At 40.9% G+C, this 66,640-nt stretch overlaps 4 protein-coding genes across 10 annotated transcripts in view; all 4 read left to right on the top strand.

Moving 5' to 3' along the window:
* LOC120551339 (protein FAM171A2) overlaps nt 1–1,865 on the top strand; it is a 13,959-nt gene extending 12,094 nt beyond the window's left edge. For both annotated transcript variants that reach the window (XM_039788686.1, XM_039788687.1), the window contains exon 8: nt 1–1,865. This exon is cut by the window's left edge and continues 62 nt beyond it. In XM_039788686.1, coding sequence (XP_039644620.1) covers nt 1–1,421 — 1,421 coding nt within the window. In that variant the 3' untranslated portion in view covers nt 1,422–1,865.
* Nucleotides 1,866–6,074: 4,209 nt separating this feature from the next.
* grnb (granulin b) lies at nt 6,075–29,846 on the top strand. 4 transcript variants are annotated; one of them, XM_039788503.1, is made up of 18 exons: nt 6,075–6,235; nt 6,487–6,567; nt 10,169–10,309; nt 12,014–12,160; nt 13,057–13,170; nt 13,344–13,485; nt 13,943–14,034; nt 14,782–14,911; nt 15,027–15,118; nt 16,492–16,642; nt 19,623–19,720; nt 20,965–21,198; nt 21,658–21,894; nt 23,971–24,234; nt 24,675–24,911; nt 26,014–26,271; nt 27,823–27,984; nt 28,078–29,846. In XM_039788503.1, the coding sequence occupies exons 2-17, from the start codon at nt 6,565–6,567 to the stop codon at nt 27,970–27,972; spliced, it is 2,490 nt and encodes an 829-aa protein (XP_039644437.1). In that variant the 5' UTR covers nt 6,075–6,235; nt 6,487–6,564; the 3' UTR covers nt 27,973–27,984; nt 28,078–29,846. The 4 variants fall into 4 exon arrangements, with proteins under 4 accessions (XP_039644437.1, XP_039644438.1, XP_039644436.1 ...); XM_039788504.1 differs by having other exon boundaries at nt 12,014–12,154; nt 27,823–29,846; XM_039788502.1 differs by having other exon boundaries at nt 27,823–29,846.
* Nucleotides 29,847–34,120: 4,274 nt separating this feature from the next.
* Nucleotides 34,121–57,937, top strand: LOC120550591. Of its 2 annotated transcripts, none has more exons than XM_039787187.1 (15): nt 34,121–34,347; nt 37,283–37,562; nt 39,811–39,886; nt 40,121–40,928; nt 44,546–44,680; nt 44,836–44,965; nt 46,018–46,146; nt 49,261–49,365; nt 50,466–50,629; nt 50,733–50,883; nt 51,745–52,311; nt 52,774–52,880; nt 53,643–53,763; nt 53,843–53,943; nt 57,680–57,937. In XM_039787187.1, the coding sequence occupies exons 2-15, from the start codon at nt 37,295–37,297 to the stop codon at nt 57,842–57,844; spliced, it is 3,027 nt and encodes a 1,008-aa protein (XP_039643121.1). In that variant the 5' UTR covers nt 34,121–34,347; nt 37,283–37,294; the 3' UTR covers nt 57,845–57,937. The 2 variants fall into 2 exon arrangements, with proteins under 2 accessions (XP_039643121.1, XP_039643123.1); XM_039787189.1 differs by lacking the exon at nt 34,121–34,347 and adding an exon at nt 35,303–35,409.
* Nucleotides 57,938–62,844: 4,907 nt separating this feature from the next.
* The window catches only part of arf2b (ADP-ribosylation factor 2b), an 11,514-nt gene continuing 7,718 nt past the window's right edge, over nt 62,845–66,640 (top strand). For both annotated transcript variants that reach the window (XR_005637835.1, XM_039788349.1), the window contains exons 1-2: nt 62,845–62,980; nt 66,350–66,507. Coding sequence is in view for 1 of the 2 variants with exons in the window: in XM_039788349.1 (XP_039644283.1) it covers nt 66,360–66,507 (148 nt within the window). In the remaining variant the exon portion in view is untranslated. The remainder of the gene's footprint in view (nt 62,981–66,349; nt 66,508–66,640) is intronic.

Raw genomic sequence — 66,640 nt, 5'->3', positions numbered from 1 at the left:
CAAAGAGAGACCAGGGCACATCCACTTCGCGCCTAAATCTGATCTGTGGCGGCCACGTTGAGTCTGGCCCTTCAATTGACAAATCTGAAATGTCCCCATCTCGAGACTACCAGAGTTCACGGGAGGACTTAACCAAGCATGTTCCAGCTCACATGCTGCGACACGCAAAGGGAAAAAATATTTCAGGTCCCCAAAGGGGTGAAAGCTTCCCCATGAAGGTTACACGTGCCACAGAGACCAACAACCTGGACAACCCTCTGCTGCATGAAGACTACAACCGGAGCTACAGCCCTATGGAGGGCAAAGAGTCTGAATATCACCGACACCAGCTCGCCAACGACAATCGAGGGTACTCCTCTGATCCCCCGTCCCCACCTCGCTTTCAAGGCTACGTGCCAAGCCAGTCTGACAAACCGCCCGAATATTCGGCAGCAGCTGCAGACAGCCTTGCCAGACCCACCTCCCTCAACACCCAGCCAGGTCAGATCATCTTCTGCAGCTCCATTGACCAGATGAAGGAGAACATGTACCGGAGCATGGTGCCGACCCTGGTCATCCCAGCACACTACATGCGCTTGCCTTCCGAGTATCCCAAAGATGGCAAGGACCAGAAGGACCAAGATAAAGATGGCGCGGGAGGAGGCCAGCAGCACCATCACCACCACTCCCAGAAACAAGGCCAACAGCAGCAGCAAGGTGGCTCCCAAGGCGACGACTCGGAGGATCCGAGCTGGGCATCTGACTCCTCTGGCGGCCCAGTGACCATCCCGGTGCTCTTCAACGACTCCACCATGGCTCAGATGAACGGCGAACTGCAGGCTCTGACTGAGAAGAAGCTACTGGAGCTGGGTGTTAAACAGCACCCACGGGCGTGGTTCATCTCCTTGGATGGACGTAACAACGCTCACGTGCGCCACTCCTACATAGATGCTGGGAATGACCTCAGTGGAGGAGGCGTTGGGGGATTCTTGGGGGGTCCCAGCAGCGCTGGACGAGACGTCAACCTCGAACCGCCTCTGGAGTCCCAAGAGCGCAAGTCGGCAATGAACAGGAAGGGTAAAGACGAGCGTTGGGGGACGGGAGGACGGAAGGGCCACGGCGTTAGCAGCAGTGGGGGGAAGTGTTACTCCAAGTTGGCGTACCCCGACCACAGCGAGCCCAGCAGCAGCGAGGGACGCCCGGTCTCACCGGAGGAGAACTCCCTCACCCCTCTTCTAGACGAAGGTCCGTCCTCCCGAGGATCCACCATCCCCAGGCGAGGACGCAGCCGCGTGAACAGCAGCCGCAGCAGCAACAGCGAGAACCGCCGCGACTCCTTGACCAGTCCTGAGGACGATCCCGACGACAAAGACGGGAACAAGAAGAGCCCCTGGCAGAAGATTGAAGACAGGCCTCTCATGGTCTTCCACCCCAGGAAGTGAGCTGTTTTTTGAACTTACCGAACGCTTCTTTTCAAAAGGGGGGAATCTTCCCACAACAATCATGGGAGAAGAGTGATGTTTTCACCGAGAGAGATCACGATAAGCACAACCATGCTTCACTGGTCCATTTTCAGGTTGTTGTTTGACCTTTGTGTTTCTTGTGAGGTGCTTTTGCACTTTCGGATTTCTCTCGTAGTCTCACTTCCAGTTAATCTCACTGGATCCCACTGAGATGATCTATCGTGTACTGAAACGTATCCAGTTTATTGTGAATTCTATCATCTATCACATCACTGAACCATCGTCTGAGCCGTTGCATAGACTGACTGTGGAAATAGCCATTTTATAGAGCAAAATATAAGAATAAAGCACTTACTAATGATTTGATAATTGATTGATTGTTACTTGCCAAGTATTTGGAAGTGGATGACATTTTTCCCACGGATTGATTTCCTTTACGTTACATTACTAACATTCTAACTAGAATAAGTTTTCTTTCAAAGGAAACCACTTCCCAAAGCTTGAATTTGAAGGGAACTTATCTTTTTTTTTTTTTTTTACCCCTGTGAATGGATAATGCAATTAGAGCTGCAAAGATTAATCGATTAGTTGTCAACTATTACATTAATCGCCAAGTATTTTGAGAATCAAGAAAAAAAGTAAAATTTCTCTGATTCCAGCTCGTTAATGTTCTAGTTTCTTCTCTCCTCTGTGACAGTAAACTGAATTTCTTTAAGTTGTGAACAAAACAAGACATTTGAGGACGTCGTCTTGGGCTTTGGAAACACTGATCGTCATTTTTCACAATTTTCTGACATTTTATAGACTAAACAACTAATCAATTAATTGAGAAAATAATCAACAGATTAATCGACTGAAAATAATCGTTCGTTGCAGCCCTAAATGCAATCTATAAAGTCCAACCTGCGACTTGCATTTTGCTCCTTCAGGGATCTACTTGATTTCCTCTTCCTGCTGTGCTGTGTTCATGTGTTCATATTACTTATTCAGATAGTATTGAGTTGAAATGTTCAGCATTATCATTCTGTCATCCTCTCTGTCAGTGATTTATTGCCAAAATTTGGACTTTCTGCCTTTCTCCTGTTGTTGTTTAGTCAACAGAGACGATTTCCTGTTGTGTAAATAGTTTCCCAGACATTTGAAAGACCATTTGGGTTTAGAAAGGTTGCATGCATATGAATGTATGAAGGCACCAAAAGCCCCCCACAGTTCTTTGGGCTGCTGTGTATAAGACAACCCCTAATTGCCAAGAAACGTGGGTAAGTCTAAACAGAAAAAGAACCACTTTACTTGAAGACTTAACCTGTTTAATATTCTACTGAGATCCACAGGGGTTGTTTTCAGACAGGGCCTGCACCACTTCTCTCCTGTAAGTGCCTTCTTTCACATAGGATCCAGTGATAGGCATGCAGGTCCCTTTTTTAAAATGCAGTTAGTCGTCACCAGGCACTAATAAGCACACTGCATTGTGGTAATAACAGCAACGCGTCACTCTGGGGAGCATCGCTGCCAAAAAACTGACAACTTTTCTTGTGGCTATTAAGTCCTTTAATATCTTAATTTCTTGTATCTATCCTCTTTTTCACCAAACTTGTAAATGGTATGACGAACTATATGAGATTTTATGTGTATACGACGTGCATGTAACATGTAGAATAGGGTGTTTTTTGATGAAACCTGCTTTTGAAAATTGATCCAGGATGTTTGGCACAAAAATGTGATGCTTTGAATCGTGTTGCCAAAATGAACTCGGTTATATGAAGATACACTGACTTTTTTTCCCTTAATCCAGTTCTAACGAAATTCACTTCCGGTCGTAAATGTTTACAACGACAACATACTGACCAACACGCTCCAGCTGAATCCTCCGCATCATCACTGCCTACGACGCATCAACAACTGTGAACTTAATTGTGTCATCGAGCAGATAAAAGCTCACCAGTTTAGAAAACTTGAAGATGTTTTTATGTTTTCTTGCAGAGTAACATGTTTGATTATGAAGTGAAGGCTTGTATAAAAGTCACGCTGACTTGTTGGTCCTTTTCACCATTTGCTCGCTGTTCATAAGCCCGTGTCAGTCGCCTACGCTACAAACTGAAAATGTGATGTAATTCAAAGTCTGAAGAAAAACCATGACGCCATGAAACGATTCCTACTGAACTGTTGTGTCCTCTGCTGTAAATGTACTTCTGTTTGGGACCATATATGGAATTTGTAATGATGAGTTGTGCAAATTGTGGCTTCCCTTGCTTGTTTTTTGTTTACCATGAGAAAATCAGTTTTCTCAGTAGAGAATGTGTCCCCGAGAAGACACACTGAACCTGTCGAACCACTTTGTTGGAGTTTTGAGGACAAATACTCATGAGGGTGGGGAGGACTGAACTGTAGGCCTTCATCCTGTCCAGTAAATCATTTGCTTCATAAATCTGGTCAGTTGTTTGTAAACTGTATATTGATTATTTCTGTACATGAGACGAAATAGAAATAAACTTGTTCCCACGGTCAGTCAGCGTGTGTGATTTTTATTATGATAGAAGTTACAGACGTACTTGTTAGTACCCCTCCTATGAAATAACTTGAAACTGACAAAGAAATTGGCATGCACCATCATTTATTCATATTATTTATTGTATAGCGCCAAATCTGTATGTATAATGGATAGCTTAATCGTTTAATCTCTTTTCAGAGTGACTTCATACCACCAGTCCAGGGACAGCGGATGTAAAATAGCCTCCAGGCTAATTCTAGCACATTTTACTTTTATGTATTATTAGTGTGCGTTGTCCCTGATAGGTGAACCTGAAATAAATAAGATTCAATATTTAATAGAATCAGGCTTTGCTTTTTTAACATATTTTTATAAAACAAATGAACATGGAATGGACAAAAATTATGGGAACCTTAACCTAATATTTGTTGCACAACCTTTAGAGGCAATCACTGCCATCAAATGTTTTTTGTCGCTCTCAATGAGACTTTATTCCTTTGTTTGGATCCCCATTAGCTGCTAACAATGTAGCAGCTACTCATTCTGGGGTCCACATAAAACAATCACAACACATACATAAAAATACCAAACATACATTTAAAACAAGACATATAGTGCAAGTAAAAGAATATCACTGTGTGTACATGTTTCGTAAATTAGGGTCAAATAGAATAACTTCACAATCCAACAATTATAGTCCATCCTAGTTAAATTACATAATGTTTAGTTATTGTTTAAGTTTTTTGTAAGTAGTCTTAAAGGTCCCATGACATGGTGCTCTTTGGATGCTTTTATATAGACCTTAGTGGTCCCCTAATACTGTATCTGAAGTCTCTTTTATATAGACCTTAGTGGTCCCCTAATACTGTATCTGAAGTCTCTTTTATATAGACCTTAGTGGTCCCCTAATACTGTATCTGAAGTCTCTTTTATATAGACCTTAGTGGTCCCCTAATACTGTATCTGAAGTCTCTTTTATATAGACCTTAGTGGTCCCCTAATACTGTATCTGAAGTCTCTTTTATATAGACCTTAGTGGTCCCCTAATACTGTGTCTGAAGTCTCGGTCCTGAAATTCAGCCTTGGTGCAGAATTACAGCCACTAGAGCCAGTCCCACAATGACCTTTCCTTAGGATGTGCCATTTCTGTGTCTGTAGCTATTGAGGAGGAGAGAGGGGGGGGCAAGGTGGAGGGTGAGGGGGGCTTGACCACCTGCCACTTTGCTCGTTTGAAAGCCATGATGTCTCTCTCTCATGGGTGGGCCAAATTCTCTGGGCGGGCAAAGCAGAGAAAGGGGAGGCAACCTTGCTCCTTATGACCTCATAAGGAGAAGATTCCAGATCGGCCCATCTGAGCTTTCATTTTCTCAAAGGCAGAGCAGGATACCCAGGGCTCGGTTTACACCTATCACCATTTCTAGCCACTGGGGGACCATAGGCAGGCTGGGGGAACACATATTAATGTTAAAAAAAAAACTCATAAAGTGAAATTTCCATGCCATGGGACCTTTAAAACTATCCTCCACGATGATAGTTGGCAAGCTATTCCACATTGCTCTAAACATTACAGACCTGCACACTGCATCAGTCGGGGTCTTCTGCACCTGTTAACAGGTTGATTGGCCCACTCTTCCTGAGCAAACCGTTCCAGCTGTCTCAGGTTTGATGGGTGCCTTCTCCACTCTTTAGTCTGGCTTTTTTCTTCTTCTTCTTCCATGGATCCCACTTTCCCTCAAAAAGCAACATAACCTGACCTACCTTGACCCTGGAGTTAACCTTGTATCTCTTTGGCAGCTTTCCTTGGTTCTTTTTCTACCATTCACACTGTCCTTCTGTTTCATCTTAGACTGGTGTTCGTGCTTGTGACAGTGTGAGATGGAAACATTAATTGAGTAGGCCTACTCCTCTGCTGAGCTGTAACTAGCTCATGTGACCTAACACATTTAAGTAAATGTACAACAACGTTGTTACTTTCCATACCTTTGCTGCTTTAGTCATGAATAAGTCATGTTAAAATGAATAAATTAAGGGTTTTAAGATGGAGTAAAGGTGCATATTCACTTCTATTTTAATATTCAGTCCCTGTGAGGATTTCCATTGTAATATCCCTTTAACGCTAAACTGCTGAGTCACGTGTATGACTGTGTCATGTGACGACTGAGTCAAAAACAGCTTCAAAACCTTCAGACTCTTTACATTCAGACAGTCATTCACTTCTTTGTTACTGTGAATGTTTGCGAAGCAGCGTGAACACACGACATAGCTATATGTTTACAAGTTGGACTCATTGGATAAATCCAACCAGGTAGGAAAAACACGCTATCCGCTAACAGTCATTCAAACCTGCAAGCTTTATTGTTAGCCAGCATGCTAAGCTAACTTGTTTTTTCTGTGGATTAGCTTGTTGGAAGAAAGCTACTCGTCTGATGTTAGCTCGCTCGTTCCAGTTCACGTTAGCTTAAAGTCAAGTCAAGTTATTATACGTCAAGTAATATATGCATTATAGTGTTTTATGACAGTACGATGGTGAATAATGGTGTTTTTGGTGTTCTTTAGGTTGTAGGAGGAGTATGCAGTACAGAGCTGTCTGTTAATAATTGAACTCATTCTGCCTGTCTCCGTCCTCTGCTCATAATGGTAAAGTACTCTCACTACAATATTACTAATAATACGATAGCCACAGTTGTAAAAAGTAACTAAGTGCATTTATTCAAGTAATGCACTTGGGTACAATTTTTTTGACAGTGGTGGAATGTAACAAAGTACATTTACTCAGTTATTGTACTTAAGTACAAAATTGAGGTACTTGTACTTTACTTGAGTCTTTTCTTTTCATGCCACTTTCTACTTCTACTCTGCTACATTTACAGAGAGAACTATTGTACTTTTTACTCAACTACATTCATCTGTTACAGCTTTAGAATCAGAATCAGGAAAGGTTTTATTACCACAATAAGTTACACTTATGTGGGAATTTGCCTTGGTGAAAGGTGCATAAACAAACACACATATTAAACATTAATATAAAATTAACAATAAATACAGAAAAAACAAATATACATACTAAGTAACTGTACTAGTTACTTTACAAGTTGAGATTTCTGCACACAAAACACATTTCTTTATAAAATCTAATGTTTTATTATAAATGAAACTAGTCAACAAAATAATTGTTACAAAATAACAAAAATAATAGCTGAAATGATTGGACCATTAAACGGAACGGTTTTGATAATTTCCAGTTTCTAAAATGGGAGGATTTTTTTGGCATTGAGTTCTTTTACTTTTAATACTTTTAAGTACATTTTCCTGATGATACTTACATACTTTTACTTAAGTTCTATGCAGGACATTTAAGGCTGATTTATGCTTCTGCGTCAAATTGAAGGCGTACCCCTGCAGACCCCTCTGCTTCGCCGCGACCCCCCCTCCGAGCCCTCCGCCGTAGCTCGACGTGCACCTCCAAAAATGTGTAACTTTGTGTCGAGGCGACGCAGACCGCAAGGACTGTGATTGGTCAACTCATCCTGTGTGTTAATAGTTGGTGTTTCAAGAAGCCTACTGTGGGGAGTAGCAGCACGCTAGTTCACTGACATAAGCTCTGCAAATAAACTCAGACATATTTTGGTTACAATGACGGGGTTATCCGTTCGTAAAGTGTCTATATGTCAGTAACGTTTTGAAATTAGCACTTCGCCAGCAAGCAGTACTTTGTGGGCAATTGTGTGACTTATTTTCTAGTCAACTAGGTCAATGGATTTTACTATTGTCTATTTGTCTATTTCTCGATATAAATAGGATTAAAGGTCCCATGACTTGGTGCTCTTTGGACGCTTTTATATAGACCTTACTGGTCCCCTAATACTGTATCTGAAGTCTCTTTTATATAGACCTTAGTGGTCCCCTAATACTGTATCTGAAGTCTCTTTTATATAGACCTTACTGGTCCCCTAATACTGTATCTGAAGTCTCTTTTATATAGGCCTTAGTGGTCCCCTAATATTGTATCTGAACTGCCACTTTGCTCGTTTGAAAGCCATGATGTCTCTCTCTCTCATGGGTGGGCCAAATTCTCTGGCCGGGCAAAGCAGAGAAAGGGGAGGTAACCTTGCTCCTTATGACCTCATAAGGAGAAGAGTCCAGATCGGTCCATCTGAGCTTTCATTTTCTCAAAGGCAGAGCAGGAGAGAGTTGACGCAGAAGCATAAAACAGCCTTTACTTGTAAGAGAGTATTTTTTCAAAAACAAGGGCAACAAAGCTGAACAAAAGCGAAAATGAGGGACATCCAGTGGGAATTTCCAGCGGATCTGGTATAGCTGCGGACCTACCAGTACAGGTTTACATGGTTTAATTTTCAAAAAACACCATATTTTTGTCATACTGCACATTGCCGCAGCTCTTCTTTTCACCCTGTGTGTTGAGCTCTCTGTTTTAGCTACAGAGTGAGACATCTCACTGCTGTAACATCTTCGTTGGGAGTCGCGCAGTAGCTAAGGACTACTAGCTAGAAGCTAGCGCTGTTAGCGGTTAGCCACCATAATCTACAAAATAAATTGTATAGAACTACTTCCATGTCCCTCGTCTGCAGGTATTCACGCAAAGTTGGAAGTGCGCCCTCGTTTAGAAGAAGTCTCCCGACTAATCCTGCCTTGTACTGACCGAAGTTGGAGAAACAGCTAGCTGATCTGGTATTAGCTGAAGTGGTTAGCACACACCAAATGTTTCGGCTAGTGACGTAGACGGCCCTGTCGATTTTGACCAGCTCACCAGGAGACTGAAGGCAGGACACATTCAGAAACCATATCTCACTCAAAACAGCATGGATGATTTTTATGGATGAAAATAACACCCCGAATCCCAGAAAAAGCGATTTTCTTTTTCATAATATGGGCACTTTAACCCTTGATATATTCTTGAGGTGATTGACTTTGTAATTGTCTTTTGAATGTAGGCATATCAAAATAAATAAAAGGCATTGTTAAGATTAAACTACCAAACAGTAGCCTGCATACCTAAATAAGATTATGCAAATCCAAATGAAATGTGTAAGAATGATGAGATGTGATTCTGCTCCCTCTCTTCAGAAAACACAAACTTTTGATTTATTTATGTGAACATATATCAGACCTGTGTGTTTATGTAGAAATATGAACACTTGACCCAAGACTTGGCCACAACTTTGCAACGTTTTGTCTTTGAAACAATCTATCGGCATCACACCAATGATCTACTTTTACATCATCATCATTTAAAAAAGAACACTTAGAAAAAGTCACTAATCAACGATGACTTTTAAGATTAAGATTAGTTGTTTTTTTTAAACAATGTGTAAATACAATAAACAATTCCCAAGTTTGTATGTATGTGGAAACACCAGAGACAGAAAATAACACCCTGAATCCCAGAAAAAGTGATATATATTTTTTTTTTTCTTTCTCATAATATGGTCACTTTAAACACTTAAGTTATGTACTACTAGAGCTGCAATGATTAGTCCATTATTTGAATAGCAGAACATTAACCACCAACTCTTTTGATAATTGATTGTTTCATTCATTTCTAAAGCAAAAATGCCAAAATATCCTTCCAGCTTTTGAAATGTTACGACTTGCAGTTTTTCTTTGTGATATATGACAGAAAATGTAGTATCTTTTAGGTTTTAGGACAAAGCAAACAAATTGAAGACATTACCGTGACATTTGGGTATATGTGAATGCCGTTTTCTTCACTAAACGATTAATCGATGATGAAAATAAACATTAGTTGCCGCTCTAAAAATTTACAAAACGAGTGCTGGAGGAACAAAATCCCTAACGGTATATTCATGAAATCTTCAACAGTGACTTTGGGCATTGTAAGCAGTTGTTAAGGGTTATGAAATGCCAAACATACCATGCTATACATGAGAAAAGGGACATGAACTTTACAGGAAGAATGTGTTTGGTTAGTGTTGAAATCATAGATATAAAACGTTTTTTTTTCTGTTTTTTTATATCTATGGTTGAAATCCAGTTTATCAGTAGGAATTCCTGCTAAGCTGCTGTACATACCTACCTTTTGTTATCCTTCTCCACAATGATTTAGCTTCTCACAACCAGAAAGAAACACCGAAACCGGGAAGATTAGATGGAATTTGTTAACAGTAGTTCAGGCTCTTTGTATGTGGTCAGACCACGTTGCATCCTGCTCCATTGCTGACGGCCCTCTCCTCTCGTCTCGGCTGCTGCTTGTGTTCAGACGCTGCAGATGGGGATCTTGTGTCTGGCTCTGTTGGGCCTGAGCTCAGCGCTGGTCTGTCCGGATGGAGGCATGTGTGAAGACAAAAACACCTGCTGCAAGAACACTTTGGGAGGATACGGATGCTGTCCACTACCTCACGTGAGTTACCATTAGGGCTGCACAATGTGTATATTTTTATTTTTTTATCTTCATCGCGATATAAACTGGCGCAAATAAACCTCGCGAAAGGCTGCGACATTTCACAAATGAGTTTTTTTTTGTTGTTAGTTGAAGACAAATATCAGCAGAAAACTGCACTTTAAAATGTAGCTGTCATTCTTAAGTGGTGCCTTTTACGTACAATTATTTGTTCAATCAAATATTTTCATTTGTCATTCAACAAGCAAGCAAAAGTTGCATTTTAGCAGAATACTGAAAGAAAGGCAGAACAACAGAGTACACTTTAATACATGTTTGTTTATTGCAAGTAATATTGTCATCGTGATATTCAATAATGTTATCGCTCCGTTAGGTGTCAAAGTAAACTTTATTATCCCGCAAGAGAAAATGAATGTGGTCTTACACGTCTCCTCAAAAGAAAAAAAAAAGAAAAAATAGTCTGAAGGAACAATATAAATACAACACATACATTAGACAATAGGAAGGTCTGACAGTAAAAGCAATCAACAGTCCTTAGTTTGAAGAAACCTACTATAAAATAGTATCCAAAGTGCAATATTGGCAGCAATAATAAAAGAAATTTAAGTGCCAGAGAGATGCATAATTGTGCAATGATGTTAAAATACCATTAAAATGCCAAATACAGTTTAACATTGTGCAGTCTACTTGCTGTAGGCAAAGATGATTTGCTGACTGGTAAAGTATTGGCGGTCTCCCAGTATTCGACACACACAAACACAGAGGGCGAGGAATTACATATTGAAGCTTTATGCCTGTTTTCTACTGTCCAAAATTGAACCAGATAAGCTTCATGTTTTAAGTTTTTGAAAAAGGTTCTCTCTTTGGCTGACGGCTCTAAGAAACAAGTCGGGCCCTATTTTAACGATCTAAGCGCACGGCGTGAAGCCCCTGGCGCAGGTGTGTTTTAGGGAGTGTACGAATCCACTTTTGCTAGTTTAATGGCTGAGAAAAGGGTCCGTGTGCCGGGCACATGGTTCAAAAGGGTTGTACTTAGTGTCTTGATTAATCATAGGTGTGTTTTGGGCGTAACCTGCAATAAACCAGTGTGTCATCTCCCATTCCCTTTAAAAGCCAGGTGTGTTTGTACCTTGGCGCATTGCTATTATGATGGCGGATTTGCTGAGCAGGAAGGAGAGATTTCCTGGAGAAGAAACCGATCTGCTTGTGCGTGAAGTGAAAGCGCACGAGCAGATCATATCGCGTGTGTGTGTCCGTGTGTCCAGCACGCCCATGGGCGCAGGTGCATTTGCTATTTAAACGACGTGGGCGCTGGACGGGAAATTCATCACTGCGGCGGCCTTTGCGCTGCGCCGGGTGCAAGATAGGGACCGTCAACTTGAACACATTTATTTAAGAGCGGATTGACTTCAGATGACAGCAATTTCTTTGCTCCTTTTTTCCTTCCGAATTTCATATTTGAGCAGATGAAATTTCAAACGATCACTTTTATAAATATGGTGGCCTGGATGACTGAGAATCCTCCCAGACTTGATGAAGGGTGTTTCAAGGAGTCTCGATCACATTATGGAGAGTCAAAGGTGTTTTCACAGTGAACTCTGCTGAGTTCGTCCTACACAACATTGTCTGCTGCTCTGTGTTCGTAATGTTTGAGTAAACCCTTTGTTGTCCCTCACCATCTCTTTGTTTTGAATCCACCTACAGGCTGAGTGTTGTTCAGACCATCTCCACTGCTGCTATGAGGGGACGGTTTGTGATCTCGTCCACGCCAAATGTGTTAATAAAACCGTGTCCCTACCCTGGATGAGACGCGTTCCCACCAAACAGGCTCTGCTCGGCCCTCAGGTAACGGTAAGGGCTTCATCAAGTCAAAGACATGTCGTAGTTGCTGTTGGGCAGAAACCTCACATCTCATTTTAATGTTCTTTTCATAAATCAATGGTATTGTTCACCCTTTACATTTGTCTGTGGATTTTTAGAAATATTTAAACAGTGACGATTTTAATCTGACTTTGTCAAAGGTAAATAGCTCAATATAATGTTCTTAATGAGCTTTTTTATTTCCTGAAAAGCAACGGTTTGAAAAGCATACAAGGTTTTTACCCGACAGCGATGTTATTCTTTTGTTGACTGTCTCTTCTGAGCTCACTAACTTTTAATTTGTAGGATGTTTGAGCGGTTTCTTGACCTTAACACTAGAATTTATGGGGCATAAAGTTCTGGCAGCCATTGATTGTTTTCTGGACTGCATCCTTTTAGACATGCAAATGTTATTATTTAAAGAATGTAGGTCAAACAACACCTTTAACACGGATACAGATGTATATGCTGCACTTTGTAAAGTCTTATCTCTCTTTACTGTTATCTAATACACAAAAAGCAAGCAGAATAAGCTCTTTTTTTATTGAAGTGTACTTTAACACCTAAAAGATTAGTACAAAGTGCAAATGAGAAATAAATGACACTTGGGTGTGTCAGTTAAAAACTTCAGAGTAAACTGAAACGGCATAAAGATGCCACAGATAACCAGAATCAAGAAAATCCAGTGCATGTTTGAATTTTGAAACTAAACACCTAAATAATGTCATGACTTGAATTTGTTTACAATAATTATATCAGTAGGAAAGAAAGCTAAAAATCTGTTTCCGCATGTAACTACATTTCCAGTCCTGCCATTGACATGTTGTTTTATGTTTCTGTCTTTTTGTTCATTGGTATGCGTGGGCTGTGTCGTGCGACGGCTTCAGCTCGGGGAGAGAGTGAAAGCAGTCATTTGTCCGGACAAGGAGTCTGAATGTCCGGATGACACCACTTGCTGCCAGCTTCTTGATGGTTCCTGGGGCTGCTGTCCATTACCTAAGGTGATATACGTGAGATCACCCTTGCATACTAAAACACAAGCCCTTCACTCCATGAAACATATTACATGGTCTACTAGTGAGTGTTTAATGCTGCCCACTTCTCTGGTGGAGAAGAAACTATTCATACTAAAAGTTACGGTACGATACGTACCTTAATTTAAACTCTTCTACAGGCGGTGTGTTGTGAGGATAAACTCCACTGTTGCCCCGGGGGAACAAAGTGTGATCTTGCTCACTCAAAGTGTGTGTCTGCCTCGATGGAGTCCTTCCCCATGCTGCAGAAACTGCCTGCCAGGAGGAGGGAGAATAATCCAGGTGGGGAATTCATCATGTAGATAGTAGAAGGTCTGCTTGAAAAATCCCATGTGATAAAGATATCTTTTCAAATACTTGCTCTAGGGGGGAAGGGGATAGGGGGGTTGTTGGGTCTCTGTAAATTATAGTGTTGTCTAGACCTACTCTATCTGTAAAGTGTCCTGAGATAACTTCTGTTATGATTTGACACTACAAATAAAATTTGAATTGAATTTAATGGCAAACACTTCCTAAAATCCATCTGTCACTCTACAGTTGTATGTTGATGATACTGTACTAATAACTAAAGACATTGTTCCTTTTTAAAGTTTTTAATGTTTCTGTTTATGCTGATGATACTGTACTAATGACTGTTTGTTTATTTATTCATGTTTCTGTGTATGCTGATGATGCTGTACTAATAATTAATTACCTTGTTTCTTTCTCCATGTTTCTGTATCCTCTACTGTCGGTTCAGTGACATGTCCTGGTGGGAAAAGCAGCTGCCCAGAGAGTTTTACATGTTGCCTGCTAACCAGTGGAGACTACGGCTGCTGCCCTTACACAGAGGTACATTTGACTCTGTTGCAAATATATTACACAATTTGTCAATCATTGATTTGTTGATCTACAGAAAATTAAGCACCAACAGTTTTAATTATCAGTTATTTGTTTAAGTCATGTACAATTGTTTTTTATTTGTATACATTTGCAGTTTATAATGGTCATATAATTGGCATTTTATTCTATTTTCTGACATTTTAGTGACTAAATAACAAGTCAATAAATTGAGAAAATTTGTTAGCTGCAGCAGTAAATACATTGTTGTGTGTGCTTTAGATGAGACAACTTTTTCTGTGTTTTTTTTTATTTTTTTATTATGCAAAACAAAGTTGTGTGAACTGTATCACACCAGAGAATACTGAAAAACTACATGTTGGGAGATACTGCGGAGGGGATTTTATTGTCAAAGTTGAGCACTGTTTTACCAGTTAGCTTTTGTATTCCATTTAATCAAATTTAAAATATTCACAGTGGATCATTGCACACAGTTGTTTTCATTTCACAGCTGCACAGTGATGCATCATGGTGTATTCCAACTTGGATATTCAGGATGCAGAAATAGAAACTTATATGTTGTTGTGGTTTGAGGGCTTGATTGGAATAAATAAAGGTTTATGGTGTGAGATTCATGAACATCAATTAAGGCTGTTGAACACTGTTTTGTGTGCATAAGTGTAAAGAAAATAATGGATTTTGCTTCTTAAACAGCAAACTTTCATTTTTTACTGACTCTGATATTTATATCTTGTGCAGGCCATGTGCTGCAGCGATCATATCCACTGTTGCCCTAGCGACACCATATGTGACCTGGAGCATGGGATCTGCAAGTCTGGTGACACCAGCGTGCCACTGCTGAAGAAGATTGCTGCCGTACCCAATGACGGTCAGCACTTATTACTGAAAAGGGACTGGATGTATTTTTATTTTTTTTAGTTGCTGATTTAAGATTAAACTGTGTGTAAGAAATAACCATTTGTTCTGGCTTCTCGTCCTGTCAGTTGATTGTCCAGACAAGAAATCAGCATGTCCTGACGAGACAACATGCTGCCAGATGACCAACGGCACATATGGCTGCTGTCCGATGCCCAATGTGAGTAACCTGAACTAACCTGGGTACGCATTTCTGCCCAAACAAAATCAGAACCTGCAAGAATGCAAAATGTTGTTGGGTTATTTGCAGGAGTCTAGTTGACACAAGTGTTTGTTGTGTAGTTGTTTTAATTACAGCTTGCATCCCTGTAGCGCTAAGCAGTTTTTTTTTCCCCTAGTTTATTTTAGAAGACTTAGGTGCATGTATCTGGCAGAGGGTTTAGGGGTCCTCCCTCAAGAAAATGTTAAGTTTTTCAATATAAAACATGCAAGATAATAGACCAGAAAATATATAAACGCTCAAAAAGCTTGAAGAAAAAACTTGCTAAAGAAGTCCACTGGGGGTCCAATCATTAGATCTGAGATATTTCATTTAGTTAGTTTTGATGCTCCCATTGATTTTTTTTCATTCATTCTGCTTAAGCGTGATTTATACTTCTGTGTAAAATCTACTCCGTGGCTACGTACATAGGTACGTGGAGACAGACCCTACACAGGACACTACGACGTAGCCTGACGTGCACCTCTCGAAAAATTTAACAACACATCGCAGTGACGCACGTTGTTCCCCCGGGCTCATTTCCTGGTTCTCCTTCTCCATAAACAACATGAAATCAAGGAGAGGGTTAACTTTTCCTGCTACAGATTCCCCACCGTGGTCAGAAAGAACAACGCTTTGTTCCTCTCACTATGACTCTAAAAGTCGCTACTCTCTCAAAGCTAATCACCATCACTCTCTCCCTCGCTCTACCACACACTCACAACACACGCACACATGCCGTTCGGCCTACACCGCCACACAAGTATAAACTTCAGGCCACTTACGTAGGCTACGGCGAAAGCACTGCGTAGAGCCTCCGCAGAACCAATAAATCACGCTTTAGATGGTGCCCAAAACTGCTTGAGTGCTGTATCTACGCCTTATAATATTAGGGAAAAGGCTGGCACCAGTGTCATCAAGCTGAGGGAAGGAAAAAGTTTCCCATGAAAAATCAAAACCATCTGACTTTCAACTCAATCCAGAATTAAAACTATATTATTTTGAAACAAGAGCTCAACATTTCTCAAACAGTTTTGAAAACTCATAAATATAACATTAAAAAAAGTTTTAAAGAGATTTTTATGACGCCACACTTCACTCAGTTCTGTGTCTGAAACGTTGAATATGAATATAAGTAGCAAATTAATGAGGACCACATTCTTAGCAGTCATTATGCAGTGTCAGCTCATTTATATCATGTGTGAAACTATTTTATTTCTTCTGCCAAAGTGCAGTAGATTACGAGTTCCCCTATTGGCTCGACACTTAAACCAATAAACTGCCCTGAAGTTCAGAGCAATAGACGATTTAGATGCTTTCCTCGTTTCTTCCAGGCCGTCTGCTGTTCAGATCACGCCCACTGTTGTCCTGAAGGAACAGAGTGTGACCTCTCCCACAGCACCTGTGTGTCCGCCCGGGGAGAGAACACCATGACCCCGAAGATCTCCGCTGTTGCCACGGAGCTGGTGGCCGTTCAGAGCAAAGGTCAGAGGGGGGCGGTTGTCATCACCAGAGGGGATCCATTTTAAAGCAAAACTTGTGTTTTGACTCTCCAAGATCTTCTCTAGTCCCAATTGGCATTGACTAGTTTTCTCCAGCACCTTTTTATCTAATGTAGTGTTGGTGTCAATTTAACACTGAGATTATGGGCCCTATTTTAATGATCTAAGCGCACGGCCTGAAGCGCCTGGCGCAGGTGCGTTTAGGGCGTGTACGAGTCCACTTTTGCTAGTTTGACGGCAGAAAAAGGCTCTCAGTGCCAGGCGCATGGTTCAAAAGGATTGTAATTAGTGTCTTAATGAATTCATAGGTGTGTTTTGGGCGTAACATGCAATAAACCAATTTAGAGTGTCATTTCCTGTTCCCTTTAAAAGCCATTTGTCCCTTGGCACATTGCTATTATAATGGATTATTTGGTAAGCAGGAAGGAGAGATTTTCATGTGTGTGTGTTAGTGTGTGTGTTAGTGTGTGTGTGTGTGTGTGTGTTACTAATGCCCTCTTAAAATAACAATGAAATGCTGCGTTATTGACTTTAGACCAGAGGGGTATTGCACAAAACCAGGATAAGGGATTAAGCCGGGATATTCAGGTTATCCTGGATGAATTTAGCTTTGACTTGGTTGCACAAAAGCAGGTTGAATTAAACCCAGCCAAGTAACCATGGCGATTTATCCTTTGCAGCTAGCCTGGTCCAGAGCAGGCTAACAGCCAGGCTAAGATTAATCCTGGAGTCTGATGTGTTAAATCAGCTGCCGCTCTGATCCGAAATAAACGTGTTTAACAGTTATTCCGTTGTCTTCTGAATGTGTTCTGCTTCATTTTATTAACATGCATTCTTGTCACTATTGCTGTCACGAGTTTGATTTAAATCCTACTACTGTTGTTGAGATGGTTATGGTAAAAAGTGGGACGTTACGGAGGAAATGGGCTTTTCCTCCGCTGCTGTCCCCGTGAAATGTGCCCCCGCCCGTGCAATGCGGGGAGGCGGGGGGAGGCAGGGGGATCCTCCCACACCATGCAGCGGACTCTAAAAGCGGACTTTTAGCGTCAATAACGACGACAATGGCACCTGATCAAATGTCCTTAATCATTTTATTTTGGGGCTGTCACTTGTCATCTTGAAGCTTGGGAGTGAGAAGAAAAAAACGTGAATAATAACAGGCTACATTGTTTTACAGATATGCTTACAGTGTGTATTGAAGTCACTTCTTTTTCTAGTTTTTGTCCAGTCATGCTTGTTCTGTATGAACATTAATTGTAGAAAGATATTTAGAATTAGACATAGCTTATGGAGATCTGTGCATATGGTTGTAAAACATATTCTCGCATTATCAATAAGCTTTGAACAAAAGCCTATTCCTTATAAATTTCCCAGGAACAAGAATTATTGTTTTTTATTTATATAGTGCTTTACAGGCTACTCAAAGACACTTTACACTAAAACCAGCACATTTAGCGCATAAAACAGATACAACAATAAAACCAACACATAAAACAAGCATATTAAAGCAATTAAAACGTGGAGTGACTAAGTAGATTTTTTTTAAATCCATACGTATTCAGTCGGTCCGCTATTGTCTGTCGGGCTTTTTTCCGTTTGATAACAGCCGTATTTCCCTTTTTTGCACATTATGTTTCACCTCCTCGTAAATTTCCATTAGAAGCTGCTGCTCAGCGGGTGAAGCTGCACACGTCTTTTCCATTTCTGCATCAGTAAATCTGTGATCGATACCGTGGTCTATTTAAGAAAGCCGTGAACGTGCACTTATCCCAGCTATATACACCTGGCTTGACATAGCTTCACCTACTGATCCTGGCTCGGCAAACGTGCAACCGATTAAGCCGCGATAAGTGGATCACACTAAGTCAAGCTGCGCTTTTTCATTTATCCTGGATTTGGATTTGCATTTTACTTTTGTGCTATAGACCCCAGGTTTTTGTTGGTCAATGGTGTGATCACTTCTCGCTGCCTCAACATAGCAACACGCCAAGAATGTACCTGAACACACCTCCCTGTAAGACCAGCACGCCCATGGGTGCAGGTGCATTTGCTATTTAAACTACGCAGGCGCTGGACGGGAAACTGACAACTGCGTCTGTCTTAAACTAGCAAAGACACTTGCGTCGGGCTTTGTGCTGCGCCGGGTGCAAGATAGGACTCTTCGAATTATAGACCTTAAAGGATGATGAATTAAATGCTCCTGGTATTTTATTTTGATTACTTTTCGGTGAAGTGTTATAGTTTCAGGTTTCCGTGCTGTGATGATGTTTATGTAATCCCTAAAAAAAAAAAAGGAATAAATAATGTGACACTTTTTAAATGCAAGTTACAAAGTGCTTTACAAAACCCATGAAACCAACAGATGTAAAGTGCAAATAATTCTTATTAAATTAAGGAGCGATTTAATAGGTTAAGCAAAAAGAACAAGTGCAGTAAAAGCAAAATGAAACCATTAAAGACTAAAATTATGCTGTTATGTTTCTAGGTGAGATTTTAAATGAACATAAAGAGCTTGCCTGAACAAACGAGTGCTGCAACAATTATGTAATGTAATTACGTTATTGGTCATTATCGATTATCTTGTCAATTATTTGTTAGATTAATTGATGATTTTTGTCCCTAAAATGTCAAAAAATAGTTAATAATGTGCATCACAAGTTTCCATAGCCCAAAATAAAGTCTGTAGTAATCAATACACGAATGTGTTGTTTTCTCCAACAAACAGTGGAAAAACGCAAATATATTCAATTGTACAATGATATTTTAAAAAAAAAGCCTCCGTTGCATTGTGGGTATTGTAGGCACCAGGCTTTGACAAAGCGGAAGAATGTGTGGAATAAAAAAATGTTATCTTTGTTCTGCTGCATTGATTTTGATCCTTTCCATCAATGTTACAGGAATGCAGTGATACTCTTTTTCAATAAAGTTTGCTCACGTGTGCACTGATAATGTTTATCTTTCAGTCGGTGAAGTTCCCTGCAACGACTCCGCGGCCTGCGCTGACGGAAACACCTGCTGTAAATCGCCAGTGGGAGAATGGGCCTGTTGTCCGCTACCTAAGGTACCAACATACTGATGTGTATGAGTCACACACACTGTGCCTACATCTACACTACTCTGTTTTGGTTTAAAAACAAATGTCTTTTGCTACATTTCCGCCTCGCGTCCACACTACTCCGGTGTTTTCTGAGCCCCTAAAACAAAGCCATTTGGTAACACTGTTGCCCACCGGGGTTGCATTTTATTCTGGACGGGCACAAACTGAGACCTTACGCGTTAAAGCTATAGTGCGAAGTTTCTGCCGCGCCCGTCAGGAATTCTAAGTAATGAGGAAACGCTGTTGGCATGTCTTCATTATACAAGCCTTCTGTGATCGCGCACCACCACCACCCCTCCCCAGATGTTCATTAATATCAAAATGTTATGCACTAAAGCTTTAATATGGACAGAGATTAGTGCTGCTACTGACAGATTGTGAAATTCTTTTATTAGGATAACCCCTTGAGATGTACCATCTCGTTTTCGAGGGGGTCCTGAACAAAATACAACAATAAACACTACAGACATACAAACATAATAAACAAAACACAAAAAAAAAAAAAAACACACACAGAGCCTACAATTACAATATAATAAATAACAGGGAATAATGATACATCAACATATAGCCAAACGTTACTGTTGGAAAAGTGAAATTAAGTGGTTCAATAAGAAAAGAAAAGTGAAGAATGACAATTTTTGTCTCAAAACGCTATGTAAAAGTGAAAATGTAGTAGCTTAGATGTAGCCTGTTTTGGCCTCTGTCCAGCTGCACTCAATTACTCATGAGCATCACAATTCATCTACAGCCTGCTTTGAGAGTTTAGTTTTTTTATCTGTCAGTGAGGTCAACAAATGACTTCTCCCCTAATCTCAGCTAAGTAACACTCAAGAAAATTTGTTTTGCTGTAGAAAAAGTCAATATAGGATTAATGCAAGTCTTGGCACGTATTCCGGTTCGTTGTCCAGTAATGGAGGTCAGCGTGAAGGAGGAGAAAGGAGGGCAGAGACACACATTATAGTAGTAGCTAAATAACAGGTACTGTATGCAGGGTTCTAAATTAGCACCGTTTACCAGCCAAATGATGGTGAAATATGCAAGTGGCTGGTAGATTTGCTTCACTCACCAGCCAAAAAACCCAATGGTAATCTATTGAATGGCTGGTAATATTTGAACATTCATTAGCCATTTGGCTGGTAGACGAAAAAGTTAATTTTGAAGCCTGACTGTATGTAATGCAGATTGTTTGTATCTCCTCCCTGTAGGCCGTGTGTTGCGAGGACCACCTGCACTGCTGCCCCCACGGCACCACATGTAACCTTGCAGCCTCCACGTGCGACGATCCCTCAGGCAGCACCGTGATGCCCTGGCTCAGCAAAGTGCCCGCCTTCCCCTTACTGACCGATAACGGCAAGTGTGACAAGACTACGTCGTGCCCTGGGAAATCCACCTGCTGCAAGACGGAAAGCGGAGGCTGGGCCTGCTGTCCTCTTGCGCAGGTAATGTGGGACCTGAGTGCTGATTCTGTGAAGGGCAATCTGTAGGCTACCGTTGGCATTTTATTATCAGGAGTCCAACACAGATAGACTCAGACTCAGAAAAAGCTTCTTCAGGACTGCAACTTACTAACTTTAGTGCCTCAACTTGGATGTAAAACAAAAATCACAGGCGATAACGTTTTTTTTAAAGTATGAAAAACAAAGCCAAAAGTAAATATATGCAGGTATTTCACAGTGTTTGGTTTTGTGCTTCAAAGCTTAATGAAGTGTGTGTGTGTGTGTGTGTGTGTGTGTGTGTGTGTGTGTGTGTGTGTGTGTGTGTGTGTGTGTGTGTGTGTGTGTGTGTGTGTGTGTGTGTGTGTGTGTGTGTGTGTGTGTGTGTGTGTGTGTGTGTGTGTGTGTGTGTGTGTGTGTGTGTGTGTGTGTGTGTGTGTGTTCTGTGTTCTGTGTTCCTGGCAGGCTGTGTGCTGTGACGACCACGTCCACTGCTGCCCTCACAGTACAGTCTGCAACCTGGAGGCTGAAAGTTGTGACGACCCATTGGGCTTCTTACCTTCCCTCCGCTGGGTGGAGAAGGTGCTGGCTCTGACCGCGGAGGTGGAGGATGAGAAATGTGACAAGCAAACGATGTGTCCAGGAGGCACCACCTGCTGTAATAAAGGCTCGGGACAGTGGGCCTGCTGCCCCTTACCTCAGGTCAGTTTAACTCTCCTAACCCCAAAACCCACCGGTGGGTTTGAAAAAGCATGTTTTGTTTAAAAGATCACCAAAGAAAAAACACTTACCCTAGAAAAAAGCTGTGAAAACCGTATTGTTCGTTGGACTCTCAAAATTCCGACCATCCCTGAATGCGCCGACATTATGTAAAAAGCTCCAAAGTTAAGCCAAAAAAACACTTAGTGGATAAAAAACTCTCATTGTACATGTCCTTCTTCAAAAATTGCAAAAAATCAACCATTTGCATGATCAAGAAGCTGTAAAAGGCATACAATTCTACACTATTTTTATTTATTTATTTTTTGCTACGAGGTGCAATCATTCGGTTTACAGTGTGACGCATAGCCATGTGATGAAAATTCATCCAATCCGCGACTGAACCTGCAAGCTTCAGCACCAAACTACAGCACAGCCTAGTGTTAAGGGCTTGTTGAGCGAATGAGCCACTGCAGGTCGGATGACGCTGGTGTGTTTGGAAGTACTTGTTTCTGACGGTTTGTTCTTGTTCTGGTGTCAGCTGTAATTTAGGTGGGAGTTGTTACAGACTTCCAGGGTGTGAAAGTCCAGTTGGATAACTCACAGCTGGAGCTTTTTCAAACCTTGGATGGTCATAAAACTTTCCTGGTTGAAACAACTGAGTTAGAAAATGTCTGGTTCTTTTGATTTAAAAAAAAAAAAAAAAAGAAAGAAAACCCTCGGGACATGAAAACTAAAAGAGAGAAGTTAATTAAGACTCATAAGAAGCATTTTAGTAAGAAACATCCAATCGCAGAGCTTAGAATTCTGTTATGTGCACCGCTAACGATTATACCGATTACACTTTTTAAATGTGCTCTAAGCGCGGTCACCCGTTTTTTAGGCTACACCATTTTTTTGTCACATACAGCAAACCTCTCCTCACTATCTGCTAGCTGCCTGTCCCCTGAACACACTGTAAAATGACCATCTAAGGTTTGTAAATTACAGAGTGTGGTCTAGACCTACTCTATCTGTAAAGTGTCCTGAGATAACTCTATAAATAAAATGTAATCGAATTAAAAAAACGCAGTCTCTGTGGACAGCCCAGGCTCCACAAACGGCAACAAAAACAAACTGCGCCAACCTGCCCCACCAAACATAACAAACAGTGTTCCAGCCAATAACCAACGAGAAGGAGCTGGTTGAGCCATCACCGCAGCAGCGTTAGCACGATGCGCGTTCATGTTTCAGGATGCACGGAAGGGAGGGGACTGCATGAGGGAGGGGCGAGCTAGCCTCCGTTTTGTTTGACAATACTTCGAATGTCAACAAGAAATTACATCACCCAACATCGCTTAGAGCACCTTTTTAAATAACTGATTAAAAGTCTGTTTTGTACATAATAGGAAAGATGAAGCATTCTGAATTTGCTACAGCTTTGATTGTATTGTACAGACCATAATTATGAGCAGCAAAGTGGGAAAAACTTATATTTTAGTTATAATTCCTTATTTCTGGAATTTCTGACCGCTTTATCTCCCAGCTGGGTAAAAGAACTACAAATACCACCATTGTTGTTAGCTTTAATACAACTGGTAATTCAAAGGGTGTGCTACGTTGTTTGCTAAGCTTGTCAACAAACTGCTTCAACTTCTCTTATGCTTCATGTTACAGTATATAAATAGGTCATTTAGGCATCATTAATCTTGAAAGGATGTGTGTTCGTTTTTTTTCTTTTTTTTCTGCCAGTCAGATGTGAGTCATGCTGCATTCATGCCTCTGACTGGCTTCATCTCCATAACGACCCTGACTGCGGCTTATGGTTATTATTCTTATGTATCCATCCACCAAACTGAAAACTGTTAAACATTGTTAAGGAATCGGAGACATGACTTTCTGATTACTGAATGATCAGAACAGATGAGATTTGGACAAAAGAAGAGCCCGTACGTTTCACTTCTGCATGACATTCTTTGACTTTTATGTCATTTGTTGGAAGCCATGTTGCATTAAAATATCTTCCATCCGTTCTGAGAATCTGACATTTACAGGGATTTCAGGCAACGTTAAAGAGCTATTTTGTCTTCTTCCTTCCAGGCCGTGTGCTGTAACGATCATGAGCACTGCTGCCCCAAAGGCTACAAATGTAACGTGGCTGAACAGGCGTGCGACAAACCCGGTGACCTCAGCCTGCCCTGGCTGCAGAAGATACCGGCCCTGCAGAAAGAGCCCAGTCGGGCTGTTTCCAGTCCAACTCTTCGGGCCAGGAACATGTGTGACGCCCAGACCAGCTGCCCCAGAGATACGACCTGCTGCTTCATGGAGAAGACCCACAAATGGGGCTGCTGCCCTCTGCCGAACGTACGGGGTCATTAAAACAGCCTTAAACACTCACATTACATGCGATTTATCGAGAATTCAGAGTAGGGCTGCAACTAACGATTATTTTAATCCTCGATTAATCTCTCAATTGTGTTCTTGATTAATAGATTAGAAGTTTGGTCTATAAAATGTCAGAAAATGGTATAAAAATAAATTAAAAAAATGTGGATCAGTGTTTCCAAAAGCCCAAGAAGATGTCCTCAAATGTGTTGTTTTGTCCACAACTCAAAGATATTCAGTTTACTGTCACAGGAGAGAAGAAACTAGAACAATATTCACATTTAACAAGCTGACATCAGATTTTTTTAACTTCTTTTTAGAAAAAATAACTCAGCGAATAATCCATTATCAAAATAGTTGGCGATTATTTGTAATAGTTGACAACTAATGGATGAGTCATGTTTACTGCTCTGCTTCAGGCGGTGTGTTGTAGTGATGGAAACCACTGCTGCCCCAGCGGTCACACCTGTGAAGCTGACCGCTCCTCCTGCTCAAAGGGCCCCCATGTTGTCATACCCTGGTTCAGCAAGCTGAGCGCTCTGACCGAGCCGGGCGCCGTGACGGACGTTAAATGTGACGACAAAAGCAGCTGTGCTGCCGGAACGACCTGCTGTAAACTGCAGACAGGAGAGTGGGGCTGCTGCCCGCTGGTCAAGGTCTGTACATCACTCACTGCACATTATTTGGCTGTTAATTTGATGTAAGATCATGTATTTTAGTGAGTTTGAAAATGCACAAATAAACACAGATTAAAAGGGTTAGGGTTAACCCTAGGTGGCCGAAAGTCCTGTTTTAGTGAACTTTTTAGTGCATTTAAAGAGCCATTTGACATACATTTAGGAATCAACTACAAGTCAGTGTTGCTTAAGACATTTAAGATGAATAATAATAACCTTAGTGTTTCACAACATGCATAAATGTCTTTATTTTTCAAGGAAGTTTGTTCCATTGTTTACCTTGGGATTGGTATCAAATCTTACTTTCTAAAGCCTAAAAAGACTTGGGCCCACATGGACTTACAAGACAACATATATACTTTTGTCAGAACTCTTTTTACAGGTCTATAGATCCATATGTGGATGTGCTGGAACACATCATCAACATCATACTAAAAAGTATATTCTCGTCCACTGAAGAGCTGAAACATCTGGTCTGTGTGGAGCACACACCTCTTCTTCTGCCATGAAATGATACAGAATTAGCTCCGCCAGCTGTTTTAGCTTGATTAATCGTCTCCTAATATTCACATATATAACAGTAGTGCATGGAAAAGTGCATTAATTAGTTTTTTTCTTTTGCCCATTTCTGGAAAGCTATGTTAAAAGTTGGCACTACATTTGGATGGAAGCCTGGAACATTCCATTGTAACCGGTTATTAATTGGAAATTAATCCTAAAAAATAAAGAGTTCCACTAACTAATCCAGGGATGTCAAAGTCAAATTTAAAGACCTTTTCTAGTAAGCTGCTGTTCAGACACACAAGTCTCCCAAAGCTGGATCGTCTCACATTTATGTCATTTATGAAATATGAATTTGAGTCCAACATTCAGACAAAAAAAACAAAAAAGAGTTTTCCTCATTTTTTTTTTTTTTTTTCACAAATCTGAACATTATGGTTCAATTCAAATGTACAACCTTTATCAAGAGGGCACAATGACTTCCAACACTATTAACTGTTGAAATGTTTCACCTGTGAACGTACCGACTGTACGAAACGCTCGGATCAGATTTTCAGTTCTTGTTGCGTCTCGTCTTCAGGCGGTGTGCTGTGCGGACCACGAGCACTGCTGTCCTCAGGGCTACGCCTGCAACATGCAGACCGGAACGTGCGAGAAGAAGGACCACGACGCGCTCATCCTCAGCCTCCCTCAGAGCAAAGTGGTACGGTCCGAGCCGAGAGACACCGAGGGCGACGCGGACGTTCCCTGCGACGGCACGGGGGAGTTTCACTGCCCCGAGCAGGACACGTGCTGCAAGGTGTCAGCCTCAGAGTGGGCCTGCTGCCCCTCCCCCCGGGTACGGTCACACTGTACTCGCATCAGCACTTTCAGGCCCTGTTTACACGACAACGCTCGCGGGTGAAAACGACCAAATATTTAGTCAGATGTGCCTTTCGTTTAGACTGCAACGGCGTGTTTGGGGCTTTAAAAACGCAAAAAAAAGTGAAACCACCCTCCAGAGTGGAAATCTTAAAAACGCTCCACCGTCGCCGTTCCAGTCTAAAGGGTGATAACGCAAAAGTCTGCTCACGGTGGCTCTCGTCGTGCTCACGTCCCAGGCATGCGTCAATACAGGAAAATAACGATTATTTCCATATGTCGGACCCTCAAGCAGCTCTGATAAACATACAAGAGTCTTGTCAGCAGTTGACTCCCAGTCCACGCCCTGTTGTGGCGTTGTGGCGTTGTAATCTAAAGGCGCTGACACACTAACCCGATAATCGGCCGTTGGACAGTCTGGCGAGGTCCGGTGACTCGAGTCTGTTCCTTTTGTTCCGTGCCGTCGTCCATCATTTTGGCCGACCTGACGTGTTCAGTCGGAGGCAGGGCAGTCGGGACTCACCCGGAAATGACGAGCAGAATGAGGTGACTAGATCTCAAAATCTGACGAAAATCTTTTAAACTGACCTTTGTCGATCTGAAATGAAGACAGATTCAGCAACGACAGACAGACAGACAGACAGACAGACAGACAGACTATTTCTCTCTATAAATGTTTTCAGAAACACGTTTCGGTGAACTGTTTTAGTACAATATGAGATCTTATTCTGAACGAGCCGCCATGACAGTCTGTCTTTGAATTTCCGGAGAAAACAAACCCACGTGACGCGTTTTCATTTTTTGGGCGACAATACAGATTAGCGCCGCCTGCTGTTATGGAGACGTATTACACTCGTGTCTTCGGTGTGTTCTTACTTGCACTTACTCTCTTACTGTGCTCTTACTGTCACTTTTTGGTCCAACTCGGGGAGACTCATTGGTCCCACTGGCTTTACTGCCGAGGGTCGGCCGTCTGGTCGGTGTGTAACCGCCTTAAGGTTGTTTGGAGCAATAACTCCACCTCCTCGTCTGTCCAGACAGAATTGTCAGCTTTTGTTGTTCGCTTCGCCATGTTTGGTTTCGCGCTACAAGGGAGGGAAGTGGAAGGAAGGTTCTACGCAGGCGCACGGACTTGGTGGGGTTGTTTGGCAGTGCTTCACACTACCACCTAGCCTACCTCTACCATACTAGCACTACAGTTGAAAATTAGCCGACTGGCTAACACTGGCGCATTTACAGAAATGTTGATTTAATGTGCATTGTCCTAATCAAATAAACGTACTTACTAGCCGCCTGGTGTGCATACTACATTGAATTTCACACACTTTTACGTCACCATATGCACGCAGATTTCCCCCCTGTAACGCTTGTCTAAAAGCAGAATAAAAAGTGAGAACGCAACGCCACTTTTGCGTTTTCTTTTCAGATCGTTTCCGTCTAAACATAGCCTTATATAGCCCATATATTTGTTTTCTAGCCCTGCTGACCTAGTAGTTAGGCTTAAAAGTTGTTATTTTTCCTCTGACAGGCGGTGTGCTGCTCCGACTCAAAGCACTGCTGTCCTGCAGGATACTCTTGTGACCTGAAGGCTGGAGGTTGCAGCCTGCACCCCCAGCTGACCTGGGACACTTTGATTGGGGAAAACAGAAAGAAAGACTTTGTCCGACACGGACTTTAATCCCACTCAAAGGTGCGGTAATCTTCTTCCGTCTTGATCCATAACATTTATCTACAGCTCATGTTGTCTAAAGACAATACAGGCTTTCTGTTTTCTCATTCACAGAAGTGTATTTACCAAGTGTGGAGGAGACTCGGTGGCAATGAAGACATTATAATGAATTAAAAGCAATTTTGTACCTTAACTTGAAGTAAAAAAAACAAGTATTTTCATGTTTTGCACCAAGCAACGCTCACTTCTTGGAAATCAACATGTAGATGATACAATGTGGAAGCACCGTGACTTACGATATAACGGATAGCGTTGGTTTGATTCTATATTTTTCTTATTGTCAACATGTCCCATGCAAAGATCAAATGTTAGTCAATCTCTCTCTCTCAATTAGGCATGGGCCGGTTACCGTGTTCAAGGTATACCGCGGTTTGAAAAAGTCCTGGTTTCAAAACCACTAACATTTTCTGTCCTAGCGTTCCTAAGGTATGCGCTGTTTTTTATGAGTGGACAGAAGGACAGGAAGTGCAGTTTAGAAATCCATTTCCCTGCCACTGTGCAGTGTGATATAAAAAAAAGAAATCCAATACATTGTGTTCAATGGGGAAAAAAATGTTTTTTTACCCAGATATAAAAGAAATGTGTGTGATTGAGTCAAAATAAAATACAGTGTGTGTTCATGGGAAGAACGAAGAAGCTATATCTTTATTACACACACAATACATGTTAGCAGATACATGCAGTATTGATTTTGGTCTTTTCGTGGGATTCATTGACATTAAGAAACCTACAATATCACAAGTTTTATCCTTGAAGGCCGCTTGGTTGTTTTTGGATGATTGCCCTGTTCCATTTCTCTATGGAAAAAGAGAAACTTATATCCAGTTTATATCCTGTACTTGCAGCCCTGTTGTGGGCAACATTTGATCAGTTAACTCCCTATTTGGTCGAAGGTGTTTCTAAGAATAGTTCTGTTCCTCTTTATGGCCCCACTTGGAAGGAGGAAGCAGCATTTCCTTGTTTATTGCTTCATGGGCACAAGTTTTTGGCTGTTAATCTGCTCGCCTGTGGAGGCCATTTTTATTTCATCTTTACTCGGTCTGTGATTTATTGAAAAGGCCCTGGATAAACGGTGGTGATTGGTTAAAAGTTGGGTGTACAAGTTTTATTTAAGTTTTTGCTACACACTTACCGGTAATTGGAGCACAATAAAACAATAACCGACCATACGAATAGCTCATGCCTTCTCTGATTTTACTGTAAGAAAATCCATTCCAACACTGGAAAAGAACAAACCATGCCTTTTTTGTTTTCGGGCATTTTGGGGGCGGTTGAGTGAAGATTTCTGTTGACAGCCGAGAAATAAGAGCCAAGCCTTCTTAATGTCGTGAGGAAACCAATCCAGGGCTCACTCCATCAGCAGAGGACCAAAAGTGACTCTGATCTGGTTTGGAGCTTTTAAACTACACAGGTTAACTTGTATGTCTACGTTTTTTTTGTGTGTGTGTTCAGTCATTTCAATTGCAGCAGCTGTAGATACATGTTGTCATCGAGAGACTTTTGAAGTTTCCAAACACTGAAAGTTGTAGAAATACTGCTCTTGAATTGTGTAATTGGGTGGATGTTTTCACAGAGCTGTTTGTAAGCCATTAGGGAAATTGTAATTTCATTAAAAATCCACTTTTTATGAATAAAGACTGGACCCAGATTGAAAATAAATTGCCTGAACATGTGCCCACCATCCACATCATGTTGTCACTGCTACTTTTAGATACTCATCATGAATGTGTGTTTTGTTTTTTCTTGCTGTGATTTTTGATATTTTTGCGGCCTTTCGAGGAAGATATCACTCCGAAGAGGGAAAATAAAGTTATTCAAATAAATACCGGTTTGGTTGATGTGATAATTAAATTCAGTGAGGTCATCGTTGAAGTTTATCAGCTGGCAGGATGTGCAGATACTCACACAGGCCCACACACTTCCTCTGGCCTTTTCTCTCCATATCCTCTTACCCCCCCACTACCCCACCACCCCCTTCACCTCACTCGCTCCTAGTCATCAGAAAGTTGTTATGACGACCCGAGAGTAAACACAAGACAGCCGAGTGGAGACAAAAACTGTGGGGGGTTGCATGTCCCACTTTGCCTTCAGCTCGCCAGGCCGGCTTCGTCTTCATCTTCTGCCCTCTGGTGGTCAGAAACAAACATGGCTGCTCTTCTGCTTGAGTTGAAAACAATGAGCGATGCACGCTGTTTGGGCTCTGAATGAGGTCAGATACTCCTCTCCTGTGAGGCCCCATTGTTGAGGATCTCCAGGGCGGTTGCTTAAGTGAAAGCCCTTTAACACAGGCGGGTGTCTCTGGAGAGTAGAGAGCTGGCTGTTGTCTCTTTGAGAGTTTATTTAAAATGACTTTAATTTGTTCCTAAAGGGCAATCAGAGGCAAGCAAACTTGCAAATACATGATTATGTACAAAACATTCCTGCAGGACAGCGCTCTTTCTTAAAATGTGTACTCAGAATTAAAATTTTAATGATAAATCTCAGTATTTTTTTGGTTTAAAGTAATCAAATAATGTAAGTTGTACAGTACCGGTCCAGTACAAGTGTGGACACGCTTTCAATTCAAGTGAATGAGAAAACATGTCCAAACTTTTGACTGGTACTGTAGCTTATAAAAGAAATGTAAAAACGTATTCATAATTATAAAAAATGTATGAGGAACCTGCTAAAGGTAATAATTCAATATTACCACCACAGAAAGTTAAAAGGAAATGCTTTTATTATAGAGTTGCAAGTTAGTAACCCGCCCAGTGATTATAGGAATGTCACTTTATTCTCTGCCACGTTTTTAAATTTTTTTTTAAATGTTTTGGTAATTACTTGAAGCTTCGCCTACACCAGAGTCCCTAGCGGTTTCCAGTCTTTGTGCTAAGCTAAGCTAAGCTACCTGGCTGCTAGCTGGGGCTTCATATTTAACGGACTCTCAACAAGAAAGGAAATGAGTGTATTCTCATTTTCTAAACCGGTCTCCCTTGTTAATTGTTTGATTACTGTGTGTGTGTGTGTGTGTGTGTGTGTGTGTGTGTGTGTGTGTGTGTGTGTGTGTGTGTGTGTGTGTGTGTGTGTGTGTGTGTGTGTGTGTGTGTGAAGTTTTATCAAAATGTTTTAGTTTGGATTAATCCTAAAACTTTAACCCTAACCCCAGTGCATTTCCACCATAAATTGTTGCATACAAATTCACCATAATGCAGGAAATAAAGTGTTTGACGTTTAAAATGTCTTAGGGCTGGACCCTCTGACCCCCCCGATAGTCACCTCAATGTAGAAAACCAACTTTAGTTTTAGTGCATTCATTTATCAATCGATCAGATCAGTCTACTGTTTATGAGTTAATTAGTTTCTGTACGTAAATGAGCTGTGTAACGAGCTTTATTTAGCCTCTGTGAGGCTTTTCAGCTCTATGTATAGCAGACTTGACCTACCAACAGCACAGAGGACTAAAGTGACAAAAACCCTTTGACGTGAGAGCAAACTTTCTCCTCCGCCTCACTATTGGTCAGCCGCTGATCCCGTTAAGATGTTGCCAGGGAGAGGGACCCTCCACCCTAAACACACACACACACACACACACACACACACACACACACACACACACACACACCCTGCTCTGGTATTTTGTTAATTCCCACAGGAATTTTCAGATTCCCATCCTCTTTCTGTGGGACAGCCAATGTGTTGGCGGAGAGGAAGCTACACAAAGTTAGCAGATGTTATCATTGCTTTTTTTTTTCTTTCTATAAGAGAACTACACTTTTGACTATGAATATTCATATTTGGAAACCAAACTTAATTTCGAGCGGTTACTAAATTTGACTTCGTGGAAGACTCGATCGGCTGCCCGCTGACCATTTTCTAATTCTCAATGAAAATAGATTGATTCCCACTCTCAATTTATTTTTGTAGGCCTACTTTGAATAAGGTACCGGTGTGCATTTAAAAAAAACAAAAAACACCTCAAAATAGAGCTTGTTTATCAAAAAAACAAGTGCCTGCTCAAATCCTTAGTCTGGTTCAACAAAAAAACACTTAACGCCTGATGTCAGGTGGATGTCCCTCTCCTCCTGCTCTCTGTGCAGCATTAACACACTTCGAGCTAGCGAGCTTCACGCTGAAATGACAAGTTTTGAAGAAAACGAGGAAATGATTCGGGGAATGGTTGTAAAGATTTACAAAGAATATGTTGAGGGAGTTTCCTCTCTAGCTGGGAGGTTTTGGGACCGATTGGTGGGATTGTTGTAGACGAAGTACACACGGAGATACACTGGTAAGAGCTAAAGCCAGTCGGTCTGATCAGCCTCCCCGAGTCGGTCAAAACAGTCCCTCGGAGCACACCGGAGCGACGCCGATTTGAGCGTACGTTCTGCACGTGCGCGAGACGTAATACGTCTCCATAACAGCAGGCGGCGCTAATCTGTATTGTCGCCCAAAAAATGGAAAACCGGCAGCCGATTGGACGAACGCGTCACGTGGGTCTGGCTTCTCCATGACCATAATGGCGGCTCGTTCGGAATACGATAGAGCGAGAAATAGGCCGTGCAGTTGCTGAATCTGTCTTCGTTTCAGATCGACTATGGTCAGTTTAAAAAGATTTTCATCAGATTTTGAGAGCCGTTCGTCACGCTCATCCCGCTCGTCATTTCCGGTAATTGGTCAGTGAGTCCGACTGCCCACCGGCCGATCCAACAAGTCAATCGGCCCAAATTACAGCCGACAGCTCCTCCGACTGATGACCGCACGGGACACACCGAACAGACTCGAGTCACCGACCTCGCCAGACGATAATCGGGTTGGTGTGTCAGAGCTTTAATGAGGTTTAACCATGTAGCAGCTGATTTAAATAGCGCACCTTACTGTATTGTGTCAACAGTTAACTACATTTAATATTGTATGTGGTGTTTCCTTTTGCGGGGTGCAGATGTTCCACCAAAACAAATGTTCCTTCCTGAGACTATTTAGCAGAGCCACCGTCGCTGCATCCGGAGCTTAGCGCCGCCCAAGACGATTGGCATGGAGTACTTTCCATAAAATCATCTCTCAATGCAAATCAAACCAGCTATTAGGCTAACTGACATAAAACCATGCCAATCTGTCGGTATGGTGAAGGGTATGTGATGATGTGGGGGGGTATGATGAAGGGTATGTGATGATGATGATGGGCTATTTTAATTACAAAGGCCAAGGGAACTTTATCAGGATGCATAGTATCCTGGATCCATGAAATAACTCTAAATAATCTAATAATCTATAAATAAAACTCTGCCTTCCTCTATGGGAATTTAACATAGGGGTGGACTTACTTATTCCCCCTGTATTTTAAGGAAGAACATTTATTTAAACACGATACATTATTGATTCACAAAGAAAATTGGTGTCCTTAAAGGTTGGATTTTTCCTATTTTGTTAATTAAGGCATTAAGATAAATTTCCAAAAGATTTTTTTATTTAAATAATTTAAATTTATTTAGCATGGATGTCCTAATTTTTTCACATGACCGTATATAGCACATTTCAGAAAGACGGCAATTCAAAGTGGAGCTGCAAAGATGAATCGATTAGTTGTCAATTATGACAGTAAACTGAATATCTTTGAGTTGTGGACAAAACAAGACCTTTGATGACGTCACCTTGGGCTTTTGAGAAACACTGATCCACATTTTTCACCATCTTCTGACATTTTATAAACCAAACTAATCGATTCATTGAGAAAATAATCGTCAGGCAATGAAAATAATTGTTGGTTGCAGCTCTGATTCAAAGTGCTTTTACATAAATCATTAAAGAGCAGTTAAAACAATTAAAAACTTTCATTAAAGAGAATATAAAAACTGCTTAGATGGAATAAGACCGGTATGAAATAAAGGAATACAAGTTAGAGTGCAGTGTAAGAAATGAATGAAGATCCAAAGTGTCACAGAGGGCATCTAGGGAATCCATCCAGAGTGTGTGGGTGGTGGGTGTGTTGGGTGTTTTGGGGGGGGCTGGTGGGTGTGTGTGTTGGGTGTTTTGGGGGGGTGGGTGGTGTGTGTGTTGGGTGTTTTGGGGTGTTTGGTGTGTGTGTGTGTTGGGGTCGGGGTGACTGAGGTGTTAGAGCTCGTAACTCACACGCATGGTCGACCAATCAGCAGAGCCTGTGGGGGGCAGAAAGCCGGTAGGTTCCACTTGGACATTAACACGCAGCAGGACGAGCAGAGAGACAGACAGACAGACAGACAGACAGGCAGTCAGGAAACCTTTCTCCGTGTTATTCTTCTCTTTCTACAGCCGAGGGATCTCACCTGAACCCGAGACCCAGGGAAGAGGAGCCACTGATCCGCACTTTCTGAGGTAATGTGCTCTGCTGGTGCCCAGTTTCACCCGGCTGGAAACTTTAAACCACAGCGTCAGGGCCGACTTTTGTTCTGTCGGAGGTGTTCTCGCTCTCAGGTCACTGGGGGGGGGGAGACGCACTGGAGCCGACAGGAAGTGTAGTTAGTGGTGCACCATGGGAAGAGTATTTGGGATCAATGATCCTGCATGTCCTGGAAGATTGAGGGAGTCTTAAAAAGTCACTTTAGTACCAGGAAGTTTAAATGATGGTTTATAATAGTTCATTGTCACTTTAACTTCTAATGTTTGTTTTTTTTTTTTTTTCTCTTACATGCTTTCTTGTATAAAAAATCTTCTCTTCCTTCTTTTTTTTTTTTTTTTTTTCCCACTTCTTTCTCCCCCTTCCCTTTTCTCCTCCCCCCCCTTTTTCTTCTTTCCCCTCCCTTTTTCTTTTCCTTCCTTCCTTTCTCCCCCTCTTTCCTTTCTTTTTCCTCCCTTCTTCTTCTTTCTCTTTTTCCCTTATCCTTATCTTAAAGTCTTTGTCTTATCTTATCTAAGTCTTAAGTCCTTGTCCTGTCTTAGTCTTTGTCTTTATCCTTATCTTAAAGTCTGTCTTATCTTATCTTTGTGTTATCTTAGTCCTTGTCTTATCTTTTCTCCTGATCTTTATCCTTTTTGTATCATATCTTGTCTTATCTTCATCTTATCTTTGTCTTAGTCCTTGCCTTATTTAATTGTTTGTCTTATCTTTATCTGAGCCTTAGTCTATGTCTTGGTCTTATCTTTATCCTAATCTTATCTCAGTCTTAGTTTTTGTCTTTGTCTTATCGTAATCTTTGTCTTTGTCTTATCTTGAACTTATCTGAGTTTCCGTACTTTGGGAATGTTGCTCAGGTGATCTTTTTATTTTACCTGTCCTCAGCACCTTTTTTTAAACAGCAGCTCCGTAAACTTAATAAACAATACTAGCGTAGTTTTAGTTCTAGGTCAAAGTAAATACGTGTTTATTTCCACGTTTTCAAATGTTCACGTCCTTACATTGTCAAACAAAAGTTCTTCAGATATCTCCAGCACTATCAGGTGTGTGTGTGTGTGTTTGTGTGTGTGTGTGTGTGTGTGTGTGTGTGTGTGTGTGTGTGTGTGTGTGTGTGTGTGTGTGTGTGTGTGTGTGTGTGTTCGCTGTCAACATGGCGAGTGTTTGAGGAAGAGAGACTTGGACAGCTGGCCCGGCCCAGTGGAAGGCATGCGGCTGCTTCCCTGGGTGCCAAATCTCTGCATGCTATTTATACTGACCTTGCCAGGATCGCTGGTGGTGTCTGTTCATTCACGCCCGGCCACGAACACTCAAATGATTGGCAATTACAAATTTGCTGTTTCTGCCATTTTTGATTTGACATGAGCTGTTTTTGTATTACGAGGGCTTTTCTTCTTGTCAAAACATTAGTGTGGAAAAGCCTCTTAAATGATCAAACATCACTTTAAAATCTACTGACAGCTAAAATAATATTCTGTGTGTGTGTGTGTGTGTGTGTGTGTGTTGCTGCCTCTTATAGTTTATAATTGATCAACATAATTAGAGGTGCATGTTTCTGGCTGATACCATCTTTGTTTTTTAGCCACGCTAGCGTTGGTCGATAGGTCCATCACATTGCTCTAGAGTTAAATATCTCAGCAATTATTATATTAAATAAATATTAAATTTCATACAGATATTCATGGGCTCCAGAGGATGAACCCTAATGATTTTGGTGATCCTCTGACTTTTTCATCTAGCGCCACCCGCTGGTCAAAATGTACACTTAAACTCCAGTGAAATATCTCAACATCTACTTAATGGATTGGCAACAGATTTGGTGCAGACATTAGTGGTTCCACGGTGATGATACTTATGACATTAATGATCCTCTGAGTTGTCATCTAGCACCAACATTAGGGTCAAAATGTCACATATAGACAGACGGACAGATGGATATACATACATACATGCATACATACATACATATATACATACCATACCATACATATGTATGTACATACATATATATATACATACCATACCGTACGTACATACATATATACAAACGTACGTACATACATACAGTACAGGCCAAAAGTTTGGACACACCTTCTCATTCAATGCGTTTCCTTTTTATTTTCATGACTATTTCCATTGTAGATTCTCATTGAAGGCATCAAAACTATGAATGAACACATATGAATTATGTACTTAACAAAAAAGTGTGAAATAACTGAAAACATGTCTTATATTTTAGATTCCTCAAAGTAGCCACCCTTTGCTTTTTTTATTAATAAGGGAGAAAATTCCACTAATTATCCCTGACAAAGCACACCTGTGAAGGTGAAACCATTTCAGGTGACTACCTCATGAAGCTCATTGAGAGAACACCAAGGGTTTGCAGAGTTATCAAAAAAAGCAAAGGGTGGCTACTTTGAGGAATCTAAAATATAAGACATGATTTCAGTTATTTCACACTTTTTTGTTAAGTACATATTTCCATATGTGTTCATTCATAGTTTTGATGCCTTCAGTGAGAATCTACAATGTAAATAGTCATGAAAATAAAAAGGAAACACATTGAATGAGAAGGTGTGTCCAAACTTTTGGCCTGTACTGTACATAAAAACATACATACATGTATGTATATATATATATATATATATATATATATATATATATATATATATATATATATATATATATATATATATATATATATACTGGCTAATGAAGTAGACTTGCTGACTCCCTTTTTCCGTCTCTTAATTCTTTGTAGAGCTTGTAAAATTGTTGATGAAACAAATTCATGCTTCACAGTGTCATTTTGTTATGGGTTATCTTTCTGTCTTTGGCTGAGATTTCCATGTTCAGAGGGTTTAAACATCCCTGGACAACATCTAAATACTGAGGTGTTTTCTTCATCCTCTCTCCCAGTTCCTACAGCAGATGCACAGCCACGGAGAAATGGCCATACCCCGGATGTTCAACTCCAACACGCCGTTTGTCATCGTCACCGGAGGATCTGAACTCTCGTTTCTGGGCAAAGAGGACAACAACGGCCAAGGACGTGAGGAGGAGAAGGACTCGCTGGTCCAAGCCATCGCCCCTCATCTGAGTCGGGTGATGCAGCTCGGCACCGCCAAACATGTGGCCCCTGAGGGGAAGGACGTGACGGAGGAGGATCCCTGTGTCTCCATCGTCGCGCAGGCCGAGAGTACGTGGATCAATGAATGAAGCATGGGAATGACCCCAAAGAGGCCGGGGGCTTTTCGCTGTGGGGCTAAATTATCATTGGGGAAACGGGCTTAGTTTTCACTGGTGCTATCTGTAATGAACAAGTGTAATCATGGTGGATTTTTAGGGGGATTCGGGTAAAAACCTCTACTTGATTGGCACGTCTTTTCTCCTGGATGAACAAAATATCGCACAGTGTTTGATTACTTTGAGTGCACTGAAACTTTCCACATCAAACGATGATAAAGAAGTGAATGAAAGTGGGCATGAGGTTCATTATGGCACATAGTCCAGGGATTTTTATCTGAATTTATCCAGAGGCTTAAAGTCAGGATGTCTCAGCTTCTGCTGCTTCAATTTAAAATACTAATTTGGGCTTTTATGTGGTTGTAAGCAAGACATTTTAGTAAAACAACTTTTAAAGCACTGATGTATGTTAAAGGAGCGTTTCAACATTTTTGGAAAATACGCTTATTTGCTTTCCGGTGTTTCTGGAGTTGGATGAGAAGATTGATACCCCTCGGACGGCTAGCCTAGCTTAGCATAAAGACCGGGAAAAGAGAAACAAACAGCTAGTCTGGTTCCGTCCAAAGGTAACAAAATCCACCTACCAGCACCTTTCAATCTCAGTTATTGACATGATATATGATATACACAAAAACACAACTTTTAAAAAACAACTTTTGACCATTTTAACGGGGGGGGGGTACTATCTGGCCGGACTATTTCTCAGCCACAAGTCTCACCTCGTTGCCTCCTTGTACAGTTTAAACAAACAAAATATAACATTTTAATTAGTGAGCTATAACATGCTGGTATAGGTGGATGGTGTTAGCTTTTTGACAGAGACAGGCTTGCTGAGGTTTGTGTTAGACCGTGGCTCTGAAATATCAGTAGCCTAAAGGCTCTGACACGCCAACCCAACGGCCGACCGTCAGCAGAAAAGCCAGTCGGTCTGATCGGCCTCCCCGAGTTGGTCAAAAAAGTCCCTCAGAACACACCGGAGCGACGCCGACTTGAGCGTACGTTCTGCGCATGCGCGAGACGTAATACGTCTCTATAACAGCAGGCGGCGCTAATCTGTATTGTCGCCCAAAAAATGAAAACCGGCAGCTGATTGGACGAACTCGTCACGTGGGTCTGGTCGCTCCCGGATTTGATAATGGCGGCTCGTTCGGAATACGAGCTCATATTTTATGAAGATAGTTCACGAAAACGTGTTTCTGAAAACATTTTAAGAGAAAAATAGGCCGTGCAGTTGCTGAATCTGTCTTCATTTCAGATCGACAAAGGTCAGTTTAAAAGATTTTCGTCAGATTTTGAGAGACTCTAGTCACCTCATCCCGCTCGTCATTTCCGGGTTAGCTCTCCACCAATCAGATTGGCCATTGAGTCCGACTGCCCGCCTTCTGATTCAACAGGTCAAATCGGCCCAAATGAAGGCCGACAGCTCCTCTGGCTGACGACAGCACGGAACAAACCGAACAGACTCGAGTCACCGACTTCGCCAGACTGTCCGACGGCCGATAATCGGGTTGCTGTGTCAGGGCCTTAACTGTGTATTGATAGATCCATGACACTGTCCGTGGTGCTGAAGTAGCAGACAGATTTGTAAACTATCCGTCCCACCCTGTTAAAAATTAACTAGTCTACATCGATGACGTTTCATTTCCGGGATTGCTCCGGTGCCCCTGGAAATTCAGTATTCGGCCGGATGTCAGCTACCTTCCTCTGTCTCTGTGTTGGCGTTCTAACCTCCGGTGGATTTGTGAGGACTATGGTTAACTGCTCCTCAGATCTCTGCAGGGTAAATCCAGACAGCTAGCTAGACTATCTGTCCAATCTGAGTTTTCTGTTGCACGACTAAAACAACTTTTGAACATACACACGTTCCACCAAAACAGGTTCCTTCCCGAGGCTATTTAGCAGAGGCACCGTGGCTCCGTCCAATGCTTAGCGCCGCCCAAGACAATTGTGATTGGTTTAAAGAAATGCCAATAAACCAGAGCACGTTTTTCTCCCATCCCGGAGTGCTGTGTGGACTAGCCAGACCTTCCTTCGCAGCGCTGTGGAGTAGCTTGTAATAAGCGTATTTCCAAAACTGTCGCACTTTTGCTTTTAAAGAGCATGCTTTCTCTTCACCCTTCTTTGTAGTATTTGGCTGAATGTATTATTGTTTTTGAACAGCAGTTTCTATAACATTACAGCTAAACATTTGTCTGTCCCAGGAGAAGACTTTCAGGAGTTCAGCCCTACCAACACACAGTGCCCTTACTCAAGATCTCAGCTTCTCAAAAAGCAAAGGTACCTCACCACGTACAGTCCACATCACCATCAGTATGTCTCAACAAAAAAAACACTCCAGCTGTGAGAGCACAAACATTTTTTTATTTATTTAATGTTATGCCATCAGAATAATTTGGAAAAAGAAGCAATAATGGCATAAAAGTTATTTTAAGTTTTAAGTTAAAGGGTTAGGTATTAATCCTTACACCTGCAGAGCTTTAGTTAGTTCCCTGATCATGACGTACTTTGCAGGTCTCTCAGCATGGAAACTTCCCTCCCGAGTGACACGGAGGACGAGGACTTCGCTGTGGCTGCCAGACTCCCGCTCCACCCCCTCCAGAAGAAACAATGCAGGAAAACCAGACGACAGATCCAGGAGGACGGGGAAGAACGTCCAATCATCCGGGGCCTGTGGGTGCAGGAGATTGATTGGCTGAAGTCTGCAGGCAGAGAGACGACGTCATCATCATCCGCTGAGATCATACCGCCTCCTCCTCAGTTTACCGACCGCTGCCTGGGAGACTCCAGCGTGTACGAAGGCTGTGCAGATGTGTGTATAAGAGGATTACTACCAGTAGATACAGACGACACCTCCAGCTCGGACCCCGGAGGAGGCTCGGACTCTGATTGCGGCCTGGAGCAGGACTCTGAGTCTATTTACACTCACGAAAGCGAGTCGGACTCATCCTGCGGCGCTGAGGACGACACACAAACACCAGCAAGTTTTGGAGCTGAAGCCAGAATGTCAAGTTTAACCTTTGACCTGATGCAGGTGTCTGGTTTTACTTCCACCTGTCATGCTGAGTGGGATTTTGACTCTACAGGGTGTGTTCAAAGCCTGCTGGGAAATTCAGACACCACAAGCGCTGTGAATACATTCCAGTGTGCCTTTAGTTTCGATGACACGAGTGATATTGACACAGTTTTGGACGGCCTAAGAGGCAGAGTGACACGGCTGCCAAAGCTCTTTGTTTCACCTTTCTTTAGAGATTTGATCAAACGGACTCTGAACGCCTGGAAGACCACAACATCTGTCAACGAAGGACTCATATTTCATCATGTAAGACATTTACATCCACTTTATTTACACTGTCTGATGTGAAAATGAATCCCATTATAAGCTACGAACAGCAAACACTGCTGATGAGTTCAAAGTTTAAACCATGCATTTTTATCAATGCCACAGTCGGTGACGTCACGGTATTCAGAGTTTTATTTTGAAGGGGTTTAGTTCTTCGGGGACTCAAGAGACACAAATTAAAAGAAGAAACTGGTCAAAAAAGAAGCAGCAGAAGCCGTGATGTCGTCACTTTTAGTCCCTAATATGGGTCAGGCTCAAATAATGCTGCATCCTACATTTCCCATAATGCACCCAATAGCATCAAATAAATGTAGTGTAGTAAAAAGTGGAATATTTCCCATCTAAAATGCAGTGGAGTTGGGTATAAAGTAGCATTCAATTAAAGTTTTGTTGACCATAAAATCTATAAACCTGGTTCATAAAATGTGGCTTTTTCTGTCAGATTAACTTTTTTTGGCCACTTGTTGGCAGCAAAACAAGCTAAAAACACAGCATCGACATATTATCAGTTTTTAAAGAAGTTATGATGGATCTGTTAGCAAATAGTTCCATATTTACACATCCAGTAGACACGGAGCAACATAAGCATCCATGTGGCAGCCCTGTCTCCTAGAAATTACCTTTACAACAAGTCGACTAATCGTCTAAGAATTCTTTAATCCAGGGGTCTTCAACATTTTTAAGCCAAGGACCCCTTAACTAAAAGAGAGATGGAGCAGGGACCCCCTACTACATATACTGTATAAAATGAAGTTGCATAATAAACTGGGTCTACAATAACGTGTAGCGCGGCCTAAAGCCTTTATACATACCTTTTTTGCATAGAATACTAAGCTATTAAAATAGCCTAATAATTGTTGGCATGGTTTTATGAATCATGTTTTAATGTTAAAACATGTGGCAAAGTGAATCCTTAGGATTAAATGTATCTGTGGATGGCCTTAGTGACCACCTAGGCCAGTAAGCAGTGGGGATTTAGATTTGCTTATAATATGTTGGATTCATGTTAAGACTTTTTAATTTCTGAGAAAACTTTCCAAAATTAACAGTAATTTGGAGGCCCCCCTGCATTGACTCTGAGGACCCCCTAGGGGTCCCGGAACCCCTGTTGAAGATCCCTGCTTTAGTTGATTTGTCATTTTTTTTTATACTTTTTCATGATGAATAACTTATGTCCAAGAAACTTCTGAGCTCATCTCTGGTGAACACAAGACTTAAAGCTTTAGTGCGGGGCAACAGAAACTACACTCTAGCTTTAAAGTGGTGCTTTTGTATGATTCTTTGTGGGGAATCGTGTTTTTACAGATCTGTCGTTGAATCAACTAATCGATTTGTCGACCAAATCATAAATATCAACAATTCACAGTGACTACAGCGTTATTAAACACATTCATGGTTGTGTTTAGGCACTCACAGCACTTGGTTGAGCTTAGGGAAACATTGTGGTCTTGAGTCAGCAGTGACATGAATCACTGTCACCAAAACCCCCATGTTCTTGCTGTGCGAGGCCTTGTGCGCCCACCATCCATCCCGACCACCTCACTGTTCTTACGCTCGATGAATAAATGTAGCACTTCATTCACTCAAAAAATTGTTACCCGTGAACATAATCCAGCCAGCGATCACGTCTATCAGCACAATGTAATTTGGAAAACAGTTTAGTCTTATATAAACGTATTTTCTAGGAGACAGGGTTGCATGTGGAGTTGTATTCCAACTGTCAAATTTAATTTGGATATTCTTTCTCTTTTAGCTCTGTGTTTGGTCTCCATTAGTCTCGCATTGCCAGACCTTCCTCCACAGCGCCGCGGAGGAAGGTCTGGCTACTCCACACGAGAAACGTGCTCTGGTTTATTGGCATTTCTTTAAACCAATCACAATCGTCTTGGGCGGTGCTAAGCGCCGGACGGAGCAGCGGTGCCTCTGCTAAATAGCCTCTGGAAGGAACTTGTTTTGGTGGAACGTCCTTTTTCCATTGCAGATTTAGCACCGCCTCATGCGTGAGGCGAGTGTGGCTGGTCGTCATAGCGACGCCGCAGGAAACTGCCGTGACCTCACGCGACACACACACACACAGAACGTCGAAGGTGTGTTGTTTTTGATTCTCGGCATGTGGCTGTTTGCTGGCTAAACTTTAAAAATGGCTGGTTTGTTCAGGACTGTCGCTATAGCAAGGATGACGCAGCGATTAGTGACGATTCTCTCCGACCAATCAGTAGTCTGCAGGTTTTCACGTCACCTTTTGGTATCGCCTCAGCTCGCATGGAACCTCGACGGAGGTGGTACTAAAAATAAGTACCTGTTGGCAGGTACCGGGGACTTTTTTTACGTAATGGAAAACCAAAAAAGACGAGTCGAGCAGGTACCATGTAGTGGAAAAACGCAGTATGTCTCCATCAACTCCTGAGAAAGATATCTGTCTCTTAAGCTGCTAAACACTCCACTGTGTTCACCAGCTAGTCTCTAACTGTGTCTGTCTGCTGTTTGCCGCTGAGCTGGTTGTGTACAGTGGCTTTATCACCTTTTTATTTTGGCTAAAAACATCGGCCTGCTGCTGCTGGAAACATAGCTGACAAGAACAGTGAGAGGGAACCAAAACGGTGACGCTTTTGTCAGTGAAACTAAAACAAAGTGCTCAAAAATGCTAAAATGCTTCATAGTTTTAGGAGAAACTGCCGACTCAAGTGATTATTGTCTTTGTCTATTTGTCACTATGAATTCTCTCACATTACACATCGTCATCTGATATTTTCTTCATATCACATTTTTATTAGATCATCTATAGTACAAGCACCTCAGCATTGAACCTAATGTTTTCCTTTGATTTTTTTTTTTTAAACACAATATACAAAGATGCAGGTAAACAACATAAGCACATATAAATAAAAAATAATTTATACAAAAAACATAAATAAAAAATGAATATAAAGGATAAATTACACATAAAAACAGGACATGAATACACAAAAAAATATTTCGTCAGAGGATTCGGGGGGAAAAAAGCTTTACATTTTCCCAAAGCGTAATGCTTTTGTGTTGTTAAACAAACTGAGTGACTTGAGTAAAGAAAGTGTGTTTTCCTTTGACTACACACAGGAAACACCTGTTGTGACATTAGGGTGTGGCCAAAGTGCACCAGGCTTTCTGATTGTTTTGATTTATCCTTTAACTTCTCAGCCCCAACTTACACTGACAACGTGTACTTTAATCATAGAAATAATTATGTATAACTAGAGAATGCAATTTTTGAAGAAATTGCAGTGTGAATGCTGTATGTTGAAAGGCTGACGTTACACTGAAAGTGTGAAATAGGTGAAACCTTTTGAAGTGAATTTGTGTCAAATTAGAAAATTCCGTCCATTTACTTGACTGAGGAAAACTTCCCCGAAAAAGTTTAATATTTCGGAGATTTTGTAAATTATGGAAATGTCGTATAGAAGAAAGAACGTCCTACTCGTGCTGAACGTTTCGATGATTGAATGAAGTTTCTATGTTGAAAAATGGGGAAGGAGTTAATGTGCAATAAAAGGGTACAGAAAAATAATGCCTTCAGTATTCACACTAATACTATTCCTATTACGTATATCATCCTTCAGCAACTTCAGCCCAGCAGCTCTCAGTACAGGGAGGGAGAGGAGTACTGCATCCTTCACAACATCCAGAACGGCTCGTATGGCGATGTCTTCTGTGTCCGGGACAAAAGGACTGGATTCCAGTGTGCTGCCAAGAGGGTAAGCCAAGAAAGAAAGAGTGAGTCACTTAAAAACAGAAAGAGCCAGAAATGCACCACCCAAAGTCTCCTGTTCCATCGACACTGAAACACCAGTTTTTAGAGTTAGAAGTGATTGAAGTGTTATTCAGCACATTTTGTTTCCACTGATCTCAGATCCCACTGAGTCACTTCAGCAGCGAGGAGGTGAGCACGTGGAGCGCTCTCAACTCTCCTCGTGTTGTGGAGCTCTTTGGGGCTGTGAGGGAGGGCCTCAACATTGTGCTCTTCATGGACCTGAAGCCAGGTAAAACTGCTTCACTCTCAATAATACAAAACACAAATACTCGACTCTTTATGCATTATAATTGCCCACTTACAGCCAGTCAATTGCGTAAAAGTGTGAAAATAAAGATTTGTCCAAAATCTCTTCAGCATGTTGGGCCCACCTTGTAAAAGAGATGCTTTGGACTCAATAACACTGAGGGTTACGATCGATATTGAAATGTGTCAATAAATAAGGTATCTGCTGTATTACTGTGTTGCAAAGTCGCATGTAATCAAATGACAAAATGATGCGGTGGGGCAGGAAAAAAAAGCAACTTTTTGGTTACCGAGTGTAACTTTTTCTGTGACGTTGTTTGATTTACAATTACTCTCGAACGTATCATCTGGGTTTCTCGTGTTTTAGTCTATATCCACGACGTTCCACTTCCGGGATTGCTCTCGTTCGGTCGTAAATTCCGCCAAATGTCCCTCTTTTTGGATGTTTCCTTCCGCTTCATGCATATTTAATTTCTGAGGACTATGGTTAACTGCTCCTCAGATCTCTGCAGGGTAAATCCAGACAGCTAGCTAGACTATCTGTCCAATCTGAGTTTTCTGTTGCGCGACTAAAACTACTTTTGAACGTACACATGTTCCAACAAAACAAGTTCCTTCCAGAGGCTATTTTGCAGAGGCACCGTGGCTCCGTCTGGCGCTTAGCGCCGCCCAAGACGATTGTGATTGGTTTAAAGAAATGCCAATAAACCAGAGCCTGTTTTTCTCCCATCCCGGAATGCTGTGTGGACTCGCCAGACCTTCCTCCGCAGCGCTGTGGAGGAAGTTCTGGCACGAGACTACTGTGTTTTGACGGAAGTTAGAGTAACTAGAGGGGTCAAAGGTTATACGACGCCACTGACAGGCAACTAAATGAAACGGCCCGTGTCAGAAATAAAATTACAGATTTCTCTGGGTTTGAAAATTGTTGGAAACATTTGGGATAGTGTAAGTACACAACTCAACCAAATATATAGCATAGGTATGGTCGTTTTTAGACATTTTTAATGCAGAAATGTTCCGTATTGTACCTTTCAGCATGTTTGGCCCAGCTTGTAAAAGAGATGCACTCGCTCCCCGAGGATCTGGCCCTGCACTACCTCCATCAGTCACTGGGGGCACTAGAGCACCTGCACCGCAGAAAGGTCCTTCACCTGGATGTCAAAGGTATGTTGTATTTTTACTTGTTTTGAGCACCAGATCCTACGTTCTCAAGTACAATTTTTCGAGCTACTTGTACTTGAGTATTTTCATTTTATGCTATTTCAGTGCCAGAAACGCTTCAGATTTTTGTCCACATGACTACTTTTACTTCTAATTGTTACTAACAGTTTTATTAATAGACAGATATTTATATCAAAATAGGCTGTGAATCATGATTTGTTGGGCAAAACCATGCAATTCTATGTAAAATCTGACATTCGGCACCCCTTTGTAGGCTGAAGGAAATTATCAATTTTTTCATAACCACATTTTTCAGACACTGCGACGATTTGAATCAGGCTCCAAAGATTGAATCGTCTATCGTTGACTATTCTGGGTCAGCCCTACAAGATATACAAATGAATATATATATATATATATATATATATAATATTTGTACTCTACTACATTTCAGAGGCAAATATTATATTTTGTACTCCACTGTGTTTGTTTCACAGCTTTAGTTGGGCACAGCACCATCTCATGTCAAGTCCGTTGCAATTTGTGTGGTTCAATGTCACGAGAGTTGAGGGAAATTCATGCTGTCTGCTTTTTTCCAGTAATTATATTATAGCTAAAAAAACTAGTGCTGTCAAACAATTAAAATATTTAATCGTAATTAATCGCATTAATGTCATAGTTAACTCGCAATTAATCGCACATTTTTATCTATTCAAAATGTCCCTTGATTTTGTTTGTCCCATTATTTTTTCTCATTTTAATGCTCTTATCAACATGGAAAAGTGGATCGGTTTGCTTTGTGCAAATGTTTTTTGTTTTTTTTATTGAAACCAACATTGGCATATACTGTAGTGTTCAATTTCACACTAACATTCTCACTTGGAGCAGTCATTCACACTTGGAGCAAATCATTTCTAACACAATGTAACACTGTCCATCAATAAAAGGGTGAAAAAAATACTTTGTCACACAAACAGCCCCTTCAACAGCCCTTTCTAAGGGATCAAAACAGGGCGATACAAAATAAAATTACAAAGTGCACATGTAAGGTAAACTAGGACTCACTTAGACTCGCCTACAGTGCAGTTAAACCATGGCTTAATACTTTCTTTCTCTCAAGTTTGCTTTGAACATAGCAGGCAGGCTACTGCTCTTTATACACCAGAGGCTCATCAACCCAGCCTCTTATTTCAGAAAGAATGAACAGTAACGGTTACTAATGTTACTAGTTGTTGCAACAGCATGTGAAAAAAACTAAAAAGTTTGCTAGGCCAAAAAGAACGTTAATCTTGCGATAAAAAAAACTAAACCTGAAATGATTAACATTCGTTTTTATTATTCTTTAAATAGTTTTTAACGTGGCAACATAGTTTCAGTTTAGTTTTAGTTTTTCTTAAAGGTCCCATGACATGGTTCTCTTTGGATGCTTTTATATAGACCTTAGTGGTCCCCTAATACTGTATCTGAAGACTCTTTTATATAGACCTTAGTGGTCCCCTAATACTAAGACCACTAAGGCCTATATAAAAGAGACTTAAGATACAGTATTAGGGGACCACTAAGGTCTATATAAAAGAGCCTTCAGATACAGTATTAGGGGACCACTAAGGTCTATATAAAAGAGACTTCAGATACAGTATTAGGGGACCACTAAGGCCTATATAAAAGAGACTTCAGATACAGTATTAGAGGACCACTAAGGTCTATATAAAAGAGACTTCAGATACAGTATTAGGGGACCACTAAGGCCTATATAAAAGAGACTTCAGATACAGTATTAGGGGACCACTAAGGTCTATAGACTAAGGACTTAGATTTCCTCATGGGGGAGACAGAAACTACTCACTATAGCTTTAAAGGTTTTGGTTTATTTTGAGTTTTAGTTTATTCAAAAATGTTGTTAGCTTCAGCTAACGAGGGATATTCGGATATATGCGAGCAGGAGGAAGGATTACTCGGGACAAGAGTATAACATTTATCTTCCTTTACTGTGGAGGATGGCAATATTTGTACAGTCTGTAGATCGCTCAAACCCTGGTGCAGACAAACTTTTTGGGTCCACACTAAAGCCAGCGAGCGATCACAACAACATGTTGTACAAAATGGAACTAGTAATTTTGTAACTTGTAGTACCAGTACTTAGAGCTGGGCAATATATCAATATTATATCGATATCATGATATGAGACTAGATATCGTCTTAGATTTTGGATATCATAATATTGTGATAGGACATAAGTGGTGTCTTTTCCTGGTTTTAAAGGCTGCATTACAGTAAAGTGATGTCCTTTTCTGAACTTACCAGACTGTTGTAACTGTTCTATTATTTGCATTTACCCACTTAGTCATTATATCCACATTACTGATGATTATTTATCAAAAATCTCATTGTGTAAATATTTTGTGAAAGCACCAATAGTCAACACTACAATATCACTGCGGTATCGATATCGAGGTATTTGGTCAAAAATATCGTGATATTTGATTTCTCCATATCGCCCAGCTCTACCAGTACTACAGTATTTTTCACTGCTGGTTTTCATTTACTACAATAGCTCTGCTGTGTACTTGCAGTCTTTGGACAGAGCTCTTTATGTTGTTGATATGTGTACATTTAGATTCAGCTTGTTTAGTTTGTTGTGAGGCCCTGCAAGTAGATTGGATTTTGATATAATCAGCAGTACTTACAGGGAGGGAGGGAGGGAGTCCAGTAAAGCCTCTAGCTGCTGTTTCTACTGTCAGATCGTATCCCCGGTGTTGGTACATAATCCTAAACTGACACCTCACCCCTAAACCCTCAGTAATCCCTACTGAGAGGATTGAAGAGGAAGGGTCTTGCTCAAATCGTCTCCTTCTGTTTCCCCCCTATGTTCACTCAGCCAACAAACATCAAGTTAACCATTCTCATCATATCAGATCGTCATGAAGGGGTGGAAAAAATGCTTTAAAAAGAAGAAAGAAGTTACCTTGTGCTACCTCCAGACAGCTTTGGCCCCCTGTGAACCCATCACTCTGACAGGCTCTGACAGCCTCCTGATTTCTCACTCAACTGTTTCATAATGAGCACCAAATGAAAACAAGCTGTCCCACTGAATCCTCTGTGTTGATTTTATTCCAGTTGACAATGTGCTGCTGTCTGCAGACTGCAGAGACACATTCCTCTGTGACTTTGGTCTCTCAGAGACTTTAGATGACAACGGATGGAGCACCAAAGCATTCAGGGGTGAGTAAAGTCTAAAAAGTCAGCAAAAAAGTGTGACAAAATTTACATTTAAACACAAATATTCACGTGATATTGATCACATTATTGGATTTGGTTGCACAAATGAACTTTAAATAGATCAGCAATGTCCCTCTGGATAAATAAAGATTTATCTTATCTTAAAAGAGGACAAAGGGTTACTTAAAAATTTATAAATTTACCATTCATCAAATTAAACTACAATTCAACTTTTTTTACAGGGAGAAATAAGAAGTTGTGATTTAAAAAGTCGTTAATCCTTGAAACGTTCTTATATTTGTTCCCTGGATTTTTGCCTCATTGTCAGTCTGACTGGTGGGTTTTGTTTTAACTGGTTCCTTCGCAAGTCCATGATGATTAGCCATGTCAACATGTATATAAACCACAAGAGTACCATTATCAAGGCAAGGTCATTAAGAGGTAAAAGACTGAAAGGTTGAAATGAATTCACTGTTCACTCTGGAGACGGGTTGGTCGTCTCCAGAGTGTCATTTGAGAACAAATTAACAGCAATGGGAGAATGGGAGCGATCCCAGTGGCATTGATAGAAGAGAAGTAGGAAATAAATAGGTTCCACCTCGTCTTAAATGTATCTCCCTTCCATCTCTCGGATAGCTTATATTTCCGAGATGGATGCAGCTCATCAAGTCACATACCCAGTTGATCTGAGTAGGTGGTTAACTTGATTTTGAATTGAGGAGAATCAATCGTCTAGCTATTAAAGTACAGAAGGCATGCACCCCCTTAAGTCAAGTCAAGGCAACTTTATTCTCAATTCTGCAATATGTGCCAGACATACAGAGGAATCGAAAATAAGTTGCTCTCCGACCATCGTCTTTCCGACCACCATATGAAGATTTGACAACTTTTGTAGTTTTTGGGGAGAGGCCAAAAAGTGCAACAAGTGGTAAGGGTTAATGACAGAGCCCTGTGCCACTGACTAAGAATTAAAGATTGATTTCCAGAAACCAAACTTGGACAGAGCCAGAACATGTGAAGCAGAGAAGCTGGCCCCTGCCTGCACCTTTCACATGTAGGGTCTGGTTTAAAATGAATTCACTTACTCACTTGTTTCGATATAGGAGCTGCCTTCCCCGGCACAGAGACCCACATGGCCCCCGAGGTGGCAGGAGGGGATCAACTGAGTGCCAAGGTGGACGTGTGGAGCAGCTGCTGCATGCTGCTGCACATGCTCAACGGATGCCACCCATGGATACGCTACTACTCTCACCCACTGTGTCTCCAGGTGAGAGTCCTCTTTATCTTTATTAGAAAGTGGGATGTTTTCACCCTGAAGTGGAAAGAACTGCATTGAGGTTTTCTCACATTTCCTGTGATGTGTTTGTCAGATTGTCAACGAGCCTCCTCCTCTATGGGAGGTGCCGTCCAACTGCAACAACTTCACGGCCAAAGTGTTCAGGGCCGGGCTCCAGAAAAACCCGGACAGACGAGCATCGGCAAAGGAGCTCCGGAGGAAAACCACTAAGGCCCTCAGAGCAGGTTGATGTGATACATGTTTAAGAATCATCTTATAATGTAAAGATTATGTATTCTTTATTTATTGATAGAGCTCACTTCTACTTCTAAGTACCACACAACATAAAACAAATGAAACAATCAAGCAATACTAGAACAAGAAGTTATGAAATGTTTTACATTAAAAACAAAACATTACAAAGGACTTAACAACACAAAAGCAGAACAGGAAACCACAATGGGGCAATGAATACAGAAAACAGAAATACAGGCTTAATACAGTTGTGGTTAAATGACTAAATAAAAAAGATAAAATAAAAGTAAGCTGAATTAATTAAAGAGGACACAGACTTAGTGAAGGTTACATTAAGGTTTGTATGGACAGTTCAGTGATCTCTTTGCAGGTATAAAAAACCCATTTCTCTAATCAAAATGCGACAAATAAAAGCATGTATATGACTGTAAGTGTCTTTTTAAAAAACCATACAGGTAGGTGGAGTCTTTGCAATGTTCTTTAGTTGATAAAAAGACAACGATATTAGTAACATGGTGATTAAAATCTTTATATCCAGATTTAATTGAAGAACATTGGTTTGCCATTCAGTTTTTGAAGTCAGCTAGACATTAGAGGGCAGCATAAAAATCAAAGGAGACACCATGGCGGTGAATAATCCCCAAGAGGAAGCAAGTATAGGGGTTAACAAAAAGGGACCCAGGATTGAGCCTTGAGGCACTCCAAACCATTTTCTTTTTACTATAGAAGTTACGTGATTGTCTGTTTTTTAGGGAGGAAACAGTGTGTCAATCAAACACCTTCAATCTCAAGTATCCTTCTGTTGTTGTGTCATTATCTGCATCACTGAGGACTCTAAATTTGCTCCACAGTTGGAGGTTTGAGTCCCTGGTCTGTCAAAAGTGCCTGTGAGAAGCTGCGTAATGACAAGAGCCAGAATGAAGACACCCCTTGCTCTTTGTCACCTGGAATCGTCCCAACTAAACCATCAGCCACGATGTACTGGGTGAGCCCCTGGAGGACTACAGCAGTGGAAGAGGACAGCAGTGACTGGAAAGATGGGGACTCAGACCAAGCCTCTGAAGTGGAGACAGATTCCTTAACTAGGGAATGGGAGTCTCGGCCAAAATCACTGCAGGATGATTACACTGCAGATGGAAAAGACTGGGACACCGGTTCTGATTCAGAGGTCGATATCTACATGGCAGAGGAGGAACACGTTCAGGAAAAGTGGCTGAAAAATGACAGGGACTATGAGGGGGATTGGGAAGAGGAAGGAGATGAAGAGGAGGAGGAAGGCGAGGATGAAAAGTGGGACTCGTCCATGTCTACAGAGTATCTCCGTGCTCTTCGAGGCATTTTCCCTTTGCTGCAAAAAGGCCAACAGACAAATGACAATTCATGGGGATCAGAGCCAGAGCTGGAATACCTTCGAGACGGTGAGTCAGAAGCGTCATGATGAGGACAGCTCAGCAACTGAAATACACTCTTCTTTAACGGTTTGTTGACTGGGTACACTTAGCCATATCATACTGGTTATTTGTAAAACTCATTCAAGTTTACTTCTGTTGCGTTGTGATGTGAGGAACAAGTTCAGCAGTACATATTGATCCCTCAAACAGAAAAGGTTATCTGTCAGAAGGAGCTCCTTGCAAAGACGCGCCCTGCGTTACTGAGCCAGATTTCCCCAAGACGAGCACCTGAGGAGCCTGGTTATTTAGGCATTTATGGATACGACTAATACTAACAAATTGAATCAAGTGGTCAATGGGTTGATTTGAAAAGTAGCCTATACCGGATTTGTAGTAAATGCACTCAAACATGAAAGAAAACAATGACTGTCATTAGTGGGAAGGAAAGCATGTTGTTAACAGAAACTCCTGATATGTTTCTCTCATTAGATGTTGCTATCGGCACAACCATCCCGACCCCGTCCCCTGAACCTCGAGACGACCCTCCGTCCTGTTTTAGCTGCTCGGACACATCGCAGATGGATGCCTCAGAGAAGGTGTGTGTTGATCAAGGGGGTAAGCTTTGCTTCAGAACTCGAACCTCCTATGGCGCCATTTTGACGCTACAAAGAGATCACCTCCCGTTAGCATTTCACTGACTAGCATACATTTTGGCGCCACTTTGACAGCGAATAACTTTACATCTGAAGCGTTTAAAGACTCTATTTGTCCGTTGTTTATTTCTAAAGAAACACGACAATGTATAAAAGGCTCCATTACCTTGTACCTCACGTTATGGCTCCGTAGCAGACGCTTTTATAACAATAGGCTAACGATTGGGTCATAACCACGAGACTTACTGTCACACAGTAGAGGAATTACCGTATAGTACAGGAGAAGCTCGCAGGCAGTTTGGACTTACATTAGCTGTTTAGGTTTAATTACTAATGTTAACTAGCATGTTAGTTAGCAATAATTAGCCTGTGCTTAGGTTATCTCCTTACATATACCTACGCTCTCCGTCTCTGTAAGATTGGGAATGATTGAGATTTCTCTCGGCACAGCTACCAGAAGACTTCACACTTTCAGACACGTTGCTCACGTCACATTTACGTTGTCTCTGTCAGTTGGAGGCTGCGCAGTAAAGCAAGAGATCACCGGAAAAGTGCTTCTAATATCCTTTACTGGTCTCCATCCAGAGCAACGGGGTCTATTGGTCCATTATGTCAATGGTGTTGATAGATGCAGGTGTATGTGTACTGTACACGGGAAAAAAAAATCCAAACCCTAAAAAAAACTAAACTTTCTCCACCTTTAAGGACTCTGATCACTCGTCTGACGATCTGAGCTCTGGAGTCTTTTCCTCCTGCAACAGTCAGACAGACGGACACTTGGAGTGGTTGGCCTCGGCCAATCAGCCCTCCTCGTACTGCTTTGAAGGTAGGGTGGCAGGGCTGTATCACTTTAAACGCTGGCCGACTTCTGTTTTTGATTGTAATTCACTGCTCTGACGCTCCAGGTGTTGACATCTGGATTGAGAACGTCCAGGGCGAGTGTCTGAGGATACGTGAACGTCGGCAGGTCAAAGTGGGACACGTTGCGATAGGAATTAGTGATCAGGTGAGATGGTTGATTGTTTGGGATGTTTTTCAGGTATCCAGCTGGGTTTTTTCCAAGGAAACTGTATAGCTGGGTGGGTAAGCCTCCCAGATCCTGAAATAGAAGCCCACCTCTGCTATCTGCAGGTCTTTTTTTATTTTCTTAAGATGATTTTTTGGGCATTTTCGGCCTTTATTTTTGACAGGACAGCTGAACACATGAAAGGGGAGAGAGAGGGGGGAATGACAGCAAAGGGTCGCAGGTCGGAGTTGGAGTCGAACCCGGGCCTGCTGCGTCGAGGAGTAAACCTCTATATATGGGCGCCCGCTCTACCAACTGAGCTATCCGGGCGCCAACGTGCGGCTTATTTTAACAATCTTTAACAGTGCAATAGCGCCAATGTTATAAAGACAATTCTGGCCAAAATTGGGTCCCAAAAAAACTTATTTTGAGAGTAGTTTAACCTATTTTTAACTCAGATGAATAAATACAACTGAAACAGAAAATATGAGACATGTCCCTGCACTAGATTTAAGAGAAATGAAACCTGATTTCAGAAACTAAATGATATGCACTGAAAAGCAACAGTATTTTCACTTCACGGGGAGATTTGCTGACGTTTTGAAAAAATAAGGGACTTAATTATAGACTGAAATGACTTGAGGGTCTAAGGACAGAGGGTGTTGTATGCTGTACAGATTGTAAAACCCTCTGAGGCAGATATGTGATTTGTGATATTGGGCTTTATAAATAAAAGTGACTTGACTTGATAAGAAGGGGATTTCTGCATCTGCAACCAATGCATCATGTTTTTAGTGGACTACAAGTATAAAGTTGCATGAAATGGAAATACTTAAGTATTTCAAAATTGCACAAACTTTAAGACAGTTTTTGAGCAAATTTAGTTTTCTTAATTTTGAGTTCTGGTACCGATATAATGACTTTGTGAAATATAAACATGTTTTTCTACAAAACTAAAACGAAGCCAAAGTTGTGGTGGTAGAGCATATATATATATATATATATATATATATATATATATATATATATATATATATATATATATATATATATATATATATATATATATATATGTATGTTGTATGTATGTATGTAAGTATATATACATACATATATATGTATGTATGTATGTATGTATATATGTATGTATGTGTATGTATGTATGTATATATATATATATATATATATATATTTTTTTTTTTCGTTTCCTTTTTATTTTCATGACTATTTACATTGTAGATTCTCAATGAAGGCATCAAAACTATGATTGAACACATATGGAATTATGTACTTAACAAAAAAGTGTGAAATAACTGAAAACATGTCTTATATTTTAGATTTTTCAAAGTAGCCACCCTTTGCTTTTTTTATTAATAAGGGAAAAAATTCCACTAATGAACCCTGAAAAAGCACACCTGTGAAGGTAAAACCATTTCAGGTGACTACCTCATGAAGCTCATTGAGAGAACACCAAGGGTTTGCAGAGTTATCAAAAAAAGCAAAGGGTGGCTACTTTGAAGAATCTAAAATATAAGACATGTTTTCAGTTATTTCACACTTTTTTGTTAAGTACATAATTCCATATGTGTTCATTCATAGATTTGATGCCTTCAGTGAGAATCTATGTAAATAGTCATGAAAATAAAGGAAATGCATTGAATGAGAAGGTGTGTCCAAACTTTTGGCCTGTACTGTATATACAGTGCCTTGCGAAAGTATTCGGCCCCCTTTAACTTTTCGACCTTTTGCCACATTTCAGGCCTCAAACATAAAGATATAAAACTGTAATTTTTTGTGAAGAATCAACAACAAGTGGGACACAATCATGAAGTGGAACGAAATTTATTGGATATTTCAAACCTTTTAAACAAATAAAAAACTGAAATATTGGGCGTGCAAAATTATTCAGCCCCCTTAAGTGAATACTTTGTAGCGCCACCTTTTGCTGCGATTACAGCTGTAAGTCGCTTGGGGTATGTCTCTATCAGTTTTGCACATCGAGAGACTGACATTTTTGCCCATTCCTCCTTGCAAAACAGCTCGAGCTCAGTGAGGTTGGATGGAGAGCGTTTGTGAACAGCAGTTTTCAGTTCTTTCCACAGATTCTCGATTGGATTCAGGTCTGGACTTTGACTTGGCCATTCTAACACCTGGATATGTTTATTTGTGAACCATTCCATTGTAGATTTTGCTTTATGTTTTGGATCATTGTCTTGTTGGAAGACAAATCTCCGTCCCAGTCTCAGGTCTTTTGCAGACTCCATCAGGTTTTCTTCCAGAATGGTCCTGTATTTGGCTCCATCCATCTTCCCATCAATTTTAACCATCTTCCCTGTCCCTGCTGAAGAAAAGCAGGCCCAAACCATGATGCTGCCACCACCATGTTTGACAGTGGGGATGGTGTGTTCAGGGTGATGAGCTGTGTTGCTTTTACGCCAAACATAACGTTTTGCATTGTTGCCAAAAGTTCGATTTTGGTTTCATCTGACCACAGCACCTTCTTCCACATGTTTGGTGTGTCTCCCAGGTGGCTTTTGGCAAACTTTAAACGACACTTTTATGGATATCTTTAAGAAATGGCTTTCTTCTTGCCACTCTTCCATAAAGGCCAGATTTGTGCAGTATAACGACTGATTGTTGTCCTAATGGACAGAGTCTCCCACCTCAGCTGTAGATCTCTGCAGTTCATCCAGAGTGATCATGGGCCTCTTGGCTGCATCTCTGATCAGTCTTCTCATTGTATGAGCTGAAAGTTTAGAGGGATGGCGGGTGTTCGTTAGATTTGCAGTGGTCTGATACTCCTTCCATTTCAATATTATCGCTTGCACAGTGCTCCTTGGGATGTTTAAAGCTTGGGAAATCTTTTTGTATCCAAATCCGGCTTTAAACTTCTCCACAACAGTATCTCCGGACCTGCCTGGTGTGTTCCTTGTTCTTCATGATGCTCTCTACACTTACGGACCTCTGAGACTATCACAGAGCAGGTGCATTTATACGGAGACTTGATTACACACAGCTGGATTCTATTTATCATCATTAGTCATTTAGGTCAACATTGGATCATTCAGAGATCCTCACTGAACTTCTGGAGAGAGTTTGCTGCACTGAAAGTAAAGGGGCTGAATAATTTTGCACGCCCACTTTTTCAGTTTTTTATTTGTTAAAAAAGTTTGAAATAGCCAATGAATTTCGTTCCACTTCATAATTGGGACCCACTTGTTGTTGATTCTTCACAAAAAATTACAGTTTTATATCTTTATGTTTGAGGCCTGAAATGTGGCAAAAGGTCGACGTTCAAGGGGCGAATACTTTCGCAAGGCACTGTATATATATATATATATATATATATATATATATATATATATATATATATATATATATACTGAGAGGTATATTCCTCGACGCAGAGGTCCAGGGTTCAAATCCAACCTGTCAAATTTCCTGAATGTCTTCCCCCTTTCTCACCTAGCTGTCCTGAGATAAAAATTAAAGGGAAAAATGCCCCCAAAAAAAAAAGAAGAAGCCAAAGTTCATAAATGTTGGCAAAACACATGCAGCTACAATAGCTTTATATAAAATAATCTAAAAATGGCAGAATATGGATTAAAATCTGGAGCTATCTGACCAAAAAACAAGTAAAACAACATTATGAATCTGACCCTTTTCAATACCTGATGCTGCAGACACATTTCAGTCCACCAAAGTCCACATGAATGATCTCATGTGTCGTTAACAGATCTCAGGGAAAGCCTTCACTCTGGAGACTCTGGACAGGAAGACGGTGTCCTTTGAACAAGAGATCCAAGAGTCTTGTCTGTGGCTGCGCTGTGTTCCCGCTCCGGACAGATGTCAGCGCTGGAGGTGGAGAGTCAGAGACGGAAAGCTGGAACTTCGAGAATGAGACGGACATATTTGTTTTTAAGTGTTCGTTGTTTGCACTGATTTATACATTGATTGTTATAAAGACATGTGGACATAAAAATGCGTACATGTACCTGAAGATGTTGTGCTGCTGATATGACTGATTCTCCTCGGTAGTATAAATATGAAGTAGGACAGCCGGTGCTTATTGGTAGGAATTTGAGATTTCATCAGTAAGATAGGATTTTAAAGCAGATTTTTCTATATTTGTATCTTGCCTTATATGATTAGATGTTTGGGGGCAAAAGAGATCGAACTTTCCTTATAACTCTTTGTTTCAACAAGTCCTCTAAAACATATACGACGATATCTGTCGTTTATTCCTCCCCTCTAGTACGACCCACAGGAGCGTTTTCCTTCCTCATATCTAAACCAGAGAATGTAACATTGTGAAACTGCACAGTTTGGTTATGTTTAGGCACAAAAACTACTCGGTTACGTTTACGAAAAGATTGTGGTTTGGGTTAAAATCAGACGTTACTTAAAGGTCTAATAGGTAAGCCTTATAAAACTCACTTTTTGCTGAAACTGACCCTATGTTCCAGTATTACTACATGAAGCAGGTCATTTAAAAAAGAATCCAGCTCCTCTGGCTCCACCTACAGCCTGTAGTGTGATGTGCAAAAATCCACCACTCCCTGTTCAGATGCACCAATCAGGGCCAGGGGGGGGTGTCTAACTGCGTGTCAATCACTGCTCATGCACACACATTAATTCTCCCTTGTGGGGGGAGAGGCTTAGGAGACCGTTTTGGGCTTTAGCAGAAAGGGGGGAGGGACTGAGAAGTTGTCGATGTTAACATTTTTTGGCTACGTCCTGGATTTTCGCAATCCTACCTACAGCACCTTTAACTTCTGTTTAAGCGTGTGACGCAGGACGTGATGTTACGTAGTAAAGTTAACCTACAAAAGACGCACCGGCGCGTCCAAAACGATGTTTGACAAAACTCAAAAAGCAATATTACAAAATTTCATTTCAGCCGTTTATTTACTATTTTAATCATATATAACCCTAAAAACTTTGGTAAAAGTCATTTCAAACACATCATTAAGTTAATGTTTGTTTTCAAAAGAGATTTGAGGAATTTCAAATAGCCAACATCAACGTTTCAGCTTTAAACGCCAAATTATCTCTTTACACTTCGCTCTAGAAGAACTGTGGGCGTCACTTTATGGAAAGCTGAGTTTGTTCTGAACACTTTATATGCTAATATTCTTAAAAAGGTACATTTAAGAAGATATGTGAAAATGCCCTTAGACCTCAGAGGGTTTTACTTTATTTTCAAATGGGTGAAAGTCCTGTGTTTGTTTGAACTTGGCGCTCCTATACTTTGCTCCTGTCGTAATTACTACGGCCACTAGAGGGCGGCACAACTATAAACGTAAAAAAAATGTGTCAATTGCTGCTTAAACAAACGACTTCTGTGGGTGTTTTTTTGGGGTAGGACAGTCTCCTTTGATCCCCTCTAATCTGAAAGGTTTGTCATGTTTCTTGGTGCCTTTTTAAAAATGCCGTTCATAATGATTTAGCTGCTTAAAACAATGAATAACTGTCATGATAAAATATGAGCCCTCAAGACTTTAATACTTGAACGTTATTGACATTTTGTATCTTAAATAAAAATGACCTCCCAGGCAAAAAAGCTACTCTCTTCTACCTCCTCTGCTTTTTTTCACCAATCATTGCCTCCTTAATGCATCGTGTCCTCCAGCTTCAATCCACATGTGAGGAGAGCAGCGATACATTCAAGACACACGAGCTGATGACAATGCCTCGTAACCATATAGACTAAGACCAGAGCTGTAGAACATTAACACTAGTAAAGACACTAGCACAAAGAAAGTTCATGTGGCTGCATCATGTGACTGCATGTGATCAGATCACAAGATTCAGACTCATGGTTTTCAGACATTTCATCTATATTCACATGCATACAGGCATGTTGGTTTGTGGACATTTTGCATGTGAAATGTTTTCATTCAGATGTGAAATTATTGTGAATTTTTCCAATGGTTCAGCTACCAGTGAGGACACGGAGGTCATGTCTGTGAATTGGTTTTCTTTTTTTAGAGAAGTGGAGGGTGTTGATATTCAACAATTAAAAAGCATGTAGTGGATATTTTATCGGCTGATTCCATGATTTTCTACAGGTGAACACTGTAGGGTAAAGGTTTTAACTAACAGATATCAGCATGAACCTTCCCAAGTTAATTACTTACATTAAGACAAGTATTGTTTGTATCACAAGTTTTCTGAAATCGCATGTTTCAATTTGCATATGAGGCACTATCTTGTTAAATATGCGCTCATTTGCATAAATGTCCAGAACAGAAACGTGAATATTGGATAAAGCCAGGCTAAACAATTATTTCATTTTATTCACATATTAAGCCGCCTACACATGACACGCGATTTGCTCAACAAAGCGCAGGTATTCGTCCTCAAGGGTGGCAAGGAAGCTATTTCCCGTTGCCAGGTAACGACATGCTGTTATCTCATTGGTTGCGCTTTCGAAAGGTCAGCGGCGCCTAGGTCAAAGTTGAAATAATTTGAACTTTGACCGCAGCGCAAAGCGGCAAATCAGAGCAGTGCGCAACGCCAGGGTAGCGCAGCTCATAGTTGGGCGCCACCGTTCTCCCCAAAGGAAATCAGTGGAACTATCGTGTGTAGGCGTCTTTAGAGTCAAATGTTTTTACAGAGGGAATTATGGATATCTCTTGTTATCACTCCATAAATCAGAAAATACTGTCAACAGACATAAAAACAAAATGTTCTCCATGTTTATAGGTATAAAATCTTGTATAAATCAGGCTCTGAATGATATATGAACAAAGCCCTGTGTAAAAAACTTCAGAATCTAGATGGGAATGAAAGTGGAACATTTGGTGTCTGTAAGTGCTACAGAAGTGGAGATTTCTCCAGAGTCTGAACACAAAACCTTTAAACATATAAAGTTCAGACATTTTGAAGACACTAGGCCTACGGGTGAATAGCAAAGGAGGTTGAGATCTCCACTTTTGAGCAATGAGTGAAGCAACACTTCATTTTTCTGCATCAAGTTATGGTCCACGTCTTTATTTATGTAAAGGAAATATAATAGGTTTTAGGGGGTGGGTTGCACTGACCAGTTTTGATTATTCCCCCATCCCCCCTGTAAATTACGCCTATGGACTCATAACTTTAGTATTTCTCCCCCCCCCTCAAATGGTGTTTGAGGAATGTGGAGCTAACAGAGTCACTCAAGCAGCTCCTCCCATAGTAAATATTTAAACATGGCCCTGCAGATTGCAAAGTTTTTTACTCTTTTTTTTTTGGGCCACATAACTCTGTAACATGATTCTTTATGTGAGGATTAGAACTGGGCTGAAACAGAAAAACACAGAGGCTCATAATCCAAAGTGCACAGTGGCATGATTAGTTTAGAAAGGGATCTTTGTTGACTTTCAGCAGGTGTCCAGTAGCTCAGAAATTGCAAAATGTCAACACTAAGGATAACAGACTTCTGCCTTGAAATGGCTGACTGAACAAAAAAGAAGAAATGACTCGTTTAAGTAAAAAAAATGTGACGCATCAATGTCACATTTAAGTTAAGTAAGTTTTATTTCTGTAGCCAAATATCACCAATTTGCCTCAAGGGTACTTATAATCTGCACAGCAGACAGCACCCTCTGTTCTTAGACCCTTGGTTCGGATAACTTCCCCAAAAAACATTTAACGGGGGGGTAAATGGAAGAAACCTCAGGATGAGTAACAGAAGAGGGATCCCTCTCCCTGGACAAACAATGCAATAGATGTGTGTATAGAATAAACAAACAGGACAATTAAGGTTGACAAAAGTATAGTTATTGAATACATCATTTAGGATTGCAGCACTATAGGGGATTACATTTCACCAGAATTGTACCTTGTACATGATATTTGTGGATTAATATTCCTGCTGCATTAATGTGTGCATTTTACTGCTGTAGATGTTTAAGGTTGTGTTCATTTTAGCTCCTTGTACTGTTGGGTAGTTTAATTTACAGCATTGCATCACATTCTATAAGATCATCATATGTAGCATTGCTGTCCTGTGAGAAAACTTTTCATGGTGTCAGAAAAACAGCCCTGTTTTTTATCTTTGTGACGATGCATTTTCCAGCCGATCCAAGAGGCTTTTTTAATGACTTTATTTAACTTAAGAAGTAGGAGAATTTTCTCAACACATAAAGGAACACTTCATCCTTCAGTTCGTCACACAAACATTCAACATCAACACATCTGGAGATACGTGCTTTTCACCGGACAGGAAGGGGATGACAAACGGTCATCTGAGAAGTAACTAAAGCTGACCAAACGAATGTAGTGGAGTAAAACGTAGCCTACATTATTTACCTCTGAGATGTAGTGGAGTACAAGTATAAAGTAGGATAAAATGGAAATACTCAAGTACAAATACCTCAAATTTGTGCTTAAGTACATTACTTTGAGTATAGTTAGTTACACTGTCCCAAAGGAGTTCGATGAGGTCGAGGTCAGGGCTCCGTGCAGGCCAGTCTTCCACACCAAATTACCAGGAACTAGGAAAACTAAACTGGGAATACCAGTTCTTAACCCAGCTGTCTTTGTGCCCTTGCAGGGACACGTTGTCATTGAAACAGGAAACAGGTGACAAACACAAAACGTTGGCACACACTATTGTACTATTGGGCCTAGCCTGAGCCATGAAACAACAGAACACCTCTGTCCACATACCTTTGGTCCTAGATTGTGTATATTGCTGAGAAACGATATAGTATCAGTATAACTTTGGTCAAGCTAGAGTTTTGATCCCATGCGAGAAAACCTACTCAAAGTGCAGTCTGTCTTGTTATTCACTGTGTCTGAAACTTGAATAAACTTGTGTGCGGTTCACTTCCTCGACATTTTGTGCAATGTGCACACAGGGACCTGCCGACATGTGATTGGACAGCGGGACAACAGAAGGCGGGTTATTAGTCGCACCATTGGCACTGCGATTGGAGCAGGTTTGATAGTGGGAAGTGCCTGTACGCCGGTGTCTCCCTGGTTGCGCAAGACGCCATTTTGGAGTGACAGTGAAAGATAACGGAAAGATCGAGAAGCTGTCTTTCTAAAGGTAATAACTCGCATAGAATGCGGTCTTTTTCGTCTTAAAATGTCATATTGTGTGAACTGACTGTTGCTCTGTCCGAACGGCTAGCGTTCTTTGGTGGTTGACCCGACGTCACGGTGTTCTCTCTTAACTGTGACGCGGCATTTAGCTAACGGCTAACAGCTTGCTAAAGCAGCAGTTCCTGTAACGTCAACGGACAAATCTAAAGAGCTGTCACTGTCGGTTATAACTTAGCACTGGACTCAAATTTCACCGACTGGTTTTCAAAACGTGTCGACGTTAGATGTGTCGCTATGGTGTCGCCGTGTGTTGGGAACTGCGGTGCTTTTTTCCCCGACCGTTTACGTCCGCGAAATTGTGTCGCCTCCGCTAGCAGCAAAGCTAACATAAGCTAACCGAAGCATCCGCCCTTAGTGAAGCTATCGGTAAGCGGCTCGAGTTTTAGTAACCAGCTTATGCGACACAACTTCGGTTATTGACATATCTTAAACAATCAACGATTCCCCACACATTTACTTTAGACTTTAACCGCACGGACACATACGTAGTTGGCTCGTCGGCCTCTTGCTAAGGTCGAGGTGTTGTTAGCAGGCTCTCGCATACAGTAACATTATCACATAGCTAGGGACCGAGGTTGCCAGCTGGAACAGGCCTATCTTATCTGCTGACCAGTTTATTCGGGTTAACAAGGTAGCTGCCTCTGGATATGTGATGTTTTTGCGGCTTTTTTGTGAGATTTCCACATACACTATGCGACGTTTAACGCCATGTTGTGTAATTTAATGTAGGGAAACGTTAATAATGGTTGATGTTATTGACGGTTTGAGCCGGCTTGTAACGTAACCCGTAACGTTTAACCATTAGCTAGTTTCCCAGCAAACATAAATCGGACGGTGACGTCGTGTCCCTGGCCAAAAATGGTCCGATCGGACGCCAAAAAACCGGCCTCTTGGGTTACGGTGTGACGTTGTTTTCCACGTCCAATAATGGTCCAGTCAGACTGTTTTCTTACAAATCTTAGAAAGAAGGTAGAGTCATTACTCATCTCATGTGTCATTAGTGCCAAGCCTGTAGCTTTCTAGCTACATTTGATTGTAATAGAGCATCTTTGATCGAAGTCTGACACCAATGCAAGGAAAATAGGAAGAAGTCATACGTCATTAAAATGTTGTATTGTGTCAGCCGCGAGTCTCACTATAACTCATCATATAAGATGTTGTTTCACCTTTTTGAGTGAAAAAATACTCTTCAAAATTAAAATTAAAAAACACATTACGTAATTTTAATTATTTGACTAAATGTGAACATGACCAAACGGGGCAGGTCCAGCACATACATCCTGACAATGGTTAAGCTAGAGGGGCTGTAACATAACACTTGTTATCACTCACAAAGACCGCAGCTCGGAGTCTTTTACACCTTCGCAAGGATTATTTCTCCCTAACGGGGTCTTATCTCCAAACAAATAGAGGACGTCTCCACCGAGAGATTGCAGGCTAACGTTAGCTAATCAAAGTGCAAATGCTAACACTAGTTAATTAACAAACAACAGGCTACTGGTAGCTTAAGTAATAGAGGTCCATATTTATAGAGGTGCAATGAGCAGCTGTGTATGTCTTCTAACTGAATCTAAGTATAAAATGTTGTTTTGTAAGAGCCAAAAAACATTTTTCCAAGCTGTTTGATAGCTTGGAATTTGGTAATTGCAAGAATTTTACCTTTTTTTTGGGGGGGGGGGTATTCTGCCAGAAAGTTAGGTGACAGTATGAAGACTGACAAACTTCTCAATGACAAGAAGTCAGGTCTAGTACAGGGCTTCACTCGGTAGACCGGGGGTTTGAGTCTGGAGCGAAAACCGGAAGTTAACTTTACTATTTCTAGACTTAGTTGATTGGTCGCGGTTTCGACATCGCTAGATAGTCCCGGATCAACGTACGTCCAGCAGGCGGTCAGGTGATGTCATGGACACCGGCACAATTTATTTTTATTATTATTTTTGGACGCATCTCAATGTTGTGAAAATCAGCATTTTTACTCGACCAAATATACTGCAACCTGCAGTGGTGGGAAAAGTATTCAGATATTTTACATAAAGTACCAATACTACAGTGTCAAAATGCTGGGCCTAGATTTGTAAATGTACAGAAGTATTTGCATCAAATTAAACTTGAAGTACTCAAAGTAAAAGTAGCCTACTTGTTATGCAGAATGGCTTAACCTAATATACTGCTGGGTAGCTTAATCTGTAATAATATTTCATAATTTATTTATTTATGTTCTGTATAAATGATCTAAATCTGCAATATTAAAGTTATCAAATCATTTAGTGGAGTAGAAATATATAAAGTTGCGTAAAAAATGGAGAATACTCAAAGTACAATTAGAGCTGGGCAATATATCATATCTATAGTGATATGAGACTAGATATCGTCTTAGATTTTGGATATCGTGATAGAAGTGTTGTCTTTTCCTGGTTTTAAAGGCTGCATTACAGTAAAGTGATGTCATTTCCTGAACTTAACAGCCTGTTGTAGCTGTTCTATTATTCGCCTTTACCCACTTAGTCATTATATCCACATTACTGATGATTATTTATCTAATATCTCATTGTGTAAATATGTTGTGAAAGCACCAATAGTCAACCCTACAATATCGTTGCGGTATCGATATCGAGGTGTTTGGTCAAAAATATCGTGATATTTGATTTTCTCCAAATCGCTCAGCCCTAAGTACAGTTACCTCAAATTTGTACTTGCGTGCAGTACTTGAGTAAATGTTACATCCCACTAGAGCCTGACCGATATATTCAGCCATGTTGTGAGTGTTGGCGTTGCGTAGTCTGTCCACCGAGAGGCGCTCTACAGCCTCCCTGGTGGTAACACTCGTGTTTAACCCTTTAAGTTTCATACCTTAAGTTTGTATTTTTATACATTTTTATTTATCAGAACTTTAATATATTTTGATTTTCTGTTGCGACAGAAAACGCACAAGTTTATTTTTAAACTGCATTATCGTATTAATTTAGTGAGAACTCATAAATAACTACAAATAACTAATGTTAGGGAAATCTGTTTGTTTTGTTATGCGTTTCTGGATTTATTTTTATTTTTTTTATAAATATATATCTGCCTTTTAATAATCCTTTATCGGTCGGGCTCTACATTCCACCACTGTCAACCTGTTTTGTACGTTTATTTGTTTCGTTAAGTGTCCAACCATAATAAAATAATAATCTATTTGCCACCAGCATACCAGTCTGACTAGTGTTCATCTTGACGGTAGAGTTTAGTTTCCTCTTGGCGTATTCTTCCCTGAAACTGGAACACTTGAGACGTTACTCTCCTAACCCTGTTTCCTTCTCTACTTTGACAGCTTCGTCACCATGGGGAATATATTTGCAAGCTTATTCAAAGGCCTTTTTGGCAAAAAGGAGATGAGGATTCTTATGGTTGGGCTTGATGCTGCTGGAAAAACAACCATCTTATATAAACTGAAGCTTGGAGAGATAGTCACCACCATTCCCACCATTGGTAACTATGGATATCCTTTTATTGTATTCATCCATTTATTGAGTGTTTTACCAATTTAACACCTTGTGGTGTATAGGGCTGGGTGATTTCTGAATGTTTTTAATACTTGTGTTAATACAATATCCAAATTTTG

Source organism: Perca fluviatilis, chromosome 21 (assembly GCF_010015445.1).
Source record: "Perca fluviatilis chromosome 21, GENO_Pfluv_1.0, whole genome shotgun sequence".
Classification (NCBI taxonomy): domain Eukaryota; kingdom Metazoa; phylum Chordata; class Actinopteri; order Perciformes; family Percidae; genus Perca; species Perca fluviatilis.
Note: the sequence above shows the minus strand (reverse complement) of the source record. Positions and strands in the feature narration are given on the sequence as shown.

Bases quoted from the DNA above. Each gene is read 5' to 3' on its own strand.
- grnb (XM_039788503.1), top strand. The intron at 14,035-14,781 runs GTACATTTGACT...TATCTTGTGCAG, and splicing joins GCTGCTGCCCTTACACAGAG to GCCATGTGCTGCAGCGATCA. The intron at 24,235-24,674 runs GTACGGGGTCAT...GCTCTGCTTCAG, and splicing joins GCTGCTGCCCTCTGCCGAAC to GCGGTGTGTTGTAGTGATGG.
- LOC120550591 (XM_039787187.1), top strand. From the start codon at position 37,295: ATGCACAGCCACGGAGAAATGGCCATACCCCGGATGTTCAACTCCAAC. The intron at 40,929-44,545 runs GTAAGACATTTA...ATCATCCTTCAG, and splicing joins AAGGACTCATATTTCATCAT to CAACTTCAGCCCAGCAGCTC. The intron at 50,884-51,744 runs GTTGATGTGATA...TTTGCTCCACAG, and splicing joins CACTAAGGCCCTCAGAGCAG to TTGGAGGTTTGAGTCCCTGG.